Source organism: Strongylocentrotus purpuratus, unplaced genomic scaffold (assembly GCF_000002235.5).
Source record: "Strongylocentrotus purpuratus isolate Spur 01 unplaced genomic scaffold, Spur_5.0 spur5_scaffold_3, whole genome shotgun sequence".
Lineage (NCBI taxonomy): Eukaryota > Metazoa > Echinodermata > Echinoidea > Camarodonta > Strongylocentrotidae > Strongylocentrotus > Strongylocentrotus purpuratus.
The window spans coordinates 3,699,028-3,771,116 of NW_022145609.1; the positions used below are offsets into that span (position 1 = coordinate 3,699,028).

General features: G+C 36.4%; 5 protein-coding genes and 1 long non-coding RNA gene across 6 annotated transcripts in view; 5 read left to right on the forward strand and 1 right to left on the reverse strand.

The window, feature by feature from the left end:
- The first annotated feature begins 3,358 nt into the window (after positions 1-3,358).
- On the forward strand, positions 3,359-4,863 carry LOC115928916. The gene is made up of 3 exons (XR_004066286.1): positions 3,359-3,629; positions 4,133-4,203; positions 4,802-4,863. It is a non-coding gene; the product is annotated as an uncharacterized LOC115928916 (long non-coding RNA).
- Positions 4,864-16,662: 11,799 nt separating this feature from the next.
- LOC115928836 (thioredoxin domain-containing protein 12-like) lies at positions 16,663-21,001 on the reverse strand. The gene is made up of 5 exons (XM_030996824.1): positions 20,936-21,001; positions 20,526-20,578; positions 19,285-19,358; positions 18,110-18,263; positions 16,663-17,404 (listed from the first exon to the last, which is right to left on the reverse strand). The coding sequence occupies exons 2-5, from the start codon at positions 20,563-20,565 to the stop codon at positions 17,343-17,345; spliced, it is 330 nt and encodes a 109-aa protein (XP_030852684.1). The 5' UTR covers positions 20,566-20,578; positions 20,936-21,001; the 3' UTR covers positions 16,663-17,342.
- A 12,383-nt stretch (positions 21,002-33,384) lies between these two features.
- Positions 33,385-40,866, forward strand: LOC115928751 (protein sidekick-2-like). Its single transcript, XM_030996617.1, has 7 exons — positions 33,385-33,409; positions 34,995-35,300; positions 35,786-35,856; positions 36,534-36,765; positions 37,486-37,724; positions 38,162-38,231; positions 40,757-40,866. Exons 1-7 carry the CDS (start codon positions 33,385-33,387, stop codon positions 40,864-40,866), a joined length of 1,053 nt encoding a protein of 350 aa, XP_030852477.1.
- Positions 40,867-43,750: 2,884 nt separating this feature from the next.
- On the forward strand, positions 43,751-45,178 carry LOC115928788. Its single transcript, XM_030996689.1, has 2 exons — positions 43,751-43,926; positions 44,382-45,178. Exons 1-2 carry the CDS (start codon positions 43,766-43,768, stop codon positions 44,671-44,673), a joined length of 453 nt encoding a protein of 150 aa, XP_030852549.1. The 5' UTR covers positions 43,751-43,765; the 3' UTR covers positions 44,674-45,178.
- Positions 45,179-68,740: 23,562 nt separating this feature from the next.
- LOC115928752 (tyrosine-protein kinase receptor Tie-1-like) lies at positions 68,741-71,379 on the forward strand. Its single transcript, XM_030996619.1, has 4 exons — positions 68,741-68,744; positions 69,806-70,081; positions 70,711-70,845; positions 71,141-71,379. Exons 1-4 carry the CDS (start codon positions 68,741-68,743, stop codon positions 71,320-71,322), a joined length of 597 nt encoding a protein of 198 aa, XP_030852479.1. The 3' UTR covers positions 71,323-71,379.
- A 12-nt stretch (positions 71,380-71,391) lies between these two features.
- Positions 71,392-72,089, forward strand: part of LOC105437741 (tyrosine-protein kinase receptor Tie-1-like) — an 11,244-nt gene continuing 10,546 nt past the window's right edge. The window contains exons 1-2 of the mRNA XM_030996620.1: positions 71,392-71,395; positions 71,735-71,869. Coding sequence (XP_030852480.1) covers positions 71,392-71,395; positions 71,735-71,869 — 139 coding nt within the window. The remainder of the gene's footprint in view (positions 71,396-71,734; positions 71,870-72,089) is intronic.

Genomic DNA, 72,089 nt, shown 5'->3' on the forward strand with positions numbered 1-72,089 from the left:
TTTTGTTGATCATCACATATCTTTTTACTTTTTGATGTACATTTATGTCATATATATATCAATATATATATTTATATACCTCACTTAAGAAATCCAGCCATCTGATTGGTCGAAATTGCATTCATAAACTTTAACTGTTCCTGTAAAATTCCCGGTAACCATGGTTAAAACAGTTCTAAAATCCCAATAACCATGGTTACCGGGAAAATAGTTTAGTCTCCATGGTTACCCCATAGGTTTACATGTTAAAAAATGGTTTGAGCGATCCAGGATACCGTACGTGTGCGAAGAATTGGTCGCTATATTTTACCAATTTTGTAACTCACCCCACGGGACATCTCGCCCCAGCATCAAAGACTGGGTCAAAATGTCCCGACACGATTCATCGATCGAGAGATACCAATGTGTATATGTTTGTGCTCATTGTACATTTTAGACGATATGGCTGATATTTGTTCACATTCTTTCGTCCTGGCCGTTAATTAGCAGACTACTGGTATCTCTCGATCGATAAATCATGTCGGGATATCTCGCTGGGGCGAGATGTCCCGTGGGGCGAGTTAGCCCGACTCCCTAGTAGCTGCCAACGCAGACGACCGACTGTACTAGGCCAAAATGGCGGAATTAGAAACGCTCCCAAGATTTCAGCTTCTTGATGATGATCAAATGAGAGACTTGATTGATTCTGCTGACAGCAAGAACACGAAAAATTCCGTTAAATGCTCCATGAAAATATTCGAAGACTTCCTGCAAGTTATCAGCACAGACCTCGATAGCGTAAACAAGCTTTCAAATTCGGAGCTGGACAATGTACTGCAAAAGTTTTACGCTGGTGCCAGACGGAAGAACGGAAGTTATTACATGAAGAAGTCAATGTTAGCTATTAGATTCGGACTTCAGCGTTATTTCCTCAACTGTAATAAGATAGATATCATCAAGCATGAAGATTTTTCCAACTCGACGAGAGTTTTTAAGTGTTTTTCAGCAATGCTTAAACAGGAAGGAAAGGGAGTTGTAACTCACAAACCAGCTATCTCAGCAGAAGACATGGACAAAATCCAAGGTTCGCTTGATTTGGATGATCCTGTGGGTCTTCAGGACAAGGTATTTATGGACGTAATGTTGTACTTTTGCAATCGGGGTAGAGAGAATTTGCGTGAAATGACACTTGACAGCTTTGACATTTGTGATGAAGGGGGAAAATGCTCCATAACTCTGAAAGATACACTCACAAAAAACAACCGTGCAGATAAACTAGAGAAGAGCCAAGGTGGTGTCATGATTCCAACTAATGGTCCACGATGTCCTGTTGCCTCATTCTTACGCTACAAAGATAAATTGGATCCACGATGTAAGAGTTTTTGGCAGAGACCGGCAAATGCACAGGCCAAGCGTGAGTTCAAATCCAATCCATCTTCTTCTGATCAATGGTACTGTAATGCATCCCTTGGGAAACAACAGCATCGGAGACAAAATGAAAACAATATCATCTCGTGCAGGTACCAAGGCTTACACCCACCATTGCCTAAGGGCAACCAGCATCAGTACCCTACAAAATGCTGGGTTCAGAGAAAGAGAAATCATGAGTGTCTCCGGACACAAGGCGGAGACCAGTCTCAAACACTATGCTATGACCAGCAGTACAGCCAAAGAAAACATGAGTCATGCTATCGCGGCAGCCGTTGATCCGAAATCAGTACCATCGTCATCAAACATAGGTCATGGTATCGCGGCAGCTGTTGATCCGAAATCAGTACCATCGTCATCAACAACATCTACTGGTGGTCAGCGTAGTGAAAGCCAGGAACTGCGGGAACTAAATGACATTTTCAATGAGATCACAAATAACCCAGAGAACTTCCCACGCACATGCAACATCACTACAAGTAGCCATGCCCATGTTTCTCCTAGTCAGCAGGTGCAAGCCCCCACATATCATTTTCACAATTGTACTGTAAACATTTTTAACAAATAGAGTTATTTTATACCAGTTGAGTTATTTTATACAGAGTTCTACAAATAGAGTTATTTTCTACGGATTTCTACCAGTTGAGTTATTTTCTACAGAGTTCTACCAGTTGATTGGTTAGTTGACTCTTCGGTATATAAAAGTATTAATGACTGCTTTGATATTCGAGAAATAGTTGTTTTTATACGCTCTCGGGAAGGTTACAATTGTGCTATTGCCCTCGGCACGCCTCGGGCAATAGCACAATTGTAACCTTCCCTTGAGCGTATAACAAACAACTATTTCTCTCAAAGCAGTCATTAATACTATAATATATTTATATTACTTTTGTTCTACCTCAGTGCTAAGCTCCACCCCTAAAAAAACCTCCAAAAGTAGATGACTTTTGTGAGATCATTATGCCAGGCATTCATCAGTCAGCTAGATGAACAAAAGACATTGGTATGTCCCTTCCCATCAACTGACCACCTGTTCACAATAGACGGTGGTATTTCCTCACCCACTGTGAAACTTGTTACATTAGCATTGCATGTTTTCATATAATAGCCCATTTAAACCTTTCTTTTCATGGTGTTGCTTGGGTATTTCTGACATAGCAGCTGCCTAAAATGTAATTGAATTGTGTGAGTAAGCATTGTATAAAAAACATGCAATGCTTTTGTGAACAGGTGTTCAGTTGATGGGAAGGGACATACCAATGTCTTTTGTCCCTCTAGCTCACTGATGAATGACTGACATGATGATGTCACAAATGATTGTTTTTGGAGGGTTTCTTTTAGGGGTGGAGCTTAGCAGGTAGAACAAAAGTAATAGAAAAAATAATATAAAATATATGACATATAAACTTACATTAAAAAGACAAAATATATGTGATGTATACATTATATAATTACAGATCAACAAAAGTCAACATGAATTTGTAATTTAGTAACCTTTTAACATGGAATGTATGTTCCTATATTGATAAAGTTGTTTCTACATGCAAGTCGCCATCTGTACATTGACCCATACATAAGCCCTACATGTGAATTAATCAATGAACTTTATATTTTTAAAATTTGATATTCTGGGCTTATGTAGCACTTGATACACCTACGATGTCTGTAAGTGCTTTACAATGTTTTGTGAACCTTGTCATCCGATTCAGGCTCGCTCAAACAACGTATGCACATTCTCTGCATCATATGGTAGCAGCTCTGTAAGATGTCAGTATAGTACTCCTGTGTACTTTGGTGAAATTTATATACATATTGACTTGGTGGAAGAACTTCTATTATAGGCGTGTCATTGATTTTGATGGTATTTTAATAAATTATTATATTAAGTATTACTGTCTCTGTTTGTTTTTGTTCAGTTCTGCCAGTCATTGAGAAAGCACCAGTGATATTGAGCACCACGTCAACTACAGTTGGTCTTCGATGGAATGAATGGTCTGAAGAAGATGACGTAGGTGATCCTCCTCTGGTAGGATATGATGTCTTTGTAAAGAAGGATGGTGACTGGGTAACAGATCAGAGAGTAGATCAACTAACAACATCAGCCATCGTTAGTAACCTGACACCCGACACAGATTACAGGTTTTGTGTAGCAGCAGTGAGGGAAGGAACAGGTGGAACAGGACCCGAGTCTCCTAGGAGCGACACAATAACTCTCTGTAGAAGTAAGTTATGCTCAGAAGAAAATAATTGAGTGTATTGGAGTTATACATTTGGTTACAGGTACATTGTTTTTGCGTTTTAGTAATTGATTTGTACATTTTGAAGTACATTAGGGATATTAATGCACTTTTCATTGATTGAATGCACTTTCCATTGAAATGTTTGATTTATTTAGTTTTTTTTTAGTAAAGTCTGTACAAAGAAATGTTTGTATTTTAAAGGTTCCATACATTCTATCTTTAATTCTTTTTATCTTTCTAAATTGTGACACCAAAAATTTCTTCTACAAAGGCAAAACATACGTTTCCCTATAAAATTTGTTTATTATACCCTTCATTGTGTTTGGCGCAACGGTAGTTTCATGTTCGACTTTTAATCTAAAACTACATGAAGTGTACCTGTAGAAGCAGTGCATGATTTTACTATGACTTGCATGACCATGTGATGTATTCATCTACTATAGGTCCAAGCCATTTAGTATCTTGTGTATACTTTAAACCTTCAGAACCCAGTGCTTCTCCAACTGGACTACAAGTTTCAGCCATCAACCCTAAAGAGCTAGAGGTGACATGGGAGGTATGAACTGTTTTAAGAATAGCGGTTTGGTCGCTTCGTGAAATGTAGTAGGATGAAAAGACTCGTCCAGAGCACAAAATTTATAACTGTTACTAGTCATACTTTTATTACATTCAGGTAGAACCGCATCGTTATATGTGATATGAAGCTGGCAAAGACACTTACAACCTTATTAAGATTTAATTGTACCTATTTTTTCGTCAAGATATGTCAAATAAGAACTCCTCCACGCCACTAACTATTTGTGAATGTTTCTTTACGTACCTCAACAGTTGACTAAATTAAATAGATCTTGTGTAAAAAAAAATATAAAACATCTAAATAGCACCAATTTGTTTTGTTTGCTAGTTGCAAGTAAGAGCTGTTGGGCTTATGAAATTGAGTTTTTATTTTATTTTACAGAAGGAAGCAAATATAAAAATGTTTTGTAATCAAGAGAATCTTGTTTAGCAGGACCATATAGCAGCTCCCTTTAATGCGAAAACTGTAGATTAAAAAAAAAAAGATAACGACTCATAGTTTTGTTTATTAGTGTGAAAGTAAATTCTTGTATGTGGTTGTGCTGCATGTAACATGAATTTGCTTTTTAATGTTTCAGCACCTCCCGTCGGAATCAGCAGAATGCAGGAGTGGAGTGACCCATTATATGATCTACTACGCTCCCCCTGGTTCAACTTCTTCAAACTCTATCTACACTAGCTCCTACACGATAAGAGGGTTAGACACCTATCTGGACTATACCATTCAATTGACTGCATTAAATAAAGACGAGGAGGGTGACAAAAGCAGTGAGACTATGAGCAAAACACTTGAAGAAGGTTGGTGTTAATCTTAGGATGTATTTTTTCGTGAGGGTAAGGGAGTTATTGCTTTGCTTTTTAAGTGAAACAGTTAATATTCTTGTAGATATTTTTGTTACAACCTTCGTCCAACATGGTTTTTTTTTCGGTTAATACTCCTTTTGGTTCGTTACTACCAGTTTCATCTACAAATTTAATTGATCTTGATAGAGAGAGAATCATTCATTCTGCTAAATTGCAAACTGTATGGTTCGTATACTGCTAATTCATTAAACTTAACTCGAGGACTACAGTTTGTTAGAATCAGACCTCGGTATAACTTCTTTGTTAAACTCAATTTCTGAGTATGTTTAATTCCAGCGTCGGGTTAAATGTTAGTGGAGTACGGGCCAGCACGTGAGATATCAGAGGATATCGGGAGTAATGAAATCTGTAAATATATCTTTAGCAGTGTTTGTATACTAAATTACTTTGCCTGCACAATATAAATCATATACATGACTCTTTGATGCATTAGATTACTATTTCCTTTATGTCATTACATTTTCATTGTGATTCAAACCCCAATGTAATTTTATACACAGTCGCTTTAATTGCAATTGAAATATTTTTTTTTCTTCTGGAATTAGACATTGTACTTATCTATTAAAACGAGAGTAACAAAAGTAATTGATATTCCGGAATATCAATACATAAGTCTACCATATTTCAGCATGACATTGTTATAAACCATTTTCTTCTAATCAGTCGCGCCTGCTCCTATCAATGTGACTATACTGCAGAGTACTACAAGCTCCTTCACTCTATCCTGGTCTACCCCTCTACCATCTAACATCAATGGTAACATCCAGAAATATATCATCCGCTACAAGCGAACTGATCTAGCTGGTGATGGCAATTATAAGATGGAGGAAGTAATGACTGGTGCATTTGATGTGGAACATACTGTGATGGACCTGGCCAGTGAAATCAATTATACAGTTCAGGTATAGATGTCTCGACATCAATCCTTAGGACCCAACGTTTAAGGGAATATTCATTCTCTTCATATTTTAGTACAAGCTTTCCCTATTAAAGCTAAAGACCAGTTGTGGTCATGCAATTGCATAGTGAAAGAAACGTTGTGAAATCGATCAGAAAAGGTTGATCATCTAGCATAGATGTTCTGCAAGGTTCTGGAATCATCAAAATTATAAGAAATTTGGCCAAGTCTTCATAAAGTTAGAAGCACTGTACACAGAAAGATGTATATGGGACTACACACACGTGCGCGACACGTGCATTTGTATCTCTCAACAGGCAAGAGATATACTAATTTACCAAATATATCAATTAGTAGGCGTTTTCCCGTCAAAATTTGTATCGTCATGTAATATTCAAAACATATTCTTTCACATGATTGGTAATAAGAGCTTCCATTTCATTTTTTGAAATTAGGGCGTTTCCAATACTGGTCTTTACCTTTAAGAACATTTTAGTTTGAGCTGTTATCATAAGCGCTTTTAGAGAAACTATATACTTTGGGATGAAATTACAAAGTGATTCTCTTTTTTTAATTGTGCCATTTATGTAGCAAGCAATCACCGATTACATGCATGATACTGCATTAAAATGAATTACATTTGAATGCTTTAAAGGCATCTAAAAATTAACTTTCGTATGAGGACGCTTATGATGATTGTAGATTGTATTTTCTCGCGGACTAGAATATCTCATGATTAAGTGCAGCCATGACTTACTAGCTTTAAACAATTCTTTTGTGTGTGGACGATGTTTGTATTGTCAATATTACTACAACTCCATATTCTTATTTCCATGTTTGTCAGGTCCAAACTCTCAATGGAGCTGGTTTTAGTAATTGGTCCGTATCAGTGAATGCAAAGACCATCCTCTCAGGTAAGAGCATGCAACAAATGAAACTTTTACTACCCTGAATGTTATACTTGAAAACATCGTAGGTAATGTGGGATTTTAAAGGATGTAGAAGTAAAATGCTTTCAGCATTTAATTAATTGTTCCTTTATTTTCGTATTTTTTATATTACTCCTGTTCTTTTGTTCCAAATACGTTTGCTTTTTGCGCGATTTATTTTTCCTTTTTCATACAAGTGTGCCTTGAGCATTTGATTTCAAGAGAATAACGCGCCTTAAAAATCTCATGTATTATTTTTATTATCAAATATATACTAGCTACATGTCAAACTAAAGTCAGTTTGTGACCTTCATAAATATGTTTATAAGTTTGTAGCTTATCAGCGTTGTTTACATATTCATCCTAATATTACGCCTTATTTCTGTTTGATTGGCTGAGAAAGTTAAATAGTCTGCATTAATTTGGTATAGTTTAGTATAAGGAGAAATGGAATGTATACATTTTTCTAAAACATTTCTTTGTTTACAAGTTTTTGTGAAACTTTATGAAACGACAAGAAAAGTTGTCATTTATGGAAGTAAATATAATCTACACTGTTGCTCATAAAGTTGGAATATTTTTTTTTTACCCCATTTAATGGAATTATTTTGACAATGACTTTTTCCTAATAGATCTAGAAAATGCCCTTAAGTAAAAAAATGACAGTATTGAGGATTAATGCCCACAAAAGGGCACTTATATAGTCGACACGGTTTTGATCATGGGGGCCTCACTGTTACGAGGCCATTGCTTTGCCACTGTACCATGAATGTACGCAGTGCGGGGAAGGGTAGGGGGCAGTTCCCACAAAAAAGTGCAATAAATTATCAATAATTCATTGAATTCCCCCCCCCCCCGGTCCCCAACAGAAAAAATATTTTGTGTGCCCATGCTTTGAGCCATAATGCATGGCCGTACAGAGGATTTTGTTATGTTGGGGACCGGGGTAAAATGCAATAAATTATTGTGTTGTCGTTAAAGGCTGCAATATCGAATATTTACATGTTCAAACTTGGGTACCGCATAAATCATTCCTCGCCCCTCTCATTGTTTGCTTATTTATTTAATGATGCGTGTAATTTGAATCTGCATTCACACTCAAAAAGATATGTTTATGCAGATGATACATTTATATTTAATAATGATGTTAATTTTACTCAAGTTAAGATTAATTTACAAGATGATAATGATCTTATTGTTAAATGGTTTGAAATTAATGGCATGCATATACACCCGGATAAAACAGAGGTCAGTGCTTTTGGCTATAAAAGTTAGACTTCTTTTTTCTTTTTTTTTCTTTTTTTTTTTTTTTTTTTTTTTGGGGGGGGGGGGGGGGGGGTTCGTGTATTTGTATGTTGCAGCAGGGCGTCATTGTAAAGTATTTTTTTAACTGAATGATCTATACTGCTCGCTAAAATAGACATAAATAAATAAATGAATAAATAAAATCAACAAAAACTTTGTAAAACGGACCAACAAAATGTATAGCTCATTACAGCATAATTACATGTATGTGATTTTTGTTTGTGCTAAAGGTGATGATAATGGTTCCAGGAAACCGCTAAGTGCTGTGATAGGGGGTGTGATAGTACCCATCGTTCTCATCGCAATACTACTAATTACTTTGGTGATGTGTAGAAGGTAAGTTAACTCAACTACAGTAGAACAATTAAAAGTGAAGTCCATGCCACTATATGGTAACATTTTTACAAATATAGATATGAATTTATTTATCTAAAGGGAGCCAAAACGATAATTGATAAAGCGATTGCAGGATTATCCTATTCTAAAGGCCCTTAAAATACAGTATATTCATACAATGAATGGTTTATAATGATTTTGTTTTAAATGTTATAAGGGACATCCGCAATCATACGCAGTGAGCTGTTATGCTCATCAGGGACCATTCTCACCTCACTTCTATCTAAACTTTGTGTGCGTGTGGGTGTGTGTGTGTGTGTGCGCGCGTATGTCTGTGCCCGCGTGTGTGTGTGTGAGTGTGCGTGCGCGTGCGCGTGTGCGTGTGTACCTGAATCTCAATGGTATTACAAAGAAGGAGGAACTTAATGCGTTTTTATTATTGAATTTCACTTCCAGGATCAAGCAAAGACGTTTAGAGACTGAACCAGCCGCGTCCCCACCAAACAATGCACGTGAGACCTCATCAAAGTATAAGAACCCTGTATTTGATGACTCAAAGCAAGACCGCAATACCTACGAAGACCCGAATGCTGATACCCATGTCTACCAAGATCTTAATACAGATACCCCAAACTACCAGAATCTTACCGACCCCCATACGTATCAAGATCTAAAGAAACCCAACACCGACGATACCTATCTAGAACCCATAACATCAGATCCGAGAGACACTTACGAAGAAATATAGAGACAGCCCTAGCGAGGCAGAGGCTTGTGTATGGTGCCAGCATTGATACATGCTGGATCAACGATAATGAACATGTTATGCAATACACAGAGTTGGTAATATTTATCAAGGTGCTCATACTTCCTTACTATGTGCTCATACTACGGTAGTACACTATTTCAATTGTTGCAAGAATTATAACGAAACTTAAACAGCTACTTTCAAAATGTTATAGAAACAGTAAATATCTTATGTGGTTTTTAAATCCTGGTACTTGGTTAGGTAATCCCTTTGGCAGCTCACTCAGGAAGCTATACTGGGATGGTAGGTGATCATGAGGCGAGTAACTACAATATCACTTCTAGTTTGTAAATTAAGGGATGAAAGGGTAAATTTACGTCTAATTTCGTCAAAGTGAATGTCATTTACGATGCAAAAATGCCACTTTTCACTGATTCAATATTTGTGTACAATAATCTTTTTTTATCTGTTTTTCACTTCAAGCTGTGTAACATTTCTTATCGTCAGGTTATAAATATGTTTTGTACAGATTGGTTAAACGTGTAGATTATATAGATTTATTCAAAATCTTGTGCCGAAGGCAGGACAAATATTTTGTTGTAAGCTTGTGTAAGAATATATATTATTCAGTGTTAAGGTCTATTACCCGCCAGCACCATTGTCGAAAAATTCAGTATGATTTCTTTAAAACACGTCGGTCACCCTTTTGCCCAAGTAACGCATGGAAAAATGCTTGATAGATAGTTCAGCCTTCGCTTGCTTTCTTCACCTTTATGCCATTCACCCGTTTGTCACACGTGCAATTTTGCACAAACCAATTATTGACGGAAGCATTGCTTTGTGCAACACAATCCGGCGCTTTGTAAAATTACTAATTTCTGGTCTTGATTAGCTCCGTGACAACCATTTTAATACTGGTACAGATTAATGTTGCACTGGAACTGTTAAATATTCATGAAGCCTTTGATTTATCTATTTCATGATGAATAATACGTGAAGCAGGGGATTAATTGTGTGGCATTTAAAGAGTTAAGTCGTGTAATAAGCTGTGATGAATAAATAAATGCAAGGAGACGCCCAGACTTTTCAGGGTTTTTTTTTCCAAGATGGGGTGCCGAATCTGTTATTATCCCTCCCAACCTCGGAATATTCAGACCAGCCTGAAATAGTAATTTGATGCATGTAGTTCATTTGTTCTGAAGATCGAGATATCTCTCTCTCTCTCTCTCTCTCCCTCTCTCTCACTCTCTTTCCTTCTCTCACTCTCTCTCTCTCTCTTTCCCAAGGCTTCTCTCTCTCTTCTCTCTTTCCTTATCTTTCTCTCTCTCTCTCTTTCCTTCTCTCTCACTCTTCTCTCTTTCCTTCTCTCTCTCTCTCGCTCTCTCTCTCTCTTTATCTCTGTTTATCATGTCGTTCACTCCGTCTATCATGGATGTTTAAGTATTTAAGAGGTGAACAAAGTGCTTGGAAAATTTTGTTTAAATATTGGATCAAGAAAATTGAGTGTTTGCCTCTTTGTTCACATTTGAATTACAAAAAGAGCGTATTGTTTTGTTGTGACAGTGGCATTTGAAATTACTTTATCACCTAAGTCTTTTGTTTCTTGTACTATTGATGCATGACATGAATACATATGTATTTGTAATAGCACTTCCTCAGGCAAGGTGCCTAGTATAGCGCCATCTATTGATATTCACTTGATATTAAACACTCAGAAGGCTACATGCATGAACATGGTTTTGCTGAGGTTCAAGAATCCCCTTTTTGCCAGTGCATCAAGGAGATTTAAGTCATAATGTTGTCATTAAGTCGGGCAAAGAGGTTAGTTTTGTTATATATTTAATGTATTTCTATGAATTTTCAAAAAACATAAAGTGGAATTTAGTGTGTATGTTTTGAACTTCATACTGAGAGATGTTGATGTTTGCAGTATGTAATGTAATGTAAGAAATACAAGCCTATGCTGGTTTAATATGATGTATGTACATTTTACCTTGTATCAAGAACAAAGATAACAGTAAAGATACAGCTAAATACTTTGAAGATATATTATGAGAGTGCTGAAGCACTAAGTAGAGATTTGGAATTTATTATTGTCTAGTTAATTGTTCAACCAAGCTATTATAATGAAGTCTAGTTGAGACACTAGTAATGCGAGTTTGTATTTATGTAAAGCCATAATGCAGATGGACTAGAATAGTGACTGGGAAATTTGAATAGGTTATAAAGATCATGACACAATTTACATTATTTCATGAGTTTCTCAAAGAGACTGTGTTATTGCTGTATTGATGATGCTATGATGTACTTGTATTTACGATTCTTTATCTGTGATTTATCCACAGTTTTCACGGAATGAAACGGATTAAATGGTTACTCAAATCATTAAAGGCTACAAATTCCCGTAGAAGCCTTTGTTCAGACTTGTTTATTTGATATCGACCTCGCTGCAGCCACAGTATCGTATTTGTAGAAAAAAAAGTGGCCTAATTTTTATGTTGACATGTTTTGTTTCTGAGGTAAATTGAAATACATTTATATGTTTAAAGTAAAGATATCGAAATTGAAATGATTTGGTATAATAGCGATATTAAAAATATTGCATTTCCAAACTGGATAAGAAATAATATACTAAGAGTGTTACAAGTCTTAGTAAACAGTATTTGGAAAGAAGGTTATTCCATTTATATTATTTTCAAGAAAATGAATTACTTTCTGCCTTCGAATTGGCAAAGCTAAATAGTGTATTTCCGATTTTTGGTTGCAGAAGTTACGTAATAGGATACAATATGTAAATAGTTCACAGATACACAGATCCCACATAAAATTGACCACCTTTTCCTGGTTTGTCACAAGGTTTCGCTTTTTTGGAAGCTTGTATTCAAATTAATGGATACTTCGTTTAATTTTAAAATCTTTATAAACGAAAAAATTCATTTAATAGGTCATGAAATAGAGAAAAGTGAAATAAATCTTGTAAATCTTATATTAAACCTCGCTCAATTTGTTATCTATAGAAACTATATTAGAGAATTTTTGGAAGTGAAAAGCACAGGATACATGATGTATTTGATAATACAATTAAAGGTAGAAATTCGCACCTATCTCAATATGGAATGAAATCATAACAAATTCGATACAAAGGAAGTAACTAAAATATAAACAGTAAACTATTATACATCTTATGAAAAAGAGTTTTATCCCAAATCTTTTGGTATTATTTTGTGTGGCATGTGCTCACGCTTGGATGAACAGGAGACATTGTTTAAGAGAGTGCAAAAATCGACTTGCGCCAAAGTGATGCCGATATGTTTTATCAAAACAATTGGGATTGGGTATTAATTCGCTCTTTACAGATCCTAAAAACATCCCTAAGAAAACTAATCGAGCCATACATATAAAAAAACCACACACAGAGTCAAACCCAGTCAGTCACGCACACACACACACAAACACACAAACACACACAAACACACTTCCGCGCACTCGCACACTCAGATAAATGAAAAATACACGCAGCCAAGTCATTATTACGTAATGAACATTTCTGTAAAATCGCAAATTTTCCGTTTAATATCAAAACGGAATATAAATTCAATCATAATGCCATAATATCTGGTGCATCACAATGAATTGTTTCTCCCAAAAGGCTCTGTCAGTCTGCATCTAAATGTGCTTTGTGTGTGTGTTCCTTGTGTGTGTTTGTGTGTGTGTGTGACTTTGCTTCTGAAAAAAGCATATTGCAATGCATCTCATAATGATACATTCAATTCATTCTCTTCCTTTGATACTTTTGCGCAAGTCGATTCTTTCACTCTCGCAAACAATGTCTCCTGTTCATCCAAACGTGAACACACCACACAAAAATGATACCAAACGATTCGGGACATAACACTCGTTCAAAACATGTATGATAATCTTTCATTCATAGCTGACTTTTAAAATAAATTACAATTTTCTGAGTGTAAACTTTATTTTGACTCACCCGGTATATATGATATGAATTCTGTATATAAACACTGTTGTAAATAGTTGTTATTTTACAATATGAGTGAATAAATTCCCTCGAAAGAGGATAGATAGAAGAAAAAAATATCTGTATCTCACTCCCTTCCTCCTCTCTCCTTTATCCCCAATCACCTAGCTCTCTTCTCTCTCTCTCTTATCTCTCTCTCTCTCCCTCATCTCATTCTCTCCCACTCATTATCCCACTCTCTCTCTCTCTTCTCTCTCTCTCATCTCTCTCTCTCTCCCTCATCTCATTCTCTCCCACTCATTATCCCACTCTCTCTCTCTCTTATCTCTCTCTTATCTCTCTCTCTCTCCCTCATCTCATTCTCTCCCACTCATTATCCCACTCTCTCTCTCTCTCTTCTCTCTCCCTCATCTCTTTCTCTCTCCCTCATCTCATTCTCTCCCACTCATTATCCCACTCTCTCTCTCTCTCTCTTCTCTCTCTCTTTTCTCTCTCTCTCTCCCTCATCTCTTTCTCTCTCCCTCATCTCATGCTCTCTCACTCATTATCCCACTCTCTCTCTCTCTCTTCTCTCTCCCTCATCTCTTTCTCTCTCCCTCATCTCATTCTCTCCCACTCATTATCCCACTCTCTCTCTCTCTCTTCTCTCTCCCTCATCTCTTTCTCTCTCCCTCATCTCATTCTCTCCCACTCATTATCCCACTCTCTCTCTCTCTTCTCTCTCTCTTATCTCTCTCTCTCTCCCTCATCTCATTCTCTCCCACTCATTATCCCACTCTCTCTCTCTCTCTTCTCCCTCTCTCATCTCTTTCTCTCTCCCTCATCTCATTCTCTCCCACTCATTATCCCACTCTCTCTCTCTCTTCTCTCTCTCTTATCTCTTTCTCTCTCCCTCATCTCATTCTCTCCCACTCATTATCCCACTCTCTCTCTCTCTTCTCTCTCCCTCATCTCTCTCTCTCTCCCTCATCTCATTCTCTCCCACTCATTATCCCACTCTCTCTCTCTCTTATCTCTCTCTTATCTCTCTCTCTCTCCCTCATCTCATTCTCTCCCACTCATTATCCCACTCTCTCTCTCTCTCTTCTCTCTCCCTCATCTCTTTCTCTCTCCCTCATCTCATTCTCTCCCACTCATTATCCCACTCTCTCTCTCTCTCTCTTCTCTCTCTCTTTTCTCTCTCTCTCTCCCTCATCTCTTTCTCTCTCCCTCATCTCATGCTCTCTCACTCATTATCCCACTCTCTCTCTCTCTCTTCTCTCTCCCTCATCTCTTTCTCTCTCCCTCATCTCATTCTCTCCCACTCATTATCCCACTCTCTCTCTCTCTCTCTTCTCTCTCCCTCATCTCTTTCTCTCTCCCTCATCTCATGCTCTCTCACTCATTATCCCACTCTCTCTCTCTCTTCTCTCTCCCTCATCTCTTTCTCTCTCCCTCATCTCATTCTCTCCCACTCATTATCCCACTCTCTCTCTCTCTCTTCTCTCTCCCTCATCTCTTTCTCTCTCCCTCATCTCATGCTCTCTCACTCATTATCACACTCTCTCTCTCTTCTCTCTCCCTCATCTCATTCTCTCCCACTCATTATCCCACTCTCTCTCTCTCATCTCTCTCCCTCATCTCTCTCTCTCTCCCTCATCTCATTCTCTCCCACTCATTATCCCACTCTCTCTCTCTCTCTCTCTCTTTCTCTACTTGTCTCCCTCCTACTAGCTCTCACTCCTTATGTCCCCTTCACTCAATTCTCCTCTATATCCCTACTTCTTACTTCAATTACTTATATTTTACTGTAATTGTATAATGTACCGAGCGACACAACAGACAAGTGTGTTTATCTCTCCCACCCCCCCCCCCTCTTCTCTCTCTTTCTCTCTCTCTCTCTCTCTCTCTCTATCTCTCATATTATGAAGAAAGGGAGAGAGCAACTGTGTTATAGGACACAAAAGATCAGATGACATGTGCTCCATGGTCTATCTTCTATCTCCTGCACGAGTCTATTCTACATTCATGTTTAACCCTAGTCCCAACTCTGTACATTAACCTAAACCTCTACCTAACGGTAACCCAATCACAATGCTAGCCCTAACCATAAATGTCACCTAAACAAATATCAGGTTACCACGAAAGAATATGAAATGTTATCATGGACAGAATTACTATTGATATTTATCTTTTTCCTTTTTTATTCATGCAGTGTAATAACATTCTATAAATGTCTAGATAACATACACAGCCTAATAAATTCAAACTAGGATCTTTTGTTACTCAATGTATATGTCACCTCTAGAATGTATTTTGCTTAGTCCATCTACCAATTAGAAAAGTAATCATCTGTGACAATTTGACAAGAACCAATTGCCTGTCCATGATTTTGTAGAAAAAAAAGAATGTTATTCCAACTATGAGCTTGGATAAATATGAATCACCTTAAATTAATATTAAAACATTTTATCCAGACACCAAGGCCCTGTTTCACAAAACTTGTCATCCGTAACAAGGTACCATAACTTTTATAAGCTACTCAAATCGTGGCATTGATTGGCTGAGAGCAAATTTGTAAATTTGTCATAGCAATTTAGCATTTGTTATTCATAAACAGTTTTATGAAACAGGGCCCAGAATCATGAGTCTAATATAGGTATTTTGTGTAATACTCAGTCCATGCATTTCATACAAAAATGTATAAAAATCATTTTCCACCTCTATAAGTATAATGAAGTTTTGCATGGTATGGGTCAAGGACTGTCAGATTAATCCACAAAGTACCTCAAAATACCTCAAAATATGAGTATTCCAAGGCACTTGTCTGTAAAAGTATACAACTATAAAGGCCCATACTAACAGAGTATACAACTATAAAGGCCTATAGACTAAGCAATCATTTTCATGCACCTAACAAATCTTATCACTCCTAAAATCCTTTCTTAAGTATCCTATTCTAACTAAGTATCCACTTTGTGATGTTGAATACTAAAGTGTGTATGTATATGATGTTGGTCTCAAAGAAACTATTATTTTTGACCAAGTATACCACGAACTATCTTCAAAGGCATGAATCACTGTTACAGATGAAGACCTGGCCCTTGTTAATGAAACGGCCATTGCAGCAATCGGGCGATGGAAGAACTTAATTTAATTTAATTTAATTAAGGAACTTTACATAACTATCCTGATCTAAGAAGACATGAACGAACGAACCATTACAATATAAATATATCTGTTTTGACCACAGTACAATATTAACTTCAAACAAAGTTTACACTCGAAAGCCAGTGGGGCATTAACATTTTGGGTGCTTTCTTCAACTCTCTGCAAGGTCACTTGTTTACCACACGTGCACAAAACGACAGGCACTACTAAATGACACGATTTATTGTACATCATAGTTTTGCAAAATTACCCATTACTAGGGTCTTGATTATTTCCATGACAACCCTTTTAATATCAGTATAGATTTATCTTGCGCTGGACATAGTTAAATAATCTTGAAAGCCTTTGGTAGGCCTATATCTATCCCATAAAAAAACAATATTGGCTAACATGTGGCAAAGGGACGATATCTGCATCACATATAAATAGTATACATTATATGAGGTAATGTTATTCTGACCATCAGAGAATGGTGAACTTGTGCTTTACTTGTATCGTATTGTGACAAAAGTGATGTTTAAATGTCTTATTATTTTCAAGATAAGTAGTATTAGTAAGGGACATCAAAAGGCCTGTCATACACTTTTAGAAAGAGTTAGCACCTTTCTGTCTCTGAATAGACAAATCATAAAGGCCCAAATTCACAAAGGAGGTTTAAATTCAACCCATGGTTTAAATCTTTATTTACATAACCCATCAGCGCGACACAGTCAGAGGTCCAATATTAGACGCGCGCAAGGCAAGCAACACCTATTTTGCACTAATTTTTAAACCATGGGTTATGTAAATGAGGGTTTAAAGTAACCATGGGTTAAGTTAAACCTCCTTTGTGAGTTCGGGCCCTAGTGTTTACATCACAAGAGTGGGCACCTGCCATTATTGCTTGATAAATAGTTTAAACTAGAGATCCATGTCACAACTCATCATTTTTGCTTCCTCCTAGTGCTTTGACTGCAGATTTCATTGCTTCAGTCACTGTAGGGGATGAATGAGAGACCACAAAAAAGATATCAAAATAGAGAAACCGTGATTAAAAAATGTCATTTAAAGCTAATTATATGACAAAGATTTGAAAAGTGGCAATAGGAGGAAAATAAGATTTGAAAAGAACTTGTTACACACTTTAATAATTGGAAGAGAAGTGGGAACCCAAAATATCACAATTGATCTATTTCATAAAAAGCTAATTATTATATGACAAAGATTTGAAACGTGGCAATAAGAGGTAAAATAAGATTTGGAAAGAAGTTGTTACACAATTTAATAATTGGTAAAGAAGTAAGGGAACCAAACAAAAACTAAGATCGTTTAGATCTTACATTATCACTAGCAGCCTTAGCAGGGGATCTTTATTATTTGTACCTTATTTTGTAGAATTCTCAACTTACTTTTTTGCAGATTTGAATTTGAAGTACATGTACATGTATGTATATTGTTCAGGAGATGCAAAACATGTTGAAAGGAACATTTGGCTGAGCATGCAACCAAGCATATTATTTGTTTTGCAATGTCACAGTATTGTTTGTACCTGTCTATTCGAAACGTTGGGTGGAGGTGGGGGAAGGGGCTACATATTACAACCCCCAGCCTCTAATCCGGCAGATCAATATCTATAGGAAGTGTTTATATAACCTACTAAACATATACATGACTGTATCACTCACAACAAGCTGTACATACCCATTAGAGCATTTGAATAGAAGAACTTGTATTGGGGATTTCCTAACGTGTTGATTAGGTCAGGTTGAACTACGCCATCTGAGTTTAGAAAGAGTATACGAGGAATGTATCCACCGTCGGGCTGAAATTGAGACCCTTCAGGTTCCTCGTCATCCTGGGGAAGATAAACATCACAAAACATCACAATGAAAGTTTGATATCTTAACCCTTTCAGTACCATCATATATACTTCTATCAACATCAATTCCTACTTTCTCAACTTCCAAAGTAAATCTTTTGATTCACTGGCCCACAAGTTTAGAAACTAATTCCCTGCATGTTTTAATGATATTAATTCCCTTCACTTCTTCAAAAAAGAAAATAAACACATACCAATTCAACTTCATGTACTTAAAGTGAACCGATAACCAAAAAATATCTTACTCGTGATGTAACGGGTTCCAAGTCGCTCTATTGAATTCAAAATATAAGCTTCAAATATTATTTCTACAAAGACATATTATAGTTTAAATACTTTCTCAATAAAAAGCCAACACATAATTATGCACTCGCATACTAGGGTGTGCACGAAACCCAAGTGTGACTTAAATTCTGTGTGAGCCTTTTATGCAGGATTTTATGTTATCCTTTATTTGTTTAATTTTTTTTTTTTTTTTTTTGGGGGGGGGGGGGGTGGTATTATACATTTTAGGTACATGTATACTCACATTTATATTTCCTTTGATTAGTGCACTTTAACCTGTTTATACACTTGAGGATAGTGCCTTGTATCATTTGAAATTACTATTGTCAATAATCCTGGCATAAAATGTTCAAAATAAGGGGCTGAAGGCAAATCTGGAATACACATTCACATTCTAGTTTTAGATTGGCCAAAAATATCATCCATGATACGTGAACATGTTTTGAAGAACCCGGGCTAACTGGGCTCAAAGACAAGTCGACCCAGCTGCAAAAAACGGTCAGTTTTTGTCATTTTACCCTAACCCTAACTCGAACCCTAACCATAACCCTAACCCTTAACCTAACCCTAAACCTGCAAAAACTGACCGTTTTTGCAGTTGGGCCAAGTTGTCTTTTAGCCAAAAGTAAACCCGACTCTGTTTTGAACTACTGAGATATAATATTATATTATATAATATATACATGTATAGCATTTTAAAATGACTACTCACCTCTACGTTGACCATCACAAAGTCACTGCTTAATTTAAGTATTTCTTCACTGGCAGCAAACTTGGGTTTTAATGCTACATGGTAAAAACAGGAAAGGAAAACAGAGAGGTATTAACGTGTGGAACACAATGGCAGGTGTCACAATGAGATAACATTCATCAGGAAAAGAAGCAATCGTCACTTTACAACAGGGCTCTGCACTATTTTTTTTTTCTATGCAGGGTCTGAATTGAAACTTGTTGGGCCTGTATAACATGTATGAGGCTAAGACTTCATGACTTAGATTGTGAGTAGCCAAATATATTAGTCTAGCCACTGTCAGTATTTAGCTATATTTGACAAATATGATGATTATCAAGGTAAGGGTATGAATAATTTAGTTGTTAAATGCAGGTCTTAGATAATTTTTAACTAAGAAAATGTAGAGCTGAGACATACTTCCTTGTTAAAACCTGATTTTGCACTAAAACTAAAACTAAGACCAGCACGGGGATCAAAGTTTTGCAGAATACAGACCAAAAAGTTTATTGCAGAAATTATGGATACTTTTTATAAAATAATGAGGGCCTATTAGGGTAGTCTCGGGGGGCAATGGTCCCAGAATTCACAGGTTAGAAATCTTAACAATTTAACAAATACTTCCACCAGGCCAGGGTGCTCCAAAACAAAAGTCCAAGCATGTAACAATGCAGCTTGGAAGGAGAATGGCCTCAAAACGTAAAGTCCTTCGAAGCAGGGTTCAGGGCTCTCTTAGGGGCTCTTGTCTATTTGGTTAAGATACTCTTGATCTGGTTCACTCTAAGCCATATTTTGAAACATTTTCAAACAAATTTCATGACTAATATTTCATGAGTAAAGTTTGTTGAGAAGGATTTGGACCTGAGTGTGTGTGTGTGTGTGGGTCAGAATTGGTTCTTACAGACATGATATGATTATCTACTATAAGTCTGGGGACCGACCTGTTGCCAAGGTACGCTTGAGCCAGTTAGTAGGAAAGACAGAAAGCTTGCCAAGTGAATGTACCACTAGATCAACTCACATCTCATAAAGCAGGTCCATTTAAAATTCAAACCTGTAGCTGTTCCTCATTAAAACCTAACCTGTTTCCACTGTTCCAGCATGCATTATTCACTTCATATTTGTCAAAAAGTTTTCTTATAAAGTATACATCTAGAACTTTCCTGCTTCCTTCACTATATGTCTGTCATTCGATCTCAAATGAAGAGTGTGAGATTACTCACCTTTACATGCTCCACACCAAGTCTTGTGAATGACCAACATCAAAGGTTTGTTGCTGAAATAACAATATTATTAGAGATCACGTGATAATATACAAATATGATGACTCTGTATGAAAACCATATGCCTGCCAATCATGCCCTCTAAAATAGTTGGTCTGCTAGGGAGGCTTATCCATCACATGTAGATCACAACACCTAGGCTCTAGATATGTGTTAAGTTGGCAACATATATACATGTTTACGTTTAAAATCAATACTCCACAAAAAATTTGCATAACTTCAGGAAATCATTTATTTCCTACTAGAAAAACACCAATCAGCATCACCCATTTGAAGAGAAAAAAAATGTATTAAAAAAAAAGTGATGTATGGGTTTTAACCATTGAATAAGCTACTTATCATCAACTTACTTCTCTTTGGCTAGCTTCAATCCATCTTCAAAGGTAACCCAATCATATTGCTCTCCTAAACCTGTTAAAGGAAAAGAATTTCATAAGTGCAGGTTTTTTTTTCTTCTTATTTTTCAGGTATAAAACTTGATTTTGAAATTGGACAACAATAACGATTACTGTATAAGCGAGCGCGGGAGTCAAGCTTAATTCAGCACACTCCCTGCACACGCCTAAATACCCGACACTAATTGCTATGTAAAGTGAGCATCAAATTAGGGCTGCAAAATAAGCCATAGTCACATACACTGCATGTATTTGTGTTTCCGGCAAAACCAACGTTGCAAACTATTGTGAGAACTTACGGAGTAGTTTTTCGAAACCAACTCCATGACAGTCATATCTTGTTTCACAACACCATGATAAGCGACAAATTCATGCTTTTGATACTATCGGCTAAAAACTTAATCTTTGTCACTATCATAGGCGTCAATCCTTACGTAATACCTATTGTTCAGGGGGGGGGATGAATGAATAGATCACCCCCCCCCCCTGAACAATAGGTATCAATTACAGATCTTAATCTTTGTCACTATCCATCAGATTTTATCCTAAATTAACAAAAGAGATTAGAAAAATTAGAGTTAATTCGATACTACAAAAAATTTGCAATTTGTATGACAAGTATTATGTTCAGTTGGCCCATAATTTGCCCGTAGAATTCCTATTCCGGTGGCGTTATTTTCTTCAGCGGCACAGATTTTTTTTTTTTTAAAGGGGTCTTGATTTAACCCTAACCCTAACCCTTACCCTAACCCTAAACTTTCCCATAGGCTAAACACGCACATAACCCCAATCTGTGACGCCGAAAAAAATAACGCATCCCGGTGCCAGAAATTGACCCATATAATTATTCTGCTCAATTTACTGTACCAAATTAGAAGGAAAACTGAAATACCAAATACCTCCCGAAATGCAGATGTTACTCAAGCAGTGAAGCGTCAAAATAAAAGACGAACAATACACAATACCTCCCATATAGAATGAACATAATTGCAATGCTATTATTTCTCAAATTATAATGAGGTTAGTGTATAAAAAATGTTATGGCATTTTACACCATGAGGGAAGTGAAACCGATTCTGATAACTAAATATCTTTTGTTTGTAAATACACAGGATAGGGGATAATGAACAGTGAACGAAACCACACTTTCAAATTGACAAACCCCCGGAATGACGGGCATGGACGGCAATTGTTCCCTCTTTAATATATCGCGGTGTATGCAGCTGAAAATACAATGGCGTCTAATTTTGTTTACATGGGGTGGATTCCTTTATTTTTTTATCGCCGCATTTTTCATCAAAATAATACCATGCGCGGGGTTTAGAGTGAGGCAATTGAATAAACATTTATCCTGACGGTAAGTGAAGTAAAAGAAATAACTGAAGAGAAAATGACAAAACAGGCATTGAAAATGGGTGAGATGTCATTGGAAATCGTCTGCTTGTGCAAATCATGTTAAACATGATTGTGACGTCACACATCTCAGTAGCGTTCGGAGAGCTTTTCAGGTGATATGCCGGGGCTGTATTTAAGCGTGTTGTAATTGATAATAATCAGTACTTCGAATGTTTCCAAGCATTGAATTTTGATAACCTTGTCTAATCAAAGTTTCACCTTTGCAATAATGACAATAAAGTTGTTTTTGTTTAAATCAATGAACCTTCTCTTCAATGGTCAACACAATTTCTTTGAAATTAATTTCGATTTGATTGCCCTGCCATCAGTTTTATCGCGAGAGACTTGATGACAGACTAACATCATGGATTTAGTTCCGGGTAAAAGATGTATACAGACGCCATCTGACTAGGAAGGTGTATGTGGATATTCACACTGAATGTCGGGTGAGAGTCCACCGTATACGGATTGCTAGCTGATTGAGAATACGTGTTGGAAATCGAGTGTGAGATGTGGAGGTTGCGGAGACTACTGGAGAAAATGGCAACATTCAAAGTGCTGACACTGTTTTTATCAACTCTGTCCCTTTTCGTCTGTTTTCCGATATTGATACAAGGTAGGTAGCTATCATCCATTCATATCCATATTGGTGTGTGATCGTTTGCGTACTGGGGTGATCACGACTGAGTCGATGGTTTATGAAATGTCATCATATGGTCATGCGAGCATAATTATAATGACATACATATATATATATATATATATATATATATGATTCCTTTTTTAACGGGCGGTATTCCTGGGAATTGTCAAAAAAGTCACTTTTCACGTTTTTACGCCGACTCTAAGTGCCGTATATGTATATACAGGTGACTAAAGAATAGAAAAATAAGGTTATGATTTTTAGTCCTTATACATTCATGTAATTTGGGAATAAGAACAATCTTATATATACATATCGCACCCGACTTTTTCTGGAAATAAGGGTTTTGACATTTTAAACCCTATGTAGTTTATATTTATATTGAACCTTACAAAAACGTCAGGTATTATAGCATAAAATACGCAAATGGACAAATAAATTGTGAATGATTTACTAATGAAGAGAATACCAATCTGAATACGCTTAGCGTATCTTGAATTACACTCCGCAAACAGTTACATGCGATCAGTGGCCGGTCGAGGATTTTCCAATAGGGGGGGGGGGGGGGGGGGCAGAAATTCGGAAATTACGCATACCGTTATTTTCGCTCAACAGGGGGTGGGGGTGGGGGGGGTGGTGTGGTGTGGGGTGTGGGGGGGGGGGGAGGGGGAGTGAACTAACTCACTACCCCCCCCCCCCCCTGTTGAGCAAAAACAGGGAAAAAGAAGGAACATTTGTGGTCACAACCATTTTTTTTTTTTTTTTTTTTTTTTTGGCCGGGGCCCCGTTTATTTTGACATGTGCACCTTTCACTTTCGAATAAATGCTTTTTTTCTTGTTGATAACATATCGTGCTGTTTGTACAGATTACTAAAGAACAGAGACAAAATATTGTCAATAAGGTTAAGGAAGTTAGGAATCTTAAACATTGATCTAAACAAGTTTAATAATCGTTCACGAATTGCATTTATCTCTGAAGATTTGTTTTCTTCTCAGTAACATGCCTTTGATTTAGCATGGGATGGATGTTTTTACATATCTGAATCCAATCTTAAAGGGAAAATCCACCCTGATTTTAAGTTGGTTTTAATAGAAGCAGAAATAAGACAGAAATTATGCACAAATTGGCAACTCTGAGACGTAAATTTTGGGGTCCCTTCCAATTTGCCCTGGGCACGTATACTAAAGAACTTTAAAATCATTATTTTCCTATAGGAATATTTTCATTCATACATTTACCCTAAATGTAATTATTACAAATGACTCTTTTTGCAACCCCCGTGTGCAACGAATCTATTCCGTCATCAATAACTGAAGAAATGAAAGTTTAAAACATTTTATTTACAAAGGAAATGGGAGAGGAGCTTGCAATTAGACATGTCACAGTGTTGCCAATTTGTGTTTCACTGATGACAACTTAAAAAATTCATAACTTTCCCATTTTTAATCGGCTATTGCTCAAACTTTCACTAATTTGTTTCTCTCATTCTCCCCCGCTTATTAAAACCAATTAATATCAGGTTAGACATTCCCTTTAATAGCAAGTTGCTATTAAATAAACCAGAAATACCAACGGAGCAGATGGGTAAAGGTTTGAACAAAATTGGACAAATTGGAAATTTGTGCAAATGGTATTCAAATATCCATGGGATTTCGGCATTGCCAAATTCCTGTGTGGTGTAGTGCTTGAAAACTATCAATTTTTTTCAACAAACATGACGATTGAAATGGACAATTTCTTAAAAAGTTCAAATTAAACAAATTGTGAAAAAACAGCACATTATTTTTATCTTCTTTTAACTTTTTTCAACTCTGAATATATTTTTCCTTTATCTTCCGTTCCAAATCCTTAATCTAAATTGTTTTTTATAATTATAAAATATGGTCATAAAGCGTATTTTCAATTTTTATGTTATGAAAATAGAAGAAAAATAGTTTTCTGGGTATTACCATCAGGATATAAAGAAATAGCAACAAGAATTCAAAAAAAATTGTGTACATGTGGGAAACGACCAGGGACGTCTCCTCATCCCAGTTCATTCTGTTCTTCCCTTCCGTTTGCTTTACAACAGGGGCGGATTTATCCGGCGGCTGTGGAGGGGGCCCAATTCGTGAGAAAATATTTAGCGGAGAAATAGCGGGCCGATAATTCGCTCAGTGGGGGGGGGGGGGGGGGTTAATTGTTAATTGGTGCCTTGAAAAATCTTAACCCCCCCCCCCCCCCTTTGAGCGCCATGGGAGGGGGCCTACTAAAAACAAGGTAAAATTAACGTGTTTTTTAATCTTTTTTCTCCCAGGGGGGGGGGGGGGGGTTAAAGAAAGGAGGATAGTTGAAGAAGAGAGATAGAGAAGAAATGAATGCAATGAAGGAGACTATGAGAGGGGGAGGGGGAGGTGTGAACCAATAGAAAGGGGGAATGAGAGAAAGCGGGACAAACGGGTTGCAAATAATGTCCCTGTGTCACTTTGAATTCAGCATTATTCAACACTGAGTTGATTTTATTCCGGTGTTAAAAGGGTTGTCATGGAGCTAATCAACACCAGAAAGGGGTAATTTTGCATAGCCATTGTGTTGCACAAAGCAATCTTTCCGTCAATTGGTGCCTTTTTTTTGGTGCAAAATTGCACGTGTGGCAAACGAGTGACCATGCAGATAGGCGAAGAAAGCAACCAAAGAGTTAAAGATTAGAGAGGCATGTATTCACAGAATGAGAATATACTGTGTCTGTAACAATTGTTAAAAAAAGAATTCGTGGCATGCATTGAAACTGATTTGCTGATCCATCTTGCTGTCATGTCAGAGGTGGTAACAATCATATTTTATTACAGTGATAAATTATTATAGATGTGGGTAAAGTCTTACATTTCTGATCTTTGTTTTTTTTTCCTGTTTGGTAAAAGCTCTATGATGTATTGTACATTGTAAAGCCTACTCACTCTAAGCAAACAATTTTGTGTATTTGATCTGTGACTGATATGTATTTGTGGAAGAAAAGAATATAAAAGTTGAAATTCAAGGGAAACACCAATTTCATGCACGAATGTACATGTCATTGAAGGGATATACTGATTTATGTACCTGCCAAAAGTTTTGCCATATTATATCAAGTCTTACAAATTTTGCAGGTGAAGGATGCTTTTTTTAGTTGGTAGTTGTCTTAGTGAAGGTATAATTTTAAGTACTGTAAAAAGATCTGTTGGTTATATAAGTGTGCTTTAGGATGAAGATTTCTTTTCATTGGACTATTTCTATAATTTATCTTTACCTTCTTCACCCAAGTATTTCTGAACTACATGTCTGGGGGTAATTAGTTCTGATTTGAATATTTTGCTTCTCAAAACATGTTATATTGTCATTTAAAGCATTAAGTTGCTGATCAACACAGGGTTAAGTATTGAATGAACATGTATTTTCCAAGTGTATATACACATACATTTATGAGACGAAAGTTGGTGTATTAACAAGTGTAATATCTTGATGGCAGTTATGCTATTTTCCAGCTCCAAGTACTAATGATGTGCTTCTACAAATCTGCAATAAAATTATGATTTTCAATAGCTATGTATATTTGTATTTTGGATGCATATTAATGCAGCAGAACGCTTCTTTTATTATAACTTAGTCCTTCAAATACAGTGTCTGAATGCGTGCAGGGAGATGTACTCTAAAGTTTAATGTATCCAGCAACAGTGAATTTTTGTTCATTTTTTATGTTGCAGGTGAGGTTGTTCATATCACAGTGTTGACAGTGGGATACATCAATGTAGGTACATCTAACCGTGTGGAGTATCAATGTTACCCCAGTGTACCAGATACAGACGCTTTACTATCATTTGATCGATCAGCACCTATAACAACAGACAGATCACCACCAACGGATGAGAGACTATCAAGTCGATATCCAAACGCCAGACGGGTCACATTCCCTACAGGAGATGGATGGGATAGTGATGGTTTCGGTCCTTTCTACTGTGAGGCTTCTAAACCTGATCGAGATGTTACAAGGGTTACTACATTTTTCCAAAGATATGATGGTATTATTATTATTATTATTATACGAAGTATAGGATTTCCTTATTTTCAAAGATTTGTTCTTCAAAATACTTTAGAAGCTTCCTGTAGTGAAGTAGTCAAAGTGAAGTTCTAAAGTCATTATGATGTCAATTTAAGGAAAACATTTTAGTATTGTTATCGATGATTTTGAAATTCATGAATTGTTTCTCAAACCTGAACAGGTCAAACTTACACATTTGTATATAAATATATATGATTATAACTGAATTATCAAAATTAATGACAATTCTATTTCCCTTGCTTCATATAATTTATAGTCTTATCTTTTATAGATTTAACATTTGTGCATGTATAATACATGAACATGTAATCAAAATTAATCACAGTTCAAATTGCCAATGATTGTTATCAATTAAAATCCAAGGCACGTGATATCAAAACAAACATGATTTTTGAAAGATCAGTAAGTACATGTACATGTAGTATCACGCTTTGTAAATAGGACGGAAGAATTTAAATTAATCACAATTCCAATTTCTATATCAGATCTATAAATATTGTCATGTAGAAAAGGGAATCGAACATCATATTTTGTTATACAAGAAAAATTGAGATATGTTTTTTTTTAATGTTAGTTGTTATTTCGAAAATCTTCGCAATGCGGCTTTCCTGCAGGGGCGGGTCCAGGACGGGCGCCGGGGGCCTGGGCCACCACCCCTGGCCCCAAAAATAGGTTTAAAAAAATGATGGTCACGTTAATTTTATCTTTTTTATTTTTACAAATAAGACGGGCCCTCACCCCTGCCCCCCCCCCACAAAAAAGTGGTGCTCCATACCCCCCCCCCTTCTCCCGCGCTTATTCGCCGACATTTGACATGTAGTAGCCATGTTCTAATGTTGAAAATGATCAAAAGAAAATATTTATTCTGAAGATTTATTCTGAAGATGCCCGAGTAGGATTATTTGAAGAAACTTTTGACTTACGTGTAAATAGCACAGAACTTTAAAAAGTTATCATAAGCAAAGCGTGCACGGTAATGCGGTGAGCCTGAAACTCATACTCATATGTGTTGATGTTGTTTACTTACATTCAAATGGTGAAAAGAAAGTCCAAACAGATTTTGACATGTAGTAGCCATGTTCTAATGTTGAAAATGATCAAAAGAAAAGATTTATTCCAATATGCAAGTGAATATTTTGCAATATATATTTCAATATGCATGTACATACATGTATGCAAGCCTTACATGTATATAAATGTATGGTTTCCTTTAGTGAGTAAATGGCTACAGTGCACATGTCATGTACACTGTACGTGTAGGTGCTACATGTAACGTATTGAAGTTATTTTTTTCATTTGGTTAATTTATTATTATCATCCCTTTTAACAGCTAAATTCATATCAAGTGATGGATTATTTACAAAGACAGTCAATGTGAATGACTCCGGAGTGATGGTAAGCATGACTAGTCGTTATAGTCCTGATGCGAGTGACAATGCCATCACTTGGATGAAAGATGGAAGTGAGGTTCTTACATCGTTTGGTGGGCAGACTCAGATCAGCTTCTCAAACCCAATCCAGACATCAGACCAAGGAATCTATGAGATCTACTATAATTACGAGAGGAGTCAAAATAGAGGAGGAATATACAGACTCATCGTCAGAGGTATTTGTATAAGTGTTTTCCTGCCTAATTAATATTAATTAATTAATATTAAAATTAGTCATTTGTTCCCCAAGATAGTTTTGTTTGTTACGATGATGTTAAAAGTATTGCTTCATAGTTTGCCGAGAAATCTTCATTTTAGATTCATAGATTATGCAAGGTACATATGGATGTTGATCTTTAAATGGTCATTTATAAATCATTATTAATAAAAAAAAATGGATGTGAATTACACTTCTCAAAAATGTTAGTTTAGAGCATTCAGGTAGAAAATGTTCAAGTCTGATTTTATGAAATGGCACCTTATCGTATGATGGACAGCTCTTTCCCCATTACAAATTTTATTTCAAAAGATTTATGAAAATTAAAACTCCTTTGTTTTAAGCCTACTTATCTTCTATAACTTCTCAACTTTGTTATGATGTAATCTCTAGTGACAGGTATTTTACTTAATTTTTTGTCTCTCTCCCCGCTTTCTCATATTAGAATGCCATGCTGGTAAGTGGGGTCCCCCTGAGTGTTATGGTATCTGTGATTATTGCTACAATGGTGGAGTCTGTGATGACAAGTCTGGTCTATGTATCTGTCCTAACAACTTCAAGGGAACGAATTGTTTAGACAGTAAGTATAGGCCTGTAGAACTTCACGTAGAATGATATTTATGTTTATCTGTTAATAGATGAATTGAGGAAGATATTTCATGTCCTATTCCATTGAAAATGAACAGAGCTATGTACATCTATTTTACATGCACATTTCAAATATGTTGATTCCAGGAGAGCAATCATACTTGAAATTTATCTTAATAAATCTTATTTCTTATGCAAGTCTAAAAAGTTTTAATTTAACAATGGAATTTTTTTTCTTCTTCAGTTTGTAGAACCGATGGTGGAAATCAATTTGGATTGAATTGCGAGTTTATATGTTCATCCAGTGGTGCAGCAAACAGCTGTCATGGGAATCTTTTTTGCCTACCTGATCCTTATGGATGTTCATGTGACGTCGGTGCCTATGGTCTTGCATGTACCACACGTAAGTCATCTGATAGTCATTTAATTGTCTTCAAATTATAATAGTGAAAACATATACATGTAGGCCATTTATAGCACATACCATAAGGTGACTGGATTCATGGGTGAGGTCAGGGGCAACTTAGTGAACACAAGAAGGAGGAGAAGAAGAAAGAGGAGGAGGAGGAGAAGAACAAAAAGGAAGAAGGAAACGTACAAGAAGGAGGAGGAGAAGAAGAAGATAAATGAAGAAGAAGTTATTGTAACATGCACAATATTTTTCTTCCTGACGAATGCATTGTATGCGTCCATCTTGATTTTGTATTTTGAATTCCTTTACAGTATGTACTATAGGTTCATATGGTCCAGGATGTTCACAGACATGTCACTGTGGTTCATCATGTGATATTTACAGTGGAATATGTACAAGCGGATGTCAGACTGGCTGGTCTGGGGACAACTGTCAAAGTAAGTCATAGCCATGATAACAAGATAATATGACATAAATGCTATCCCCTAATAAGATAAATCATAATTTTTACATGTACTTTTTAGCTTTGTAATAAACTTCCTGTTATTTTTTGCTACTGCAACCCTACTGGAACTCGATCAGTAGTTAAAGTTTTCATTTGAAGTTATTATATTTATTGTTGTAGAAATATTCAGATCAAGCTGTGTTTTGGGGACAACTCCTCCAATGTATTCCATTTTCATTATGTTCATGGATGACAAGAATGCCTTCTACAAATACATAAACTTATTAGTGAAGGCACGGTTAAATTTAGGATTATGTGCCATTATTGAAGTTGGTATATAGTGCTCGGAAACAATTCAAACTAGTATACAAGGATAAGAATTTTAAAATCACTAGTTTCAAGGAAAAGAATTTTGGAATGTTAACAACCATATTTGTGTGGACTCCACCTAATATTTTTTGCTGGTGCTTGTTAAATTGTGATTTCAAAAGTATTTTCTTGTCATCCTCAGTTCCAGTTGAATTTGAAGGCGGTTACTATGGATCTCAATGCACTTATAAATGCCATTGCTTGAATGATGAACCATGTGATAAAGATACTGGAGAGTGCTCTGAGCAGAAGTGTGCTCTAGGATACAAAGTACGCAGTGGCCAGGTCATATGTAAAGGTAAGATTCTACTTTTCAATAACGGGTGTTGAATTTTGCATATCGATTCCTATTTATTTATCTCCAATCTACATACAACATGCACATACATGAATGGTACAGAGTGCTAATTGACACACCGGTATTATGTTTGTATGTACCATGTATGAACGCTCATAAATCCATGTACATGTATGCACATTGGTCATATCAACCAGATATTATGTACATGATGCAGAGATAGTTAAAAATACATTGTTATAATGTATACTCTGGAGGGGGATTCTAGAAGACAAATATTGACTTATTTGAAGGGCATGGTTACTATGGTGAGTATTCGTCCAACGTGATGTTATAACTATACTATGCCCCGAGACAAAAGCGAGGGGCATAGTGCAATCTCGAGAACACAGAGGAGCTACATGTTCATGTATTATAATTTGAATAGTGAGGTAAAAAATTATCCGTAAATATTTGTTTAATGTATCGTATTCATTGTTTGGATTCACCCAAAGTATTCCATTTCAAGTGTTTTCATTGATGGAAGGAAAGTTTAACAATCTGAAAAAGGGTGTGTGCATACTACTTGTTCCATTGTTAACTTCATGCGTACAAGTAGACCCTAGCCAAAGTTATCTTCGCCTTTAGTATTCAATAATAATCATTGACCTGATGTCTCCAATATAAACATGCATTGTGTTTTATTTTTCAGAGTGTGAAGGGGGAACCTTTGGTTTGGATTGTCTTCAGCAATGTCACTGTGTTGCAGAGGCTTGCGAGACGGAGAGAGGTCATTGTAATGGACAATGCCTTGATAGCTGGATTGGACCGTACTGTCAAAGTAATTATACCCAGCATATATTTTATTCTGTTTTGTTCCCTTGTTCAGCCATTATTAATATGATTATTATTCTTGTTTGTTGCAGAAATTTGAGCAAAGTTCAAAAATACGTTTTACTGTTTGTTATGTATAAAGTCCAATTTATATTTTAATGAAGTTTCTCCTTCACCTTACACACAGTAAGCGGAAGTTAAATGTAACCCCCCCCCCCACCCCCACCCCTCCAAAAGAATATCAGTTATTCGTTAATCTTTTTACGGTCAACCCTGTCTATAACGATCGCCAAAGGGAAACACACAAAAATAGTTGTTGTAGAAAGGTGGTCTTTTTAGACAGGTCGGCGTAATTGGCCACCTTTTTAGCCAATCAATTAATCCAATAACTCATGTTTCTTTGTTGGTGTTTAAAAATGGTCAAAATAAAAATACAAAATGATTTAACATTCTTTTTTTCTTTTTTTTTTGTTTCTTTTTTTTTGGGGGGGGGGGGGAATTGTCCAGGATTTTTGAATTTGTAGGCATATTAAAAAAATATTTAAAAGAAATTAATGTACGCCCACTCACCAGGCCTCTCGCAGACCGGCCAGTGCGCGAACAAGCGAACTTCATGACAATGACGCTGTGCAGTGCGTCCCAGAAAAAACGAAACCGAGAATTATCGATGTTTTATCATAACTTAATCACATTTATAATTAATAAATGACACATATTTGGAAAGCTTAGATCCTCTTCTTTCATTTGATGCAACTCATATGATGCATATTTCACGCATAAGTGATTAAAATCAATTTGAAGAGAGGAAACCGAAAAGTCGTTTGGCGGGCGGTATCTGAATTTTAAAGAGAAAATCACATTTCTAGAAAGTTGGGTTTCTGCCCTTTCATATGACACCTCAATCAGGAAAAATTCATTTACATCACCAGGGTTGAGTGTGGTAAATGTATGTAGATCAATGTCTTGCCAAAGGACATCAGTGCCGCGACGGGACTCGAATCGCGAACCTTGCGATCGACAGTCCGGCGACGTATCCACTCGACCACGACACCTGCATGTACATGTACAAGTCTATTTGTGGTATTTTTTTTATGATCTTGCCTATATAGTTCTGGATCTAAATACTGATAAAATGAAGTGACTGACTAGCAATCTTCTATTGGTGCAGACATGTTTATTTGTATTGAATGTTTTCTATTTTTGCTTTGTTTTTGACAGGAATATCAATATTATAAGTAATTGTTGTTTTTTTTCGAATACAAACGAATCCATTCTTTATTTATGAATATCAGGATTGGTCAAGGTCCTATAAAGTGCACGTAGGATTTGTTCCCCTTACACTTTAATGTTAGTTATTATTACATAAAGCAAACCGATTCTGTGTTTCAAATTGTGTGTATTATTTAATGTTCTTCTTTCTTATTTTTTCGTCTTGGTTCTTGATAGGAATATCCAGATTGGTTCCAGTGAGAGTGAACCCATACCAACCATCTAGCTTCACATGTTATGTTGAGGGTATCCCACTTCCCGATGCATCCTCAGTTGATCTTCATCGACGTACTGGAAGTACGTATAACAGGACAGGAATCACCAGGAGATCTAGCGCTGTCTTAGGGTCAGAAAGAGCTGTTGTCTTTGATGTTGATAGTGTGTATCCACAGGAAGATGATGGGGAATATGAGTGCAGTCTTATTGTTGAAAGTATAGGCTATTCCAGTATGCCTATTACCAATCCAACCTATGGTGAGCAAACTGTGTGACATCGCTTTAATCAAATGTAATTCTGTGAGATACCTGTTTAATAGAAAGTATGAATTTACTTTTTGTACATGCATTCTCAGTCATGTTGTCTGCATCCAGGTCGGCCGGGTTACAGGGGATTGCATCAGTTATGTTGTTGGAGGCTAGTGGTTTTCTGGACTCTCATGTCTATTGAAGAAGCAGGCACATGCCTTCCCTTGCCATGTAATAACAACAACAACACCAACAACAACAACAACTGTTACAGCATGAATGACAACACAACTACACTACCAACCACCACCACCACAACAATAACAAAGCAACCTCAACAACAGCGACAACATCCTCAAAAGCTGTAACAACATCAACAGACATATGTTGCAAATGTATGTGAAGCCTTCAGTAATACAAACAAATGGCAGAGCCTAAGGGGCATGTTGAATAAACTGTTATATATTGATATTAAAAGATACTAAATGTATTCATGTTTACTTTTGTTGATCATCACATATATTTTGACTTTTTGATGTACATTTATGTCATATATATATATATATATATTACTTTTGTTCTACCTCAGTGCTAAGCTCCACCCCTAAAAAAAAACTCCAAAAGTAGAAGACTTTTGTGACATCATTATGCCAGTCATTCGTCAGTCAGCTAGATGAACAAAAGACATTGGTATGTCCCTTCCCATCAACTAACCAACTGTTCACAAAATACGATGGTATGTCCTCACCCACTGTGAAACTTATTGCATTAGCATTGCATGTTTTCATATAGTAGCCCATTTAAACCTTTCTTTTCATGGTGTTGCTTGGGTATTTCTGACATAGCAGCTGCCTAAAATGTAATTGAATTTTGTGAGTAAGCATTGTATAAAAACATGCTATGCTATTATGAACAGGTGGTCAGTTGATGGGAAGGGACATACCAATGTATTTTGTTCATCTAGCTGACTGATGAATGACTGGCATGATGATGTCTCAAATGATTTGCTTTTGGAGGGTTTCTTTTAGGGGTGGAGCTTAGCAGGTAGAGCAAAAGCAATATAAAAAATAATATAAAATATATGACATAAACTTACATTAAAAATTCAAAAGATATGTGATGTATACATTATATAATTACAGATCAACAAAAGTCAACATGAATTTGTAATTTAGTAACCCTTTAACATGGAATGTATGTTCTTATATTGATATAGTTGTTTCTACATGCAAGTCGCCATCTGTACATTGACCCATACATAAGCCCTACATGTGAATTAGTTAATGAACTTTATATTTTAATATGTGATATTCTGGGCTTATGTAGCACTTGATACACCTACGTTGTCTCTAAGTGCTTTACAATGTTTTATGAACCCTGTCATCGGATTCAGACTCGCTCAAACATAAATTCTCTGCATCATACGTTAGCAGCTCTGTAAAGTGTCAGTATAGAATTCTTGTGTACTTTGGTAAATGTTATATACATATTAACTTGGTGGAAGAACTTCTATTATAGGTGTGTCATTGATTTTGACGGTTATTTCAATAAATTATCATATCAAATATTACTGTCTCTGTTTGTTTTTGTTCAGTGCTGCCAGTTATTGATATATCACCAGTGATAGTGAGTACTACGTCCACTACAGTAGGTCTTCGGTGGAACGCATGGTCTGAAGAAGATGACGTAGGTGATTCTCCTCTGGTAGGATATAATTTAATTGTAAAGAAGGATGGTGACTGGGTAACGGATCAGAGAGTAGACCAACCCACAACATCAGCCATAGTTAGTAACCTGACACCCGACACAGAATATAGGTTTCGTGTAGCAGCAGTGAGGGAAGGAACAGGTGGAACAGGGCCCGAGTCTCCTAGGAGTGAAACAATAACTCTCTGTAGAAGTAAGTTATGCTCAGAAGAAAAATAATTGAGTGGGTTGGAGTTATACATTTGTTATCAGGTACATTGTTTTTGCGTTTTAGTAATTGATTTGTACATGTAGATGTACATTTGGGATATTACTACACTTTTCATTGATTGAATGCACTTTCCATTGAAAGTTTTTTTTTTAGTAAAGTCTGTACAAAGAAATGTTTGTATTTTAAATGTTCCATACATTCTTTCTTTTATTTTATTTATCTCTCTAAATTGTGACACCGACAATTTCTTCTACAAAGCATGCGTTTCCCTACAAATTTGTTTATTATACCCTTCATTGTGTTTGGCTCAACAGTAGTTTCATGTTCGACTTTTAATCTAAAACTACATGAAGTGTACCTGCAGAAGCAGTGCATGATTTTACTATGACGTGCATGACCATGTGATGTATTCATCTACTATATAGGTCCAAGTCATTTAGTATCGTGTGTATACTTTAAACCTTCAGAACCCAGTGCTTCTCCAACTGGACTACAAGTTTCAGCCATCAACCCTAAAGAGCTAGAGGTGACATGGGAGGTATGAACTGTTTTAAGAGGAGCTGTTTGGTCGCTTCGTGAAATGCAGTTGGATGAAAAGACTCGTCCAGAGCACAAAATGTATAAATGTTACCAGTCATATTTTTTTATTACATACAGGTAGAACCGCACCGTTATATGTGATATGACGCTGGTAAAAACACTTACAACCTTATTAAGATTTAATTGTACTTATTTTTTCGTCAAGATATGTCAAGATAAACACAAGGTACGATAATACGCCAACGGCGGACTGTACTATACTGGAAGAAGAAGAAGAAGAAGAAGAAATAAGAACTCCTCCACGCCACTGACTACTTGTGAATATTTCTTTACGTACCTCAACTGTTGACTAAATTAAATAGATCTTGTGTAAAAAATCCAAAAAAAATCAAAAGAGTACCAATTTGTTTTGTTTGCTAGTTGCAAGTTAGAGCTGTTGGGTTTATGAAATGGAGTTTTTATTTTATTTTACAGAAGGAAGCAAATATAAATATGTTTTGTAATCAAGAGTTTCTTGTTTAGCAGGACCAGATATCAGCTTCCTTATTAATGCGAAAAACTGTAGATTAAAAAAAAATAAGGTAACGGCTCATAGTTTTGTTCATTAGTGTAAAAAGTAACTTCTTTTACATGGTTATGCTGCATGTAACATGAATTTGCTTTTTAATGTTTCAGCACCTCCCGTCGGAATCAGCAGAATGCAGGAGTGGAGTGACCCATTATATGATCTACTACGCTCCCTCTGGTTCAACTTCTTCAAACTCTATCTTGGTTTTTCGTGACACTAGCTCCTACACGATAAGAGGATTAGATACCTATCTGGAATATACCATTCAATTGACTGCATCAAATAAAGACGAGGAGGGTGACAAAAGCAGTGAGACTATGAGCAAAACACTTGAAGAAGGTTGGTGTTAATCTTAGTATGTATTTTTTTTCGTGAGAGTTAAGGGAGATGTTGCTTGGCTTTTTAAGTGAAAGAGTTAATATTCTTGTAGATATTTTTGTTACAACCTTCGTCCAACATGGTTTGTTTTTTCGGTTAATATTACTTTTGGTTCATTACTATCAGTTTCATCTATACATTTAATTGATCTTGATAGAGAGGGAATCATTCATTCTGCTAGATTGCAAACTGTATGGTCCGAATATTGCTTATTCTTTAAACCCAACTCGAGCACTACAGACCTTGGTATGACTTCTTTGTTAAACTCAATTTCTGAGTATGCTTAATTCTAGCGTCGGGTTAAATGTTAGTGGAGTACGGGCCAGCACGTGAGATATCAGAGGATATCGGGAGCAATGAAATCTGTAAATATATCTTTAGCAGTGTTTGTATACTAAATTACTTTGTCTGCACAATATAGATCATATACATGACTCTTTGATGCATTAGATTACTATTTACCGTATTTATGTCATTACATTTTCAAACCCCATTTTTTTTTTTTTTATACAATTAGTCGCTTTAATTGCAATCGAAATAGATTTTTTTCTTTCTGGAATTAGAAATTGTACTAACCTGTTAAGACAAGAGTAACAAAAGTAATTGATATTCCGGAATATCAATACATAAGTCTACCATATTTCAGCGTGACATTGTTATAAACCTTTTTCTTCTAATCAGTCGCGCCTACTCCTATCAATGTGGCTATACCCCAGAGTACTACAAGCTCCTTCACTGTATCCTGGTCTACCCCTCTACCATCTAACATCAATGGTAACATCCAGAAGTATGTCATCCGCTACAAGCGACCTGATCCAGCTGGTGATGGCAATTATAAGATGGAGGAACTATTGACTGGTGCATTTGATGGACAACATACTGTGATGGACCTGGCCAGTGAAATCAATTATACAGTTCAGGTAAGATGTCTTGATATCAATCCTTAGGACCCAACGTTTAAGGGAATATTCAATCTCTTCATATTTTAGTACAAGCTTTTCCTATTTAGAACATTTTAGTTTGAGCTGTTATCCTAAGCGTTTTTGGAGAAACTATATACTTTGGGATGAAATTACGAAGTGATTCTTTTTTTTTAATTGTGCCATTTATGTAGCAAGCATTCCCCAATTACATGCATGATACTGCATTAAACGAAATTACATTTGAATGCTTTAATAGCATCTAAATACATGTATTTAACTGTTGTTATGCGGTCGCTTATGATAGTTGTATTTTCTCCAGGACATGAATATCTATAATTAAGATTGAAACAATTCTTTTGTGTGTCTTGTGTGTGGACGATGTTTGTATCGCCGTTATTGCTACAACACCATATTCTTATTTTCATGTTTGTCAGGTCCAAACTGTCAATGGAGCTGGTTCTAGCAATTGGTCCGAGCCCGTGAATGCAAAGACTATCCTCTCAGGTAAGAGCATGAAACAAATTAAACTTGTTCTACCCTGAATGTCATACTTAAAAACATTGTGTAGGTAATGTGGTTTTCCAAAGGATGTAAAAGTAAAGTGAATTCGGCATTTTAATTAAGTGTTCCTTTATATTCGTGTGTTCTATATTAGTCCTAGATGCTGCTTGTAAGTGTCGGCTTGCATGTTGATGTAGATATACAGTAGGTTTGCGGGTGCACCATGTGAGAGTGAGAGAGAGAGACGGTTGAGGAGTCCTGAAAAGGACTCTGACTCGGTAATTTTTCTTGGGGTGTGGTAGTCCTGAAAAGGACTGTTTGTTATCTTTCTTAGCATATAGTTCTAAGGAGAACTATAGCGCTTGGAGAGGATGAGTGGCTCGACGTTTCGAACAGGTTGACTATCCGTCGTCAGGAGTGGAGAATGGCTGGCGTGCGTGAGCTTAAGTCACCGGGATGCGGACGTCGGGGAAAAATAGGTGACCATGTTGACTTGAGTCATCGGGGAGTGGGCATGGATGGTCGGCTGGTTGTTCTGACTGTCCGTCTGGGCTGGAGTCTCCGGTTTGCGGAGAGTTTCGAGTCGATGAGTGGGGTGTGCTGTCGGCGAGACGCTGTGTGTATCCCCGACGTAGGTGGCGTTGTAGTCTGTTGTCGTCTGCTGTGTATTAGGGGCTTTTCGTTTGTGTGGACCAGGACGGCGTTCACGTCCTCTAACGATGCAAATTGACGTCAGACACCCGTCCTGTTCACTACCTTATAACCCTTTTCGTTTTAAGTTGACACACGTTCTCTACACGATGACGTAATGGCCCCGCACGCGCTTATTCATTTTCTCCTTCTTTCACTTCTTATTTTGTTCTTCGTTTATTATTCTATTATACTCTCTCTATTTTTCTTATGACATTCTTTGTTTTTCCTTCTTCCATCTTCTCTTCTATCTTTCCATTGTCTATTCTTTATCATTTTCTCTTTCTGTCTTTCCTAATGTTATTGTTGTTGTTATCATTCTATCATTTTTCTTTCTATCTTTCCTCATATTATTCTTTGTTTCTTCCTTCTATCATCTTCTCCTAAGTTATTCTTTGTTTTTATCATTCTATCACTTTCTCTTTTTGTATTTCCTTACGTTATTCTTTGATTTTTCCTTCTTTCACCTTCTCTTTCTGTCTTTCCTTATGTTATTCTTTGTTTTTTCCTTCTTTCACTTTCTCTTCAGTCTTTCCTTATGTTATTCTTTGTTTTTTCCATTCTTTCTGTCTTTCCTTATGTTATTCTTTGTTTTTTTCCTTCTTTCACCTTCTCTTTCTGTCTTTCCTTATGTTATTCTTTGTTTTTTCCCTTCTTTCACCTTCTCTTTCTGTCTTTCCTTATGTTATTCTTTGTTTTTTCCTTCTTTCACCTTCTCTTTCTGTCTTTCCTTATGTTATTCTTTGTTTTTTCCTTCTTTCACTTTCTCTTCAGTCTTTCCTTATGTTATTCTTTGTTTTTTCCCTTCTTTCACCTTCTCTTTCTGTCTTTCCTTATGTTATTCTTTGTTTTTTTCCTTCTTTCACCTTCTCTTTCTGTCTTTCCTTATGTTATTCTTTGTTTTTTCCTTCTTTCACCTTCTCTTTCTGTCTTTCCTTATGTTATTCTTTGTTTTTTCCTTCTTTCATCTTCTCTTTCTGTCTTTCCTTATGTTATTTTTCGTTTCTTCCTTCTTTCATCTTCTCTAATGTTATTCTTTGTTTTTTCCTTCTGTCACCTTCTCTTTCTGTCTTTCCTTATGTTATTCTTTGTTTTTTCCTTCTTTCACCTTTTCTTTCTGTCTTTCCTTATGTTATTCTTTGTTTTTTCCTTCCTTCACTTTCTCTTTCTGTCTTTCCTTATGTTATTCTTTGTTTTTCCCATCTTTCACCTTCTCTTTCTGTCTTTCCTTATGTTATTCTTTGTTTTTTTTCCTTCTTTCACCTTCTCTTTCTGTCTTTTCTTATGTTATTCTTTGTTTTTTCCTTCTTTTACCTTCTCTTTCTGTCTTTGCTTATGTTATTTTTTGTTTTTTCCTTCTGTCACCTTCTCTTTCTGCCTTTCCTTATGTTATTCTTTGTTTTTTCCTTCTTACACTTTCTCTTCAGTCTTTCCTTATGTTATTCTTTGTTTTTTCCCTTCTTTCACCTTCTCTTTCTGTCTTCCCTTATGTTAGCCTTTGTTTTTTCCTTCTATCATCTTCTCTTATGTTATTCTTTGTTTTTATCATTCTATCACACTTTTTTTCTGTCTTTCCTTATGTTATTCTTTGTTTTTTAATCATTCTATCAATTTCTCTTTCTGTTTTTACTTTCTGATTTACGCTGCGATGTAGCAAGATGACGTCATTTTGACGACGGGTCACTAGTTTTCTGACGAACCTCAAATCATCGATGAACGGGTTCGCAAATGTGGCCTGACGACGCCAGACGACCCGACGCATGCGCAGATCGCGGAAATGACGTCACATATTAGACGTCGATTATGTCAACGTGACAAACGAAAACCCCCTATTGTAGCTTTGAGGCTAGCGGCTGCTTTGAGGGTTCGTCGGGTGGCGGTGGTTGATGTACGGGTGTCTGTCGGGGTGGTGAGGGCGGTGCTGGAGGCGGTAGTGGAGGAGGAGTGACCGGGTACTTGTTGATGAGGGGTTTCCAGATGTCGTTGATGTATAGTCCTGAGTCTTAGGGCACGGTGTTGTGGCGGTGAATTTCGATGGCTTCTCGGATTCGGCGTGTATGGCGTGTATGCTTCATTATGGAGATGAGATGACTGTTCGAAACGTCGAGCCACTCATCCTCTCCAAGCGCTATAGTTCTCCTTAGAACTATATGCTAAGAAAGATAACAAACAGTCCTTTTCAGGACTACCACACCCCAAGAAAGATTACCGAGTCGGAGTCCTTTTCAGGACTCCTCAACCCTCTCTCTCTCTCTCACTCTCACACGGTGCACCCGCAAACCTACTGTATATATTAGTCCTGTTCTTTATATGGATGCTTTTATGCGATTTATTTTTCTTTTTTTCATACAAGTGTGCCTTGAGCATTTGATTTCAAGAAAATAACGCGCCTTACAAATCTCATATATTGTTATTAGTCTCTAAATTCTGACGAGCGAAGCGAGTCAGAGAAACCGAGGCGCTTGCGCGGAGGGCCTCTTGACAAGTGATCTGAATTTTTTATGTTTTACTATGTTTGGCGAATATTCCGACCCAGCAGAGTTCGGTGAAAGTCATCCAATCAGAGAGAGCTACTATGACGTAATATCTACCGCTCTGTGCGAATTCCCTCCGTGAGAGCGAGACTGGCCGCATAGTTGTAGTCTGCAAGCACAAACCCTGGTCAGTCGTAAAAGAGAGTGTGCACTATAAGACTACCATATGCCACGTACTATAGATGCTCCTGACATATATTGGTACAACCAGTAGGTACCAGTAGATAGCTGGGCTAGGCTTCTCTCAAGGCACAATGATTTTTTGATAAAGTGTCAAATTAGGGTCTGTGCTTGCAGACTAGCCTAGTTGGGCAATCCCGAACACACACGTACACACACACAATCGCTGCGGTCTAGACATGCATAATTCAGTAGGAAATCGGGTCTCATGAATATATAATTCAGATCACTTGTCAAGAGGCCCTCCGCGCAAGCGCCTCGGTTTCTCTGACTCGCTTCGCTCGTCAGAATTTAGAGACTCCAACAGCGCGAGGGCATCGACAAGAGGCTAGCTACATGTCAAACTAAAGTCAGTTTGTAACCTTCATAAATATGTATATAAGTTTGTAGCTTATCAGCGTTGTTTACATATTCATCCTAATATTACTCCTTTATTCTTTGTTTGATTGGCTGAGAAAGTTGAATAGTCTGCATTAATCATGTATAGTTTAATATAAGGAGAAATGGAATGTATACATTTTTCTAAAACATTTCTTTGTTACAAGTTTTTGTGAAACTTTATGAAACGATAAGAAAAGTTGTGATTTATGAGAGTAAACATAATCTACACTGTTGCTCATAAAGTTGGAATATTATTTTTTTACCCCATTTTACGGAGTTATTTTGACAATGATTTATTCCTAATAGATCTAGAAAATAGTATACATTCTCAGATTTTATTGAATAATAATTTGCCAGTGTTTGTTTTGCGTGACTGCTAAATCATGTGTATGCTACTATGCTTATCAACTAGGGGACCTATGCCCTTAAAGTAAAAAATGACAGTAATGAGGATTAATGCCCCACAAAAGGGCACTTATATAGTCGACACGGTTTTGATCCTGGGGCCTCACAGTTACGAGGCTATTGCTTTGCCACTGAACCATGAATGTACGCAGTGGGGGGGGGGGGGGAGGGTAGGGGGCAGTTCCCACAAAAAAGTGCAATAAATTATCAATAATTCATTGAATTTCCCCCCGGTCCCCAACAGAAAAAAAATATTTTGTGTGCCCATGCTTTGAGCCATAAAGCATGGCCGTACAGAGGATTTTGTTATGTTGGGGACCGGGGTAAAATGCAATAATTTATTGTGTTGTCGTTAAAGGCTGCAATAGCGAATATTTACATGTTCAAACTTGGGTACCGCATAAATCATTCCTCGACCCTCTCATTGTTTGTTTATTTATTGATGATGCGTGTAATTTGAAGCTGCATTCACGCTCAAAAAGATATGTTTATGTAGATGATACATTTATATTTAATAATGATGTTAATTTTACTCAAGTTAAGATTAATTTACAAGATGATTATGATCTTATTGATAAATGGTTTGAAATTAATGGTATGCATATACACCCGGATAAAACAGAGGTCAGTGATTTTGGCTCTAAAAGAAAATTGTCTAATAAAGTTTTGTCAGTGAAATATCGAGATAAATTGATTAAATATGTTGATACTACAAAATATTTGGGAGTGACATTATACTCACAGTTGTCAAGGTCAAATCCTATTTCAAATGTTTGTAGTAAAATATCACGCTCTATTGGATATATACGGCGTATAAATAATGGGTAATTGTTAATCTGCATTACTCCCTTTTATACCTTATATTGACTACTGCTGTACAGCATGGGGAGGGTGCTCAAAGAATTGAGTATCAGTATTTTGTCCTCACATTTAAAGTCTTACGAAAACATTTTCATTGTACATGGAATCGTTGGTCACTAGACGCCAAACCCAAGAAATGTCAAGTAGTTATGAATGTGTTATAATCACATGGTTGTAAACGTATATATCACCTGTTTAGTTTTTTCTTTACTTGTGTAACTCTCGCAATGTTATTGTTTATATTTGTCAATTATCATTTGTATATTGATATATTCTAATATTTCATGTTAGACTTCTTTCTTCTTTTTTTTTTTTTTTTTTTTTTTTGGGGGGGGGGGGGGGGGGTTCGTGTATTTGTATGTTGCAGCAGGGCGTCATTGTAAAGTATTTTTTTAACTGAATGACCTACCCTGCTCGATAAAATAGACACGAATAAATAAATGAATAAACAAAATCAAGAAAAGCTTTGTAAAACGGACCAACAAAATGTATACCTCATTACAGCATAATTACATGTATGTGATTTTTGTTTGTGCTAAAGGTGATGATAGTGGTACCAGGAGAACACTAGGGGTTGTGATAGGGGGTGTGATAGTACCCATTGTTCTCATCGCAATACTACTAATTACTTTGGTGATGTATAGAAGGTAAGTTAACTCAACTACAGTAGAACAATTAAAAGTAAAATCCATGCCACTAAATGGTAACATTTTTACAAATATAGATATGAATTTATTTATCTAAAGGGAGCCAAAACGATAATTGATAAAGCGATTGCAGGATTATCCTATTCTAAAGGCCCTTAAAATACAGCATATTCATACAATGAATGTTTTATAATGATTTTGTTTTAAATGTTATAAGGAACATCCACAAATGACAATCATACGCAGTGAGCTGTTCTGCTCATCAGGGACCATTCCCACCTCACTTTTATCTGAACTTTGTGTGCGTGTGGGTGTGTGTGTGTGCGCGCGCGTGTGTGTGCGCGCGCGTGTGTGTGTGTTAATGTGCGTGCGCGTGTGCGTGTGTACCTGAATCTCAATGGTATTACAAAGAAGGAGGAACTTAATGCGTTTTTATTATTGAATTTCACTTCCAGGATCAAACAAAGACGTTTAGAGACTGAACCAGCCGCGTCCCCACCAAACAATGCACGTGAGACCTCATCAAAGTATGAGAACCCTGTATTTGATGACTCGAAGCAAGACCCCAATACCTACGAAGACCCGAATGCTGATACCCATGTCTACCAAGATCTCAATACAGATACCCCAAACTACCAGAATCTTACCGACCCCCATACGTATCAAGATCTAAAGAAACCCAACACCGACGTTACCTATCTAGAACCCATAACATCAGATCCAGGAGACACTTACGAAGAAATATAGAGGGAGCTCTAGCGTGGCAGAGGCTTGGGTATGGTGCCAGCAGGATACATGCTGGATCAACAATAATGAACATGTTATGCAATACACAGAGTTGGTAATATTTATCATGGTGCTCATACTACCTTACTATGTGCTCATACTACGGTAGTACACTATTTCAATTGTTGCTTCCAAGAATTATAACGAAACTTAAACAGCTACTTTCAAAATGTTATAGAAACAGTAAATATCTTATGTGGTTTTTATATCCTGGTACTTGGTTAGGTAATCCCTTTGGCAGCTCACTCAGGAAGCTATACTGGGATGGTAGGTGATCATGAGGCGAGTAACTACAATATCACTTCTAGTTTGTAAACTAAGGGATGAAAGGGTAAATATACATCTAAATCCGTCAAAGTAACTGTCATTTACAATGCAAAAATGCCACTTTTCACTGATTCAATATTTGTGTACAATAATCTTTTTTATCTGTTTTTCACTTCAAGCTGTGTAACATTTCTTATCGTCAGGTGATAGATATGTTTTGTACAGATTGGTTAAACGTGTAGATTATATAGATTTATTCAGAATCTTGAGCCGAAGGCAGGATAAATATCTTGTTGTAAACTTGTGTAAGAATATATATTATTCAGTTTTAAGGTCTATTACCCGCCAGCACCATTGTCGAAAAAATCAGTATGATTTCTTTAAAACACGTCGGTCACCCTTTTGCCAAGGTAACGCATGGATAAATGCATGTTGGCAGTTTAGCCATCGCTTGGTTTCTTCACCTTTCTGCCAGTCACCCGTTTGCCACACGTGCAATTTTGCACAAATCAATAGGCACCAATTTGCGGAATCATTACTTTGTGCAACACAATCCGGCGCTTCGTAAAATAAACTAATTTCTGGTAATGATTAGCTCCGTGGCAACCATTTTAATACAGGTACAGATTAATGTTACACTGCAACTGTTAAATTCCTGAAGTGGAGCAGGGGTTTAATTGTGTTGCATAAAAAGAGTTAACTCGTGAAATAAGCTGTGATAAATAAATAAATGCAAAGTGACACCTGGACTTTTCAGGGTTTTATTTTCAAGAGGGGGTGCCGAAGTCTGCCATTATCCCTCCCAACTTCAGAATACTCCGACCAGCCTGAAATAGTAATTGAATGCAGGTAGTTCATTTGTTCTGAAGATCAAGATATCTTTCTCTTTCTTTCTCTCTCTCTCCCCCTCTTTCTCTCTCTCTCTCTCTCTCTTTCTCTCTCTTTCTCTCTTTCCTTCTCTCTCTCTCTTTCTCTCTCTTTCTCTTTTTCCTTCTCTCTCTCTGTCTCTCTCGCTCTGTCTCTCTCGCTCTTTCTCTCTCTCTTTCTCTCTCTCTCTCCCCCCATCTCACTCTCTTTATCTCTGTATCTCATGTCGGTCACTCCGTCTATGATGGATGTATAAGTATTTTAGGTGAACAAAGAGCTTGGAAAATTTCGTTTAAATATTGGATCCAGAAAATTGGGGATTTGCCTCTTTGTTTGCATTTTGATTGCAAAAAAGAGCGATTTGTATCGTATTTGTAAAAAAACAGTTGCCGAACTTTTATGTCGACATGTTTTGTTCCTGGGCTGAATTAAAATATATTGATATGTTTAAAGTAACAGATATTGAAAATGAAATGATTTTGTATAATAGTAATAATGATGCAATTTTAAAATCGGGAATGAGTTATTGCATTTTCAAAACTGGATACGAAATAATATTCTGAAAGTGAAACAAGTCTTAGTAAACAGTAATTGGAAAGAAGTTGATTCCATTTATATTAATTTTCAAGAAAAGGGGAATTTCTTTCCGCCTTTTAATTGGCAAAGTTAAAAGGTGAATTTCCGATTTGTTGATCGAAGAAGTTACGTAATAGGATAATATATGTAAAGAGTTCACCGTCCTCAATGGAATCCAGTACAATAGATATGGTAACAGGTGACTCCATTGATGCAGCGTTATGATTAGATGTTAGAAAAACAAAAACAGGATCTGGCGTGCATTTATTTTTGGAACGCTTATTGTGATTTACCTAAACAGTTTCACTGAAAGATGGTGCTTCATTATAAATTTTACTTTATAAATGACAACAGGATTAAGCAGTTCATTTGTTCATAGAATATTACACAGTAAAGACAATTTATATCAATGGAAGATTTGGAATAACAATCTTTGTGATATCTGTAATATACTCACCACCTTTTCCTGATTTCTAAGAAGGTTTCGCTTTGTTCTGGAAGATTGTATCCAAATCAATCAATACTTTGTTTAATTAAAGAATCGTTTTGAACGAAAATAATTATTTTAATAGGTCATGAAATAGAGAGGAGAGAAATTAATCTTGTCAATCTTATTATAAACTTTGCTCAGTTTATTATCTATAGAAACTTTATTAGAGAATGTTTTGGAAGTGAATAGCACAGGATACGTGCCATATTTGATAAAAGAATTAAAGGTAGAAATTGGTACCTCTCTCAAAATGAAGTGTAATCAAGAGCAATTCGATACAAACGAAATAACTTAAATATTTCATTATTTTAGTTACAGATTATATCACATTAGTTTCATGATTTGTACTTTAAAATTAATGATATGTTTCAATTGCATGAATTCTGTGCATACAAACTGTTGTAAATAGTTGTTATTATTTGATATAAACAAATAAAGTACCTCGAAAGAGGATAAATAGAACAAAAATCTCTGTATCTCACTCCCTTCCACCATGTACTTTATCCCCTATCACCTATCCCTCATCTCTTTCTTTCTCTCTTTCTCTCTCTCTCTCTCTCTCTCTCTCTCACCTTCACGTGCATCAAACACTTCATCAAATTTAGGACTACGCCCTTCCTATAATTTGTGTGCCAGAGTTGGTAAAAGAAAAATTAGATCCTGACAAAAACTTTTAGGATAACGCGCTAAATTGTGCATGTTTTAATGTTCCGTTATTTAATCCATGATTTATAATCTTCGATAACTTTAAGTTTGCTAATGCGTGTTTTCGCGTGTTTTTTGTATTTTTGCAGTTGGAAAAAAGGATGAAATTACACAAGTTTGTGTGCGCTTGCTTTACTCATTAAACATTCAAAAAATGGATGAGATATCATTGATAGGGACAGCGAACATTTGCTGGGATACCATTTTTGGATGGAGGAATTCTAAATCCTGATATTTCATGCGCTCTTTTATCTCACCACCTGGTCAACAGTTGCAGATTAGCGCATAACTTTTCGGCGGCTTGGAGCAAGGGGTCAAAGGAGAGCAGATAGATTCCACTCCTTCTCTTTCACCAAACTATATCTTAGAAATTAAATTCATTTTATTGTTTCGCATGATTTATTAGTAATATAACCACACATCCCATTGTTACGCTTTAGAACTCACGCATACGTTTGAATAAATTACAAGACTTTCCACTCCTTCTCTATCATCTCCCTGCCTTAAAAGTGGAAGCGCGATGGCTCAGTGGTAGAGTAGTAGTTTCGTGATCGAGAGGTCCCAGGTTCGAAACCGGGTCGGAGCGCTATAGTGCCCTTCAGTAAGGCATTAATCCTCCTATACCAAGTCTCTCGGAGAGGACATATACAACAGCCGATCCTTTGGTTCCTTATACTTATGCCTAGTTCACACCGACGCCGAATGTCGCGCTTTAAATCGGCGATCAATTCGGCGTCACTTTTCAAAAAATCTCACGATCTCCTAAGATATGTTATGCTAAGTTCACACCGACGCCGAATTGATGGCGAATTAAATCGGCGAACAAAGCGGCGGCAAAGCGTAACAAAGCTTAATTAAAGCGTAAAGACCGTAATAGAGCGTGAGAAAGCTTTGAGCAATTCGGGACATTCGGCAAGAGCGCCAAAAATGTAAACTCTGTTAAGCTTTCTTACGCTTTGAGCAAAACTTTGATAAGCTTTGTGACGCTTTGATAAGCTTTAATACGCTCTCCCCGCTTTACGCAATTCGTGACAGATCGCCTCAAATTTTTAAACAGTTTACAAAAATTTGGCGCTCTTGCCGAATGTCCCGAATTGCTCAAAGCTTTCTCACGCTCTATTACGGTCTTTACGCTTTAATTAAGCTTTGTTACGCTTTGCCGCCGCTTTGCTCGCCGATTTAATTCGCCATCAATTCGGCGTCAGTGTGAACTTAGCATTACTAGCATACAAATAATGTTTTTTTAACAGGCAGTTTAAACATAGAAACAAAAAACGCTTCCTGAAATCTCATAGATTGAAACGATTTTTCTCGTTAGGTCTCTAACTCTCTCTCTCTCTCTCTCTCTCTCTTTCTTCGTCTTTACTTCCTTCTCTCTCCCGTCCTTTTCTTTTTCTCCTCAGGTTTTCTTTTCCTCTGTACACTCACATGTAGGACTTTTGCTTTCGATTTGCGAGGTGCCACAATCACATCAACACTTCTTCGGGTTTTCTAAACTGTTGTGATATTATTTTGTTCTATATAAAGAGGTTTACACTTTGGGCAATGATGGTGCAAATTTTCTGCCACAGTCCACTGTGGTGAGCTGTGTCGCAGATATTAAATAACCCATACACACTGTACTTCATATTTTATTTTGGAATAGAAGTGTTTTTTTTCTCCAAGTTTTCCACCAAAATTCAGCAAAAAGCATGCCTATATAGAACATTGTTCCTGCAAGTGTATGTCACTATATAGTGGAACGATACAGTTCCATTCAATACTTCTTGTCAGAACCAAAACTAACAGCATCGCTTTGCCTCGTTCCTCATGATCCAATATTATGTTGTTAGGCCTTTAGTTTGTTCAATAGTCATTCAATGAATGTTGTCATGTTGGGAAAACCCCCAATTTATGATCCCATACGAGAATATTATAGAGGACCTGGTGTGCTTAACATTATAACGACTATTAGTGAATTACTCCATTGAGATAATAATCTCTGACCGTTTCATTGGGTCAGACTCGTCTCATATAGTAAGATTTATGGCCACGTAATACGTATATATGCCCTTATATTTATACCTAGATGACGAAATTAGCATTTCAACATAATTTTGTTTAAAGTTATTTTTTGCTCGCTTTCAAATTTTGACTTTGGAAAGTTGGTACATGTAGCCTATTTAGGTTTAGGCTTTTCGGGCAGGAAAGCGGGATATGAACTAACTGTGATGCCTTTCAGATCGATTTTCCTTTTCGATTGCGTCATTACTTGCGCTACTCAAGCTGGCAAAGGCAATCACTGTATACGTCAATATGTCCAAAGAAAGGTTTGCATTGCCCATTTTTTATTAACGTTATGTGTATCACTCTCACATGGTGACGCATCCCAAGCCACGCGTTTCCCTGACGGACGCAATATGTCATGGTCCCTGACGCATTCGTACGTCAGTCAGTCAATGAACTTTCAAATCGTATGTACATCATGATGTGATTAAAAGAATACGATCGCAACTATTTTCAAAAGATCGAATCAACGGAAAATGTCATATACCTACCCTATTATACATCTCAACAAAATCATGTTTGAACTATATACGTATGCCTACACAGTAAGAAGTAAAGGAACCAATTTGCACTTCTCTAAACTTGCCCCCTAGAGGGAGCAGATGTGCACCCTCATGTGTAGACTTCGAGTCAACCCGCTTGCGTCTTTTTTTAATACCTATTCAAGCTATTAATTCAAAGCATGGGTATGGGTTCGGAGGTCTCTGCCGCACACCCCCGTCCGACTATAATCTGAGTACCCCCCCCCCCCGGAAAAGGGGGGGGGGCATTGTATGCATATCGCATAGTATTACTAGTCTTCGCTACAAGCGCGTTGTTTGAAACGACCTTTAGATCTTCAGTAGATCAAGATGGATGCCAACTATACCTAATATACCCAGACCTACCAAGTCTCACACATATAGCTGGTACCTTATATTTTGTTTTGCATAGTAGAATAGCCTATAGGAACTGTTCTTTGTAGGCCTGTATTGCGTATTTTTTGTAAACACTACATGTACTTAATATAAACTAGATCAAATTTTAAAATGTAATTCATTTTGTCAAAGAAAGGACTTTTATGATGGATGTGCATTAAGCCTATTTGGTACTGTACAGATTAATGTTATTGCTTGTCTATTGTTTACATTGTGAATTTACATCAGAAGCGCAATTTGATTTATTTTACAAGTTTAAGTTATCTTTCTTTCATAACACACATTACAAATATGACATGAATATAATAAGTTAACAGAATATGGCGTTACAATAGAAAGATGAGGTGACCTTGGTTGAAAGCAAGGCTTATGGATTTAAAGAGAAGGTTGAGTTCTGAGAAGAGGTGAAATTTTTTTTTTGAGCGTTATCATTCTTATTATGCAAGTGTGGAAGAACATCAGATAAGATATGTTCCCTGAAAAGCATGGCTCTTCAAATACCTTCATATTGTAAATATGTCATGTAACATCGTAAAAATCCAGGGTATGCTTTTTACGCCACGTGTTCGTGTAGTCCCATATACATCTTTCTATGTACAGTGTTTGTAACTTTACCAAGACTTGGCCAAATTTCTATCATTTTGATGATTTCAGAACCTTGCAATACACACAAATTCTTATATGCTAGATGATCAACCTTTTCTAGTCGATTCCACACCGTTTCTTTCACAATGCAATCGCATGACCAGAACTCAACTTCATCTTTAAGGTTTCTAATGAGTAGCTTATGACTATGTTCTAAATGAACAAATTCGACAGATAAGAATAATGCATACATTAGTCCCTATCGCACTTCAAAATACTCAAGGGGTTACAATATTTTACAATACTTGTTTAGCAATACACTTTTTTTAAAAACTAATTTAGGGTGTGAATTCTTAAGAAAAAAACACTCGAAATCCTAATTTAGGGTGTAGTTTGGCTTCAGAAAAAAACACCTTCGTTTATGGGGTGTCTGGAAAACCTGTGGTCACGCATGTTTACAGTCTTTCTACCTGACTGAGACCCTGAGACTGTTAAAGTTAACCATGATTCTTTGTCTTATCAAATGCGCTGTATGGACACAATTTGAACCTGAATAAAGGTCTTAATGGCAGGACTCACTGTGATGATAACAAAGAAAGAATTGGAAGCAGATTTTCATTTGTTGACAAAGCATAATAAAGCGATTTATTTTCAATGGCAAGCTTAGGTACTAATTGAATTGAACCCAACCTTCTAAATGATGTAAATTGCATTCAAGAAAAAGGAACTACAATGAAACTAGATGGAATTCGACTGCGCGCAGTCGAAAATGATGCCTCCGTCATAGAGCAATTTTACAAACCAAAACAGAAGACATTTTTCGAATTCAAGTTCAATTGTAATCCATTAACAGGTTCTCAGAATATCGTGATTACAAGCAATTTCTCATATACATATATGACCCTTTGATCTTTGACCTCATGACCCTAAAATCTACTCAGTTCATTGGCTCTGCAAGATGTCCTGAGTTAAATAGTAATCCATCTGTCAGTTCTAATGAGAATGTGTTCACAAGCTATTTTTGCATACATAATGAGCCCATGACCTTTGACCTTTGATCTTATGAACCAAAAATCTACTCAGTTCATTGGCTCTGCAAGTAACATACATGACCTAATTTTGGCAGGAATCCATCAATCGGTTCTTGAGAACGCGATCACGAGCTGTTTTTGCATACATAATGTGCGTTGTGGCCTTTGACCTTTGACCTCATGACCCCAAAATCTAATCAGTTCATCTGCTCTGCAAGTAACATACATGACCTAAGTTTAGCAGCAATCCATCAATCGGTTCTTGAGATAACGCAATCACGAGCTGTTTTTGCATACATAATGTGCGCTGTAGCCTTTGACCTTTGACCTCGTGACCCCAAAATCTAATCACTTCATCGGTTCTGCAAGTAACATACATGACCTAAGTTTGGCAGCAATCCATTACTCGGTTCTTGAGATAACGCGATCACGAGCTGTTTTTGCATACATAATGAGCCCTGTGACCTTTGACCTTTAACCTCATGACCCCAAAATCTAATCAGTTCTTTGACTCTGCAAGATACATACATGACCAAAGTTTGGCAGGAATCCATCAATCGGTTCTTCAGATAACGCGATCACGAGCTGTTTTTGCATACATAATGAGCCCTGTGACCTTTGACCTTTGACATCGTAACCCCAAAATCTAATCAGTTCATCGGCTCTGCAAGATACATACATGACCAAAGTTTGGCAGGAATCCATCAATCGGTTCTTCAGATAACGCGATCACGAGAACGGGACGTACGTACGTACGTACAGACGTACGTACGTACAGACGTACGTACAGACGGACGGACGGACAACCCGAAAACATAATGCCTCCGGCTACTTCGTAACGGAGGCATAAAAATCACATTCAGACTTAAATAATAACCACTTAAACTTAATATCAATAGGGAATCCATAAAGCGACTGTAATGATACCAAATAACGAAAACAAAGCAGCGTGTGAAAATCAGGGCCAGAGTTATCAGATTCCAATTTGCGGTGAAAGGGCTTGAAAGGGCTATATATGATGTATAACGTGAGGAAATAAAAGATGAAGAGAATGGAGCAAGATTCAAACCATTTATTCAAGTATCGTCCTCATACCCGCCTGGCAGCAATCTTCCCAGGCAGCCCTAGGTTCAGCTGAACCCCCTATGTTCAGGGGCAGGTCGCTTTCCAGCAAGAATGGATCTCTGGAGTCTCAAAGACTCTGTCTGATCTGTGACCATGTGGTCCAATTCAGAATATTTAGCATATTCCGAATGAGTGTCTTGTAGCAGGACCCTCATATTCCTTCACTGATATTGACATTCCACACGTGGTGTCATTTGAAAACAATCGTCAATTTGAAAAAACTGGTTGATGTACGAGATAATAATCATAACAATACCCCTAGGAACTTCCGGCTGCTGCTTTCCGGACGTGACATGATCACAAAAATGAAATTCGAAGTCGTTAAATTTACTTTCCTCCCCCCCCCCTTCTCTCTCTCTCTCTCTTTCTACCTTTCGCACACTCTCACTTTATCTCTCTTTCTCTCTCTTTCTCTCTTTCCTTCTCTCTCTTTTTCTCTCTCTTTCTCTCTTTCCTTCTCTCTCTCTTTCTCTCTCTTTCTCTCTCTTTCTCTCTCTCTCTCTCTCCTTCTCTCTCTTTCTCTCTCTTTCTTTCTCTCTCTTTCTCTCTCTCTCTCTCTTTTTCTCTCTCTCTCCCCATCTCACTCTCTTTATCTCTGTATCTCATGTCGGTCACTCCGTCTATGATGGATGTATAAGTATTTTAGGTGAACAAAGAGCTTGGAAAATTTCGTTTAAATATTGGATCCAGAAAATTGGGGATTTGCCTCTTTGTTTGCATTTTAATTGCAAAAAAGAGCGATTTGTATCGTATTTGTAAAAAAACAGTTGCCGAACTTTTATGTCGACATGTTTTGTTCCTGGGCTGAATTAAAATATATTGATATGTTTAAAGTAACAGATATTGAAAATGAAATGATTTTGTATAATAGCATTAATGATGCAATTTTAAAATCGGGAATGAGTTATTGCATTTTCCAAACTGGATAAGAAATAATATTCTTAAAGTGAAACAAGTCTTAGTAAACAGTAATTGGAAAGAAGTTGATTCCATTTATATTAATTTTCAAGAAAATGAAATTTCTTTCCGCCTTTTAATTGGCAAAGTTAAAAAGTGAATTTCTGATGTGTTGGTTGCAGAAGTTACGTAATAAGAAAAAAAATATGTAAATAGTTAACCGTCCTCATTGGAATCTAGTACAATAGATATGGTAACAGGTGATTCCATTGATGTAGCGTTATGATTAGATGTTAGACAAAAATAAACAGGATCTGCTGTGCATTTATTTTTGGTACGCTTATGTCGATTTACCTAAAGAGTTTAACCGGAAGACGGTGATTTATTGTAAAGTTTACTGTATAAATGACAACAGGATTAAGAAGTTCAATTTTAAATTCATTCAAAGAATATTGATCAATAAAATACAATTTGTGTAAATGGAAGATTAAAAAAAATAATCTATGTGATATTTGTAAGAAAGTTACACTTTTTTTGGAAGATTGTATCCAAATTATTCAATACTTTGTTTAATTTTAATATCTTTTTGAACGAAAAAAAACAACTTTTTATTGGTCATGTAATAGAGAGAATAGAAATGAATCTGGTAAATCTTGTTTTAAACTTTGCTCAGTTTATTATTTATAGAAACTAAATTAGATAAATTTTTGGAAGTGAAAAGCGCAGGATACATGCTGTATTTGATAAAAGAATAGCCACTCCATAAACCTAAAGGTAGAAATTCGCACCTCTCTCCATATCAAATGTAATCACAAGAAATTCGATTCAAACGAAGTAACTAAAACATTTCATTATTTCAGTTAGTGATTATGTCAAATTAGTTTCATGTTTTGTACTATAAAATGTTTAATATGTTAGGATTGCATGAATTATGTTTATAGATACTGTTGTAAATAGATGTAACTTTATGATATTAACAAATAAAGTCCCTCGAAAGAGGATAAATAGAAGAAAAAAATATCTCTATCTCTCTCTCTCTCTCTCTCTCCCTCTCTTGCTCTGTTTTTTTTTTCTCTCTCTCTCTCTCTATCTCTCTCTCTCTCTCTCTCTCTCTCTTCGTCTTCACTTCCTTCTTTCGTCTGTCCTTTTATTTTTCTCCTCAGGTTTTCTTTTCCTCTCTCTGTATACTCACATGTACACTCACATGTAGGACTTTTGCTTTCGATTTGCGAGGTGTATCATACCCCCGAACTATTGAGGAAATCCGGTCCGACTTTGGGGGTTTTACCTTTCTTCTTTCTATGTTGGTATACGTTGAATTCTCTCACCGCGACAATATTGTTGCATGAGATAATAAAAGCATTATACTTGACTCTCATAATTTGATTGATTGGAAGATAACGTGTCTACAGCAGTCAGCAGACTTAATCCTTATAGTCCGTTTTCGTGAAGCCACAATCACATCAACACTCCTTCGGGTTTTCTAAACTGTTGTGATATTATTTTGTTCTATATAAAGAGGTTTACGCTTTGGACAATGGTGCAAATTCTTTGTCCCAGTCCACTGTGGTAAGCTGTGGCGAAGATATCAAACAACCCATATACACTGTACTTCATATTTTATTTTGGCATAGGAGTTTCCTTTCTCCAAGTTTTCCAACAAAATTCAGCAAAAAGCATGCCTATATAAAACATTGTTCCTGCAAGTGTATGTTACTAGTGGAACGATACAGTTCCATTCAACACTAGTTTTCAGAACCAAATTAACAGCATCGCTTTGCCTCGTTCCTCATGATCCGATATCATGTTGTTAGGCCTTTAGTTTGTTCAATAGTCATTCAATGAATGTTGTCATGTTGGGAAAACCCCCAATTTATGATCCAATACGAGAATATTATATAGGACCTGATGTGCTTAACATTATAACGTCTATTAGGGAATTACTCCATTGAGATGACAATATATCTGACCGTTACATTGGGTCAGACTAGTCTCATATAGTAAGATTTATGGCCACGTAATACGTATATATGCCCTTATATTTATACCTAGATGACGAAATTAGCATTTCAACATAATTTTGTTTAAAGTTATTTTTTGCTCGCTTTCAAATGTTGACTTTGGAAAGTTGGTACATGCAGCCTATTTAGGTTTAGGCTTTTCGGGCAATATTACAGGAAAGCGGGATATGAACGAACTGGGATGCCTTTCAGATCGATTTTTCCTTTTCGATTGCGTCATTACTTGCGTTACTCAAGCTGGCAAAGGCAAGCAGTTTATACGTCAATATGTCCAAAGAAAGGTTTGCATTGTCCGTTTTTCAGTAACGTTTTGTGTATCACTCTCACATGGTGACGCATCAAAAGCACTCCCTGACGGAGGCAGTACGTCATGGCCCCTGACGCATTCGTACGTCAGTCAGTCAAATGAGCTATCAAATCGTATGTACATCATGATGTGATTAAAAGAACACGATCGCACATATTTTCGAAAAATCTAACCAGGGAAAAATTTAATAGGCCTACCCTATTGTGCAACCTAAATAAATCACGCTCGCATTACGTAATAGCCTCATTTCATTGTCACGTTCGCATATTTCATGACAAACAAGGTGACTGTCATAGGTTGAATGTTTTAAGTAGTTTCATTATGTTAAAGGTAATCATGGTTCTCTGTGTTATTAAATGCGCTGTAAAAGCACAATTACAAGTTGTAACCGAATCATATGCATAAGGGCATGATTGTAAATAGCATGATTGTAATGATAACAAAGAGAGATTTGGAAGCAGATTTTATTCTATTGACTATTCAAAGCATTAACAAGTGATTGATTTTCAACGGCATGCTTGGGTTATTTTCATTCAACGAAGAGGGGAAAAAATCACATGAATTTAATAACAGTATGGAAGCAATGAAGCGATACCACACTACAAACACATGGCAGCGTGTGAAAATCAGGGTTAGAATAATCAGATTCTAATTGCATTGAAGGTGTTTGGAAAGTCGCTATGTTCACTACGAGAAACTAAAAGATGAAGAGAATAAAGAGAGGCTAATAAAACCATATCTTCAAGCTCGGTCCTCCCACCCTTCCTCTTTCTCTGAACAAGCTTTAAGAGAAATATCCAGCCTTGATAGCAAACTGTACTCTTAGACTAGCGGCAAGCACAAATCAGAAAAGGAAACTGGTGAAAATGTGAACGAAGTCGGACAAAAGTTATGACAGTTGTACAGGTGTGAGCTTTTCAAATTGGCTGAATCGGTAATGTTTCCGTGGAGTAGAAGCAGAAAACATTTTTCATTTGTTCCAACGAACAAAATGACTAAACTGAATTCAAACTTACAAAAGAATTATGACTCAGGGGGATCTATTCTCTTTAGAGGACATATTGCTATCCATAATATATGTTGAGTAGTGCCCCAAGGTAAAGGCACTTAGGAGAAAAGCACACATTTATAATATTATTTTGGACACGACAAGCGAGAGATTTATTTATGCATAGACCTATAGTGATCTCTTATATCAAACATTCATAACTTTCTTATTAATGGTCCAACTTACTTCAATTCTGTTTATCATAATTTTCTGCTGTCATGCAAGGGTTGGATTGCCATCTAAGGGAGTTTTCATTCATTCATCGTATATGCAATGTTAGACTATATAGAATTTATGAAATGTATAGGTTAAATATAGTTCAAATATTAACAATGTTGACTAAATAAAAGCATTGGGAATGTGGAAATTATATCGTGACTGTCATAACCTGTTGATAAACACATATCCACAAACTTGTAGCTCATTCAGAATTTTCAGTTGACCCATAATTTGCCTCTGGTATACCAATCTCAGTGCCAGCAATTGACCCATATAATTATTCTGCTCAGTTTGTTGTACCAAATCAGGGGCGGATCTAGCTTTTTGCCAAGGGGGGGGGGGGGGGGGGTTATATAGTGGCGGATCCAGGATTTTCCAAAAATCGCGCCGTTTTACTGTTTTTCTTTTATTTTCTTTTTTTCTCACTTGGCCGCCCAGGGGGGGGGGGGGGTGTTAAACCGCCGAAACACCCCCTAGATCCGCCCCTGCAAATTAGAAGGAAACTGAAATACCAAATACCTCCCGAAATGCAAATGTTACTCAGGCAGTGAAGCGTCAAAATAGTAAATTAGTAAATCCACTGCTTTATTACAAGAAAACAAGTTTACACGTACCTGGTATATCTATGTGAATGAATGAGCAAGGTTTTGCCAACTTACTGTGCCCGTTCAAAGAAAATCACAATATGGCAAATTACGTATCACTAGAAACTGGTAAGCTATCGCATGGCCATCGTACAAGTTTAAGGTCAACTACATATCGGCTGATTGATAAAAAAATACAAATCAAACCACCTCCATAGCATCTAGGATATATGCGAGAGATTCGCCAGAAAACTAACGATGGTTTAATGACGTTCACATTATGAACCAATCCTGCCCAAGCAGACAACATCCCATAAAGAATGAATATAATTGCAATGCTATTATTTCCCAAATTATGATGAGTGTATATAAATGTGATAGCATTTTAAACCATTCAAAAAGGGATATGAAACCGATTCTGATTACTAATTTCTTTTATTGTTAATACACAGGACAGGATTTAATGAACAATGAAAGAAACCACACTTTCAAATTGAAAAACCCCCGGAATGATAGCATGGACGGCATTTGTTCCCTCTCTACTCCGAACATATCGCGGTGTATGTAGCTGAAAATACAATGGCGCCTTATTTTGTTTACAAGCGACATATTCCTTTATTTTGTTATCGCTGCATTTTTCATCAAAATAGTAACATGCGCGGGGTTTAGAGTGAGGCAATAGATTAAACATTTATCCTGACGGTAGTGAAGTAAGAGAAATAGCTGAAGAGGAAATGACAAAAAGGGCACTGAAATGTGTGAGATGTCATGGGACATCGTCTGCTTGTGCAACTCATGTTCAACATATGACGGCACACATCTCAGTAGCGTTCGGAGCGCTCTTCAGGTACTATGCCGGGGCTGTATTTGTAATTGATAATAATCATTAGTTCGAATGTTTCAAGCATTGCATTTTGATAACCTTGTCGAATCGAAGTTTCACTTTTGCAATAATGACAATAAAGTTAGTTTTGTATTAAATCAATGAACCTCAAAGTAATTTTTTGAAATAATTTCGATTTGATTGCCCTGCCATTAGCTTTCTCTTGATGACAGACTAACATCATGGATTTTAATAGTTCCGGGTACAAAAGGTATACAGACGGCATCTGATCGGGAAGTTGTGGATATTCACACTGAATGTCGGGTGAGAGTCCACCGTATACGGATGCTAGCTGATTGAGAAATTGGAAGTTGGAAATCAGAGTGTGAGATGTGGATGTTGCGGAGACTACTGGAGAAAATGGCAACATTCAAAGTTCTGAAACTGTTTATATCAACTCTGTCTCTTTTCGTCTGTTTTCCGATATTGATACAAGGTAGGTAGCTATCATTCATTCATATCCATATTGGTGTGTAATTGTTTGCGTACTGGGGTGATCACGACTGAGTCGATGGTTTATGAAATGTCATCATGGTCATGCGAGCATATATTTATATATAAGGGCGGTATTCCTGAGAATTGTCAAAAAAGTCAATGTTTACGTGTTTACGCCGATCCTCGTGCCGTTTCTATATACAATCATGTGACTACAGTGACTATAAAAGAATAGAAAACTAAGATTATGATTTTTAGCTCTTATGCATGTATGTAATTTGGGAATAGGAACAATGTTTGAGATATATACATGTATATACACTTTGACACTTTAAAACCTATGCAGTTTATATATTTATTGAACCTTTCAAAAACGTCCGAGTATTATCGCATAAAAAAAAAGAAAAAAAGATCAATGAAATTTTGAAACTATTACGAATGGAGAGCAAAAAAAAAACTGAATACGCTTAGCGCTTCCTAAATACACTCCTCAAACAACCTGCCATTCTAATACACTAAAAGCCTATGGATAGTTAACAATGATGAATATGAGTTGGCTTGAACTTGCTTGTCCATTTGATGAATTAAACTGCTCCACCAGACTCTCATGTACGTAGAACAGAAGAACATCTTCCATGGGTAGCCCTGTGTGGCTTTGAAGTCCTTACCCTGCTAATTCAATTGAGTAAATTAACCCTCATAAGAATTTGGAACCTGAAATTGTATCAAACATTAGTTATGTACTTAATAGTATGAGTTTTTCACCGATGGTAATTACACACATATCTCATTTGAATGTTTATCTGGTTTTATATTATGAGCCCAGTAAACATAATTATGGACATTTTATAACAAATTAGATTTGTTCAATAAATATCGTGACAACTTCTATACGCACATGACATAATGCAACATATCAAAAATTAACAAACATGATAGTTTTTCATCCCATACTAACTTATGGATAGACAAAATATAGAATTACAAGGTTATAACATGCGTTTTGACTTTACACTTTCGTTGGTGTTGGATTACCCAGCTAGTTGTCTTCTATGGACCTGCGCCCGCAACACCTCCGAGTTGAAACTTCTGAGTTTTAATGTGCAAAGTACAAGTTCTGTAGTGTTGCACCAGTGCACTCTACCACTGGTCAAATTAGTAGGGTGGACCAACGACCCTTTGTCGAGCCCTTTGAATCCTATGGTCTTGAATCGGGAAAATGGCTGGTCTGAATCCATTTTCCCCAAGTTTCCCATTTTTGTTCATCCTTATAACATGTTAGTCTATTAAGGACCAACATGTTTTTAGTCATAATGTAACACCTCTCCTGCAAAAAATAGTTGTTCTAATATTAAAGATTATCACCAACCGATGATATATCCAAATCGGAAGAAAAATGTAAAAATGCATAAAGGATCAGATTTTGACGCTTTAATAAATGGCTCTGTTCATTTTGATGAAACTATGAACTTCGGCCTCGAAATGCTATAAGTAGTAAAGGCGCGTGGTTTAAATGTAATACCGTACACAAAATATTTTTAAACAGACTTTTTTTGTTAAAAATTATTTTAATTAAGATAAAGAATCTTAGGTCCCGCTCCCCTAAGTCACGATTTTGGAAAAATTACTTCTCGTTGCTCTATATCGAAATTTTCTAAAAGGATTTCGCTCAAAATGAACCATTGCGAAAAGATATATGCAGGGTTGATAAAACTTAGTTCCGTATTATCGCATTTAAATTCGCGTGCGAATATTATCTATCGTTAATATTCTCAAACTCAAGTACTCGGGATACATATTATGAGCTGAGGAAAATTCCTCCTGTTCAGAAATCGAAACGTACTATACCTTGTAAAATATACTACATCTTAGTCAGGGAATAATTGTATTGATGCAATTGTATTGATGCATTTAATAATGCCGTTCTACCAATATGTACGGTGTATAGTTGCATATTGTTCATGCAAAATGACCCTGGTTTTGTTGAATAGAACTGGAACGGTAAATGCAATGAAAATACATGTACTTCTATTATCATTAACAAAAAATATCGTCGTACTTTGCCCTCAGCGAGCGTGATTTAAGGTTGTGATCTACGTCAATTGTGTGGTTAGGGGGGCTTACAGTGTGTTTACTATTGAACAAATGTGTCATGCTTGAAAGGACAGCATTTCAGTCCTTTTCAGCTTATGCGCAGTTAATTTCCTTTTCAGAAATATCTTGATGACGAGAGAAATGCTTGTTAAATGTGAGGTGTCTTGTTTGCTCGCTTCTAATGTAGTTGATTCGGGGATTGTCCCCATTCTTATATGTTCTATCAGGGTGTTCATTGACATGTTTAGACTTCCCATAGGTGCTCGCATTTGATCTACCAACCAGACGCATGATAACACTTTGCAAATCCTCGACTTTCCCAGACTTGGTTTGACCGTTGTAGAGTAGAGATTTTTTTAAATATCCCATAAGACTTACTACTGATGTAGGATGGGCGATCAGAAAGGGTAGGGGAAGCAAAACTTTAACAAAAAATTTATAGACCGGTAGCCTCTACAAAAATGTCAGGAAATCGGCAAATATATAAGTCCAAATAACGATGTAACTTTCGTTGTTGATACCTGAAAAATCACTGTCGTATTAAAAAATGCAAAATACAAATGTACGTGGGGTTTTGAAAGATTTTCATGATGAGTAGTCGCTAACCTCTTTCGCACGTTCTGTCTGTCTGATAAGATATAGTTAGAATCATATAAATATATCGTCTTTGCCGGACAGTAAGAATGATGACAGTGTTTGAATGCAAACCCCACTCCTCTCTTAGTAATAATGATAAACAGTTAAGGCTTATACTGTCGTAACCCTATAAGCCCAAAGTTTGCATGGCTCACAAACCATACAGGCCCAGAGGCGGCGCTCCGGGAGGGGGGTACCCTAAAAGTGCGCCTTTTTACATAAAGTGCCACTTTTACCTAGTCAAGTGCCCCTATAACTTTGTAAAAGTGTCCCTCCCCTTTCCACCTCTTATGAGTGCCCCTTTTATTTTGACACGTGCCTCTTTACCCTTGACAAGTTCCCATTTACCTTTGCAATGAAGTGTCCATTTTCCATTCGCATAAATGTGCTTTTTAAGGCAGTGCTATGGGAGTGGTTAACCCCAAAGTGCCCCTTTTTACATAGGAAAGATGCCCTTTGACTTCATAAGAAGTGCCCGTTTTCAGGTACGAAAAGTGTCCCTTTTTAATTTGAAAAGTGCCCCCTTCACCTCTGATAATTGCTCTATTCAAATCTGAGTGGTGTCCCTTTTACTCTGACAATTGCCCATTTTCCTTCTAAAGAGGTGTCCCTCCCCTTTTAATAACTACCCCTTTTCAACTCAAATGAGTGCTCCTTTTATTTTCACAAGTGCCCCTTTTCCTAATGATAATAGCCCCTTTTTAAAAATAAGAGCTCCTTCCCCTTCTCATAACATGCCCCTTTTCATTTCCGGTAAATGACCATTTTCAGATAGGTGCCCCTTCACCTCCGATAATTGCCCCTATTCAAATCTGAGATATGCTAGTTTAACTTTGACAAGTGCCCCTTTCCCGTCCTGATAAGTGCTCTCTTCATTTCTGATGAGTGCCCCTCTTCCTTTCTAATAAATGCTCTTTTTCTTTTTGATAAGAGCCACTTCCCTTTCACTTCCCTATAAATGCCCCTTTTCTGTCAACAAATGAACAGTTTCCTTTATTACAAGTGCCTCTTTTGCATTTTCATAACTCATAAGTGCCCTTTTTCATATCTGGTCGGTGCCCCTTTTCATGTGCGATAAGTGACCCCTTTCACCTCTGATAATTCCCCTGTTCCCCTTGTTCCCTCTGATGTTCCCCTTGATATATGCCCATTTTCTTTCTACTAAGGGACCTATCCCCTTTTCATAAATTACTCTTTTTACCTCTTATAAATGCCCTGATCAAAATTTGATGGGTGCCCTTTTACCATCGACAAGTGCCCATTTCCATTATCATAATTGCCTTTGTTCATCCCTGGTGAGTGTCTCTTTTTAGATGTGATAATTGCCAAATGTTTAGCTCTGATAATTACCCGTTGTATTTTGACACGTGCTACTTTTCTTTTGTAATAAGTGTTTTATCAATTTCGATAAGTGTCCTTTTTTCCTCTCATCATTAAACATGCCCCTAATTTAAAAATATTGAGAGCAACTTCCCCCAAAGCTCGCTTGCTACGCTCTCTCGCATTTATAGATGATATAATCATGTTACGTATCAGGTCTTTTCAGTCTTCTGTTATGAGAATGTGCTTATAACCCCATCATGATTGTTTTTTTCCCCTCTTTATAAGATGTTATCTTTGTACTGCGACCTCACAAATCTTACAAAATGTCCTCGCTCGCAGCTCACTTCGCTCGCTTGCAAATGAATATTCAGATCATCACCCAATTGCAAAGTCTGTTGTCTAAAGGTAATGCACAGTTTTGGGAAATTTTGAAATTAGATGGACAGTAATTCTCTCAATTGTTGATGTATTTGGATGCCTCTGTGGATGTATTATTATCACTAGGAAATCTGACCCAAAAAACACTTCTGCTTTGGAAAAATTGAATAATCAAATATTTACCGGTGCTCCCTTTCAAACATTTCAAATAGCGCCTAAGGCCATTCCATGGTAGCTGCGACCATGACAATCTCAGAATATGCAGTTTTGATATATAATTTCAAACTGGGAATAGCTACTCGGTCGATAGTAGTCAAGAAACATTGTTTTAAAGCTAAATTAAAATCAGTCTTGAGAGAGAGCTATACAATATAAAGAGTTTACTATTTACAATTTCATCACTTTAGACTCGATTTCAACCGCGGCAACGATCATTGAATATTGTAAAATCGAAATTGCTTCCAATATGTTCATTTAAACGAAATTCATGACACCATGCCAAAACGTTGTATTACCTTAAATGTATAAAGAGAAAAAAAAATTAGAATCATTCCTGATAATGTAAATCACAATTTCGGGGTGTATGCAGTGTCCTTTTTTTGCCCCTTCCTCCCCCATTTTGGAAGTCGCTCCGCCACCCCTGTACAGGCATATGAACATATATAGGGCATTTTTTTCGCGGAGGGCTCAAAGATGCTTGTACCAATGTTAAATTTGCAGTGACAATAAATAGAATAGAAAACCTGAAAGTAAGCGCGTACGCAGGGGGTTGTTTAGGGGGTTTACCCCCCCCCCACTCAATTTGTTTAATGTGTGTGTTCTCGAGGGAACCCCCCCCCCTTTGTTTTAACAAAACAAAAGAAAAAACTTTTTTGGCGTGTGTGCTAAAGGGAGACCAAAAAATAATCTGGATTGATATAGCGATTAATACTGAATACCGTCTCTCAGAATTTCAGAATTGCCAACTTGATTGTAATACCTGTGTGAAATAGTGCCTGAAAACTCTCCCATTTGCTTCAACAAACATGATGATTGAAATAGATTATTCCTTAAGAAGTTCAAGTTTTTAAAAATACTGAAAAACAGCACATAATCTTTTTTTTCTTTAACTTTTTTTCAACTCTGAATATATTTTTTTCTTTTATCTTCTGTTCCAAATCCTTAAAGGTTAAGACCAGTTATGGTCATGCGATTGCATTGTGAAAGAAACGTTGTGGAATCGATCAGAAAAGGTTGATCATCTAGCATATAAGTATTAGTGTGTACTGCAAGGTTCTGGAATCATCAAAATGATAAGAAATTTGGCCCAGTCTTCGTAATGTTACAAGCACTGTACACAGAAAATGTATATGGGACTATACGCACACGTGCGCGACACGTGCGTTTATCTCTCACAGACCATGTAGATAAACTAATTTACCAAATATATCAATTAGTAGGCGGTTTCCCGGCAAAATTTTGATCATCATGTATTAGTCAAAACATATTCTTTCACATGATTGGTAATAAGAGCTTCCATTTAATTTTTTGAAGTTGGGGTGTTTCCAATACTGGTCTTTACCTTTAACCTGAATTGTATTTCATGTTTATAAAATATATTCATATGAAGCGTATTTTCCATTTTTCTCTCATGAAAAAAAAGAAAAATAGTCTTCTGGGAAATAAAATCAGAATGTAATGAAAATAGCAACAAGAATAAAAATATTTTTGTTTGCATGTGGGAAACGACCAAGGACTTTTTTTCGTCCCAGTTCACCTTGTTCTTCCCTTCCGTTTGCTCACAGGATAGGGAGAAAGGGTTAAACAAAGAAAGATAATTCACGGAAGAAGAGAAAAGGAGAAGAAATGAATGCAATGAATGCAATGGAGGAAACTATATAAGAGGGGAAAAGCGTGAACCAATATAAAGATGGAATGGGAGAAAGCAGGACAAACGGGATGAGAATAACTTATATTATTAGCAGGAAATTTACTCTACACATACCATGCAAATAATGTCCCTGTGCCACTTTGAATTCAACATTATTCAATAATTCCCAGAGCAAGATTAATTTTTATACTGGTATCGAAAGGGCTGTCATGGAGCTCATCAAAACCAGAAATGTGTATTTTGCATAAACATTGTGATGCTCAAAGCAATCTTTCCGTCAAATTGATGCCTATTGTTTTGTGCAAAATTGCACGTGTGGAAAACTATTGACCATGCACAGAGGTGAAGAAAGCAACCAAAGAGTTAAAGGTTAGAGAGGCATGTATTCACTGAAATAAAGGGGGTGGGGGAGAATGAGAATATACACTGTTGGTCATAATGGTGGAATATTTATTTTTACCCCAGTTTAGGGAAGGATTTTAAAATTATTTATTTCTGATAGATCTAGATAATGGCATACATTCTCAGATTTTATTGAATATTAATTTGCGAGTGTTTGTTTTGCGTGACTGCTTAATCATTTGTGTGCTACTATGCTAATCAGCTAAGGTACCTACGTTCTTAAATCATAATTGACAGTAATGAGGATTAATGCCTCACAAAAGGGCACTATTAAAGCTGATCGACACGATTTTTATTCTGGGGTCTCACAGTAACGAGGCCATTGCTTAGCCCCTGAATCATGACTGTACGCAGTGTTTGCTAGGGTACGCGGCCCCTTCCACAAATCCCCCAAAACGAAGAAAATGCAATAAATTGTCAAAAATTCATTGCATTTTCCCCCGGCCCCCAACAGGAAAAATTCCTCTGTAGGGCCATGCATTATGGTTCAAGGCAAGGCCACACAGAGGTCGCTTTTTTTTTGCTTGATAGTTGTCTAACTGAAGGTATAACTTGAAGTACTGTAAAAATGATATGTTGGTTAAATGTAAGTGTGCTTTATAATGAAGATTTCTTTTCATTGGACTATTTCTGTAATAAATTTATCTTTACCTTCTTCACCAATGTATTTATGAACTACATGTCTGGGGGTTATAGTTCTGATTTTAATATTTTGCTTCTCAAGACATACTACACTGACATTTAAATGCATTAAGTTGCTGATCAACACATGGTTAGGTATTGAATAAACGTGTATTTTCCCAGTTTACATACACATACATTTATGAGACGAAACTTGGTGTATTAACAAGTGCAATATCTTGATGGCAGTTATGTTATTTTCCAGCTCCAAGTACTAATGACATGGTTCTACAAATCTGCAATAAAATTATGATTTTTCAATAGCTATGTTTATTTGCGTTCTGGATGCATCTTAATACAGCAATACGCTGTTTTAATTAGACCTGAGTCCTTCAGATGCCGTGTCTGAATGCTTGCAGGGAGATGTACTCTAAAGTATAATGTATCCAGCAAAAGTAAATTTCTGTTCATTTGTTATATTGCAGGTGAGGTTGTTCATATCACAGTGCTGACCTTAGGATACACCAATGTAGATACATATAGCCGTGTGGTGTATCAATGTTACCCCAGTGTACCAGATACAGACGCTTTACTATCATTTGGTCGATCAGCACCCATAACCACAGACAGGTCACCACCAGACGAGGTGGAACATCCAGATTCTAGAAATGCATTCATCAGACGGGTCATATTCCCTACAGGAGATGGATGGGATAGAGATGGTTTCGGTCCGTTCTACTGTGAGGCTTCTAAACCTGATCGAGATGTTACAAGGGTTACTACATTTTTCCAACGAAATGATGGTAAGATTATTATTATAATATAAGTATAGGATTTCCTTATTTTTAAAGATTTATTCTTTGATGTATACTATAGAAACTTCCTGTAGTAAAGTAGTCAAAGTAAAGTTTTGAGCATATTCCATGTGAGGTCATTATGAAATCAATTTAAGTAAAACATTTTAGTATTGCTATTGAAGATTTTGAAATTCATGAATTGTCTCTCAGATATCCTGTTTACTTCAAACCTGGACATATAAATCTGACAAATTTGTAAATATTTATAACTGAAATATCAAAAGTAATTGCATTTTCTTTGCTTCATAGACTGTATAGTGTTATCTTTTATAGATTTAAGATTTTTACACGTATAATTCATATACTTGTACGTCATATATGAATAATCGAAATTAATCTCAGTTCAAATCCTGAATTGCCAATGAATGTAATCAATTAATATACCAAGCACCTGAAATCAAAAGAAGTGTGTTTTTCCTGACAGATCAGTAAGAACATATACATGTAGTTTCATACTTTGTAAATAGGACGTAATAAATAACATTAATCACAAATTCCAATTTGTATAACAGATCTAGGCTATAAAAATTGTCGAATAGAGAATCGAATATTATATGTTTTAATGCGAGAAAAAAATGAAATATTATTTGCCATGGAACATCACGGAGTAATCCTCATTGAAAATAATGCATTACTATAGGCCCATTTAAACATGTTTCCAAACACCAATTTGGAGAATCATCAATTTTTGTGACTACTATTTACACTACTGGAAAAAAAACTATAACAAAACCGTTGAATTTTTAACCTTACCGATTTTGTTTGTGAGTAGTGCGCATGTGCCACTTGTCGGTGCTCTACTGCATGCGTTACCATGGAAGCGAGGAGAGTCATGTGAGCGATAATGGGTATCTTATCGAAGATTGCATTTACACTGCAACAAATCTGTGGAATCTTGGCAGGCGTTTAAAAAAAACTACACTCTCGGGGAGTGTTTCACAAAGACTATGATCGATATAAATTGGACTTGAACTATGGCAGGCTGTTTATGTCACTATTTCCTCGAACCATTTCCTGGCTTTGATTTATCAAGGAACGTACAAATCATGGTCACACATCTACAGAATTTACATTTTTGTTATTGTTATTAGTATTGAAAGAAAAATCTAAATATCATATTTAAGGTTTTTTCCCTCTACTTTTACATCTTGGTTCAGGACTTGTTAAGGGCAGAAATCGCATTTGCGATAGTATAAATCCAAGTCTTGAATATAACTTAAAAATACAATGTAAGAAACTCTTTTTCTTCAACAATGAACTATTAAACAATGTAAAAACAGGTACTGTGGATTTTTTTGGCAAAGAAGCGTTTATACCGCAAAATGGTTTACTGAGGATCAGGAGTGAGAGTGATTCAATAAAATAGTTCCGCTTATATATACTTTTGAACATTTTTTGCTTGATAATGGCTATAACAAAGGTTTTGATACTTATATACTGAGAATGAATCTGAAAATACCAGAGAACGATTTTTTAAAGAAATTTTCAGACTTTTGTGTAGATAGCACAAAATTTCAAAAGGTTATCATAAAGCAAAGGATGCACGGTAATGCGTTAAGCCTGAACATGCCCATTTGTGCTGATGTTGTTTACTAACATTAACATTGTCAAACAGAAGTCCAAAGATTTTGGCATACCCCAGACTAGTTGCGGAAATGTTCGAATATTGAAAATGATCTAAACTTGTTATTGAAAAATATCAACAGGAACAAATTTATTCCAATATGCAAGTAAATATTTTTCTATATATATATTTCAATATACATGTACATGTATGCAAGGCCTATATAAATGTTTTGTTTCCTTCAGTGAGTAAATAGCTACAGTGCACATGCCATGTACATGTATGCTAAATGTATTAAAGTTAACCTTTGTTATTTTGTTAATTTATTATTATCCCTTTTAACAGCTAAGTTCACATCGAGTGATGGATTGTTTACAAAGACAGTCAATGTGAATGAGACCGGAGTGATGATCAGCATGACTAGACGTTATGATCCCGATGCGAGTGACAACGTGATTACTTGGATGAAAGATGGAATAGAGGTTCTTACATCATTTGATGGGCAGACTCAGATCAGCTTCCCAAACCCAATCCAGACATCAGACCAAGGAATCTATGAGATCTACTATAATAACGAGAGGAATCAAAATAGAGGAGGATTATACAGACTCATCGTCAGAGGTACATGTATAAGTGTGCTTTTTTCAGCTGAGTTCAGATTATGCTTCTTGAAAGGGGTTATATGTTCTCCCAGTCCAAGAGAGTATTGTTTATTTATAATGCTGTAAAAGTGGTGCTTCATACTTTGCCTAGAAATCTTTATTTGTATTCATTAGATCATGCAAGTTACATGTGGATGATGATATGTACATATTCATTTATAATTCATTATTAATGAATAAATGAATGTAAAATATTCTTTAAAATTGGTTTAGAGCAGTCTGGTAGATAATTAATGTCCAAGTCTGATCATTTGTGATGGCGCGTTATTGAAGGATGGACAGCTCTTACTCTTTTGCAAATGTTATTTCAAAAGATTTATGAGACTTCAAATGATACACTTCAGATGTAAGGATATCAATATATGTGATGCGATTTGTACATACGGTTACTTTAAAATTACCCGGATGTAAATTCAGAATGTGACAAAGCCGATGGCATACACTATACTATAGTTCTACGCTCGAGAACATTGCTTTGTAACCTCTACCCCGCTTATCTTCTATCTTTTTCATCTTTGTTATGATTTAATGTTTAGTGACATGTATTTTACTTAATTATTTTTTCTCTTTCCCTATATCTCATATTAGAATGCCCTGCTGGTAAGTGGGGTCCCCCTGAGTGTTATGGTATCTGTGATAAATGCTACAATGGTGGAGTCTGTGATGACAAGTCTGGCCTGTGTATCTGTCCTAACAACTTCAAGGGAACGAATTGTTTAGAAAGTAAGTAAGCCTGCAAAACTTTATGTGAGTTAAGTTTAGTTGAGTTGAGGTTTTATTGTCCAAACGTTCAAAATTATTTTAAAGATTATCTGTTTATAATAGATGAATTGAGGAAGATATTTTTTGTCTTATTCCATTTAAAATTAACAGAGTTATATACATCCATTATACATGTACATATCAAATATCTTGATATCAGGAAAGCAATCATACTTGAAATTTATCTCAAGAAATCTTATTTCTTATGCAAGTCTGTAAGGTTTTGATTCAACAATGCAACTCATTTTTTTTTCAGTTTGTAGAAATGATGGTGGAAATCGATTTGGATTGAAGTGCGAGTTTCAATGTTCATACCGCAATGCTGCCACACAATGTCATTGGAATCTTTTTTGCCTACCTGATCCTTATGGATGTTCATGTGATGTCGGTGCTCATGGTCTTACATGTAACACACGTAAGTCTTCCGAAGTTATTTGATTGTGCTCAACTTCTAATAGTGACATTATATAGACCATACATAGCACAGACACTAATGTGGCTGGATTCATGAGTGAGGTCAGGGGCAACTCAGTGGAGAAAAAAGTAGAAGAAGAAGAAGAAGGAGAAGAAGAAGAAGTACAAGAAGTAGAAGAAGAAGCAGAAGAAGATGAAGAAGATGAAGAAGAAGGAGAAGAAGAAGAAAAAGAAAAGGAAGAAGAAGAAGAAGAAGAAAAAGAAGAAGAAGAAGAAGGAAAAGAAGAAGAAGGAAGAGAAGAAGTAGAAGAAGTAGAAGAAGAAAGAGAAAAAGATAAATTAATAAGAAGTTATTGTAACATGCACAATATTTTCCTTTCAGATAAATGTATGATAATCAATCAATCTTGAATTTGTATTTTGAATTCCTTTACAGTATGTACTCTAGGTACATATGGTCCAGGATGTTCACAGACATGTCACTGTGCAGGCGGTGGTTCATCATGTGATATTTATAGTGGAATATGTACAGGTGGATGTCAGACTGGCTGGTCTGGGGACAACTGTCAAGGTAAGTCATAGTCAGCAATGATAACAAATAATATGATACAAATTCCCTCTTACTGAAAAGTAAGATACACAGAATTGTACTTGTACACTGCATATAGCTATGTAATTTTTGTTCTATTGTTAATGTCTAGCACAATTGCATACATGACCTGGGGTGCCTGTATTGTACCCATTTGGAATAAGATAATTCACAATTATATTATTACTTGAGGTTTCTATTT

What these genes read in the sequence shown, in the direction of transcription:
- LOC115928751 (XM_030996617.1), top strand. Translation starts at nt 33,385, where the DNA reads ATGCCTATTACCAATCCAACCTATG. An exon ending in AACAATAACTCTCTGTAGAA is followed by an intron (nt 35,301 to 35,785) that starts GTAAGTTATGCT and finishes TTAAACCTTCAG; the next exon opens with AACCCAGTGCTTCTCCAACT. An exon ending in AGCTAGAGGTGACATGGGAG is followed by an intron (nt 35,857 to 36,533) that starts GTATGAACTGTT and finishes TTAATGTTTCAG; the next exon opens with CACCTCCCGTCGGAATCAGC.
- LOC115928752 (XM_030996619.1), top strand. An exon ending in ATACAGACTCATCGTCAGAG is followed by an intron (nt 70,082 to 70,710) that starts GTACATGTATAA and finishes ATCTCATATTAG; the next exon opens with AATGCCCTGCTGGTAAGTGG. An exon ending in GGGAACGAATTGTTTAGAAA is followed by an intron (nt 70,846 to 71,140) that starts GTAAGTAAGCCT and finishes TTTTTTTTTCAG; the next exon opens with TTTGTAGAAATGATGGTGGA.
- LOC115928788 (XM_030996689.1), top strand. Translation starts at nt 43,766, where the DNA reads ATGTATACCTCATTACAGCATAATTACATGTATGTGATTTTTGTTTGT. An exon ending in ACTTTGGTGATGTATAGAAG is followed by an intron (nt 43,927 to 44,381) that starts GTAAGTTAACTC and finishes TTTCACTTCCAG; the next exon opens with GATCAAACAAAGACGTTTAG.
- LOC115928836 (XM_030996824.1), bottom strand. Translation starts at nt 20,565, where the DNA reads ATGTTGGTCATTCACAAGACTTGGTGTGGAGCATGTAAAG. An exon ending in TTGTGATGGTCAACGTAGAG is followed by an intron (nt 18,264 to 19,284) that starts GTGAGTAGTCAT and finishes TATCTTCCCCAG; the next exon opens with GATGACGAGGAACCTGAAGG. An exon ending in CTATTCAAATGCTCTAATGG is followed by an intron (nt 17,405 to 18,109) that starts GTATGTACAGCT and finishes CATCCCCTACAG; the next exon opens with TGACTGAAGCAATGAAATCT.